The sequence below is a fragment of the Telmatherina bonti genome (genome assembly GCF_933228915.1).
Source record: "Telmatherina bonti genome assembly, chromosome: 5".
Lineage (NCBI taxonomy): Eukaryota > Metazoa > Chordata > Actinopteri > Atheriniformes > Telmatherinidae > Telmatherina > Telmatherina bonti.
Genome location: NC_136623.1, coordinates 27,306,425 through 27,378,513, shown reverse-complemented (window position 1 = coordinate 27,378,513; position 72,089 = coordinate 27,306,425). Strand labels below are relative to the sequence as shown.

Genomic DNA, 72,089 nt, shown 5'->3' with positions numbered 1-72,089 from the left:
AACTGGATTTTAACTGGACTTGTGCACCTCATATTATTGCTGACTTTACTCTTGACTTGACACTTATTGGAATAATTTGTCTTGCAATGCTCAAAAACCTAGATTTTAACCCAATTTAAATACCACTGGTTACAACTGTGTAATCCCAGTAGGTCAGCAGTTGTGCCGTTAGGAAAAGATTGCTGGTAAATGACTGTTTTTCAATGGCTTTATTTAAGCCACCTGATTAATGTTTAAATCAGCAAAGGCATACCTCTGCATTGTTGAGTTATTTATCCTATGAGGGCAGCTGGAAAATTGGTATTGATTGCTACAGAGGTCCAGTCAGCGAGCGCAGGGTCAGTTCAACTCAGTAGCTCACTCGAGAAAAGCATCAACATAAATTCATTCTGTTATATTGGAGATAAAATGAGGTGGTAAAGATGCAGTGAAGGCTTCATGTGATTGGTTCAGCAAATAAAAATACCCTCATGTGAGAAGATTTTTGTCAGTTTTGTCAGAGGTTTCACAAATCAGAACATATCGGAAATCAGACATATCAGATATCATAATGTCAGATGCCAAAGGTCAAATGAACATCAAGACAACAGATTACAATGTATTCATTTAATCAACTAATCCTATATGCAGGAAAAAAACATAAACATTTTCAGAAGAATTAAGGGGTCAGTAACAGGTGCTGCAGATCAATACACTTTTATTATTGATCATTGATCATCAGCAAGAAGGAAGTCCTCTATAAAAGCTGAACATTTTGCAGTTTTCTGGTCAAGAAGACTTGGGTGTAAGAGAACACAATATCAAAGAGGAAAAACATTAGGAGGACACCGTGGGAATGAGGGTAGATTCATGGTTATCTCTACCTTAAACTACATTCCCATATGGTTTATGATCAGATTCCAAACATTATTACTACTCTTCTTTCACAGAGTCTTCAAGCCTACGACACTCCAGAGGTGTTTGGTTTGCATCCCAACGCAGATATAACCTTTCAGAGTAAACTGGCGAAGGATGTTCTAGACACCATCCTTAGCATTCAGCCAAAAGACAGCTCTTCGGGAGGAGGGGAGACCAGAGAGGCTGCAGTATCCAGGCTAGCTGACGACATGCTGGAGAAACTGCCCCCTAACTATGTACCTTTTGAAGTAAGTGTGTGTGTGTGTGTGTGTGTGTATGTGTGGGTAAGTGTGTGCACCCTGAAGAGCTCAAGTCAGCAGATAGAGATGAAGCACTGTGCTCAGTGTTCCTCCACTCACCATGCTAGCCTTGCAGTGTGACACATTGATGAAGTGGAAAACGAAAAGACAGAGTGGAGGCTGAAAATGCAACTGGATCTTTCTAGCTTCCTCCCAGTAAAAAGAAAAAACAAAAGTAAGTTAAGCGTGTGACCTCTGAGGTAAAGTGAAAACTAATCTGACACTTGACAACACCTCCTGTGTCTGACACTTTCTCTCTGCCCGCTTGCTCGTCTACACTGCAATTTAACACTGACAAAAAGTAAGAGTTGGTTGACAAGCTTCATGAAGTGTCTTGTTTAATTGAGGGACACAAAACACAAAAGTCAGAAGTGTTAATGGAAGCATCTTTTTTTTCTGATTAGATTTTTTGAAAACCAGAAAAGCAGCTTTAATGGGTATGTTAAAAAAGGCCATAAAGGAACAATGCATTGTGTTCAGTTTGTGATTGAAGCATGTCAGCGGTTACTTTTAAGGTAGAAAAAATAGTAATCTTGATGCAGGATCAAAAGAATGGCAATTGAACCACCTACACATGACTTTATTACCTCCACCAAGGATCTAGGCATTTTTTCAGTAGTTCTTTATTATTGGAAAGTTGAGACAATGTTGCTGTTATAGTTTCTAAGTCAACAGATAATGACCACAATCACTGGCAAAAAAAAAAAAAATTATAAGTTGACATCATGGTAGATGTTGAAGACAATACCAGCTAAGCTGCCAACCCAGATTGCCACTATTAAAGAAAAATTCGTATTTCTTCAGTAAGACTGTTATAGTCATTTGCTTCATCTTAGTGTCTAAGGATATATTTCCAGGGTCAAGGATTATAAGTAAGGTGTGGCATCTATCCTGATATCTTGATAAAATAGTGACATTAGCTAGAAGTATACATAAGAAAGTTGGTATGGGACTGGTAACTGCGTGAGCTGTTGGGCCTTTTGAGGTCTTTCTCAGGTGAGTAATCCTGTTGCTTGTTGGAGGTCTGTGTCATCCGAGTACTTATGTAATTAATAAGAAAATCCAGTTACATTTACAGTAAACTTAACTGTGTGTCTGTGCATCTTCACACCACACATTAACACACACTCCTTTGTGGACTTTCTGGTTTTCTGATGTCATCTGATTTCATTAAACCAGGTGAAAGAACATCTCCAGAAGATGGGTCCTTTCCAGCCAATGAGCATCTTCCTGCGTCAGGAGATCGATCGAATGCAGCGAGTCATAGTTCTGGTTCGAAACACCTTGACGGACCTTAAGCTGGCTATTGATGGAACCATCATCATGAGTGAGAATCTGCGTGACGCCCTGGACTGCATGTACGATGCTCGCATCCCTGCACGTTGGAAGAAGGTCAGTTAACATTCATTTGGAACGAAAGCTTTAAATGCCCATCATTTCAGTAAGGAAGACTAATATACTGGGAAGTCTTGAGACATAATTTATTGTCATCAATACTATTCTAGTTAGATTAGGTATAATTTTAGTTAATTTTTTGGTCTTCTACATCTGTTTTCTTGTTTCTGAAAACATCTGGTAATTTATACTCCTATTGTCTAGACTTTATTTGCCCCATGCTGATACTTCTCTCCTTTCTATGTTGGTACTTTTAAGCATTTTCTGCAAGGCCCAAAAGACATTTAAGAGATTAATAGAAACGAGGAAAATTGCTCTAACCAACCTAACTTTTGAAGAATAGAGAGCAGGAGCTCTAAACATTAGCAGAACCTGGCATGACCTTTCCCCATGTTATATTTTTTGAATTATTCAAATGGCATTAAAGCTGCGCTTTTGCAAACATATGAGTGAATCAGACTTGAAATGCTTTTTGACTGAGATTCAGTGTTTCTACCTGATGTGGTGTCTTTTCGACTTTTTGTGTTGTTATACATCAGCTGTTCTTTTGTTTGTTTGTTTTTTCTCTGTCCTGTTGTGCCACAGACACTTCTTCTACTTTAACACATTGACTCAGTCCATCTTTTTCTCTCTTGTTTTTTCTGTCTGATCCACTTGGATCATCACAATGTTTTGATCCTGTTGTTTCTCGTCATTGTTTTTTTTTTTTTTCTCACATCCCCAGGCATCATGGGCCTCCAGTACCCTGGGGTTCTGGTTCACAGAGCTCCTTGAGCGAAACCGACAGTTCCAGGCTTGGATCTTTGAAGGGCGGCCCAACTGCTTCTGGATGACAGGCTTCTTCAACCCGCAGGGCTTCCTGACAGCCATGAGACAGGTACACACAGCATCAGGCTGCCCACTCATTTACCCACTGCTGAGGAGTAGAACAGATGGCACACAGAGGGAGAAGCAGGCACACTGCCACATTCATACACACAGACAATCATGTTTACATGTACACACGCATACACACACGCAAACACTCACATTCAGTCAAAAGCAAGTTTAAAATATTGTTTTTTGGATGCATTAATATTTACCAATGTTAATTAATGTGTTAAGTCTTGCTTAATGCTCATTTGAATTTGCAGTACAATACATGTTAAAATGATTTTTTTTTTTTTATCAGTTTTGTAGAAAAAACTGAATTGTGATTCTTTATTGAACATAATGAAGTATTGAAGTATTGTAACTGATTGTCAGTAACTGATTGTTGATCAACATGCATCCAAAGTCATACATGATTAACATCATTGTATTCTGATTTACATGATGGTTTAGCTTGGCTTATAGGGGAATACTATTTCATCTTAATTTAATTCATGTTCTGTCTTTATATTATTTTACGCTTTTTTAGCACATTATTTTATGAAGTTCTTTTAGGGTTTTTTTCTTTTATGCTGCTCTTATGAAGTTCTTAAAGGGTTTTTTCGCCTTTGTTTAAATGCTTAAACTTTTTTTTTACATTTTTGCTGAGGGGATTGCACTTGTGCTTGTAGCTGGGGGCCCCGCACTGTAGAGGACTTTGGTGAAGACTAGCTTGTCCTGATCCAGGTGGTTGTGGGAGCAGCCTATGTGCACATGGGTGGACTGGTTCCTGGTGTGATCAGACCCCCAAGACATTGTTTCCTCACAACAGCATCAAGCCAGATATTTATTATACTTTGCATTTTTATAGGAAGAGAAAGAAATTAGGACAGTTGTGCTTGTGGTTGGGGCAACTACTCTACTTGAGCATGTGGATGTCTGTGCGACTGCATCCAGGCAAGACATTAACGAGTGTGTTTTTAAATAGCTTTGTAGCTTATGTTAGTCTGTGAAGGCTGGTTTTTATTTTAACCTTTATATTATTTTAAGGGTCAATTTGACCCATTTCAGTTTTTGTGATGGACAAACTACTGGTTAACCTTCCTTTTTCTTCATGAAAATTTGTGACTTTTCCTCTTCTGGGCTCATGAACCTTTGAGTGAAATTTGGAAACTTTGATGTGTAGTCAAACATCTGTGCAATGTTTGTATACAGAGTTGATGTTGGGGGTCATTTTGACCCAGACATTTTATCGTGGGTAAGTAGCTGATACGAGTAAAAAAATGTCTCTGTAATGTACTTAATTTTGATTGCTTATTTATGTTTATAATGCTTTAGAATAGACATTCATACACAGACACTCAGGTGTGTCTTGGGGATAAACTTTCTCACCCCTGTACTGTAAGTCTGTGGAATGAAGATCTTTCCAGCAACAATGTCTTTGGAGACATTTGACAAAAAATCTCAAGTCATCTGATTTGACAACCTTGATACCAGAGTGAATTGACATGAAAGAGACAAGCTAGCTGCAATCACATGTATGGGAGAGATGAGGCGAAATTCTACCTTTGTTGCACAATCTTGGTTGGTAGATGAGCGCCTTATTTCATTCAGGTGATGCTGTCCTTTCTGACAGTACATGCCTAACAATCCTGTCAAGTATGGCTTAAAAGTATGGATAGCCTGTGACTCAAAATCTAGCTATGCATAAAATATGTAAGTGTACACAGGAAAGCCACCTGTTGGTGCATAACATCACACGTAACAACTTCTTTACACTTCTTTACTTGGAGATGAACTTCTAAAGAGAAAGCTATATGTTTGTAACAGTCAGAAAAAACAAGCCAGAACTTGCAAGAATTACATCTGCAGAAAACACACAGTTACTGTCTGTCCATCATCTGGAGGACATTGGAAATGTTCAAACTGAGAAAATCAGAGAAAATAGGGCAAGTTAAAAGTGTTTGTGAAGAGGGAAAAACACTAATAATTCTTAAATGTGGTGTAAGAGTTAAAAGATTGGATTGAATGTCTCATTTCTAAATGTTTACATAATTTGAAAAAAGTTGTTATTGGTTGAACTAGATTTTTTTTTAATGTTGTGAGTGATTTTACACAGTGTGGGTCAAAATGACCCAAAACATAATCAATGTGATTATTTTCAACATAATACAAGGGTTATTATGCATCAGTTGTTCTTCTCATGCAAAACACTTTTGTGTTGCCTTTGGCAGGAAAAACGCTTTAATAATGAAGTTTGATTTGATTTGAAATAAAGTTTGATTTGATTTAGTTTTGTGGGAGAAGGGATGCATTTAAAGGTGCAATGATAGTAGAACTCCAAGAATTGACTTGGGCACCACTGACCTACACTATGCACTCTAAACCTGAAACACTGGCATCCGCTGATATCAGTAATACATTCCAGTCTGCTGTAAATTTTCAGTTCCCAAAAAAATAAGAAAAACTTAATGATTTTTAGTTTAAATCTATTTAAGAAACATGCTGAACATGCTTAAAAAGAGCTAAAAAAGAGATTTTGAGCCTAACACTGAAAGAAAATCGGTTTGGTTTGTATGACGAGGATTGCAGTGGTAAGAGGGTGGAACCATTTGGCATTTATGTCTGCACCTGACCTCCAGTTTTTATTTATTCTGTTCTGTTGAAAAAACCCTGTTTCTCAGAGAACGAGAAAATCTTGCACAAACATATATCTGAATTTTTATTGTTTGTTTTTTCTGTAGAAGGCACTTGCTGGACTGCTGTGAGTTTCCAAAAAAAAGCCACCTTTGGGCTTGTTTACTGGCTTCTCAGGAGAAGCTGTAATCAGGCAACTGCTATCACAAAGTACCTGGGGAGTTGCTGATTCTGTGTGTAAAATGGGCTTAAAGCACCTTGCTGTTTTTGCCAAAATCTGCTGTGTATCTGCCCTTCTCTTTGCTATCAACATGCTTCTGTCAAACATAAGATTTGTCTGTTATTTTTATTATAAATTAAGTTAAAAGACTGAAAGAATTTACTTCCAATTGCTATAAAAACTCAAAAATCCACCAACATGAATGCCCTCATCTGCCCTGCCTGCTGTGTTTTATTTTATTTATATTAAGCTTTGATACGGCCCTTGAAATCAAAATAGATTTTTGGTGGGCAACCAGTCGAATAAAAACTCCATCACTTGTGTGTGCTGCAGTGTTGGAGTTGTCACATGTTTAACTGGCAGAAATGTCGCATTCATCTACAGGAGATCACTCGAGCCAACAAGGGTTGGGCCCTGGACCGTATGGTGCTGTGTAATGAGGTAACCAGGTGGATGAAGGATGACATCACCCAACCCCCCACTGAGGGAGTATATGTCTACGGCCTTTACCTGGAGGGAGCCGGCTGGGACCGTCGCAGTTGCAAACTCATTGACTCCAAACCCAAAGTCCTCTTTGAGATGATGCCCGTGATCAGGATGTACGCTGAGAATAACGGTGAGTTTTGTTTTTAAAGACCACCAGGTGGAGGGAGAATGAAGAGGAAGAGTGGAGAAGCTTTAATCCTGCTTATCTGGAGACAGTATCTTTCCTCCTTAAAGTTGCCATCCCACGCAGTCACTGGATGGATGTAACATTTAAATGTCAAGCAGACTAAATGCTGTTCATTATGTTGGGGAATAAATTTCCAGCCTTGTTTGTTATAGAAAAAGGCCAGAGCACAGTGAGCAGCTGAGCTTTTGTATTAAAACAACCAACAGGTGATCACTGAGTTACAATTGAATGTTCTGGGAGATTTTTAATCCTGTTATTCATAAAATTGGTACTATGACATGTACCAACCTCCTTATGAGTCTTCTTAGTTTGTAGGCAAAGTGAAAAAACTCTGTACAAGTGTACAGTGTGAGCCACACAAAATATCAAAAAGAGAAGCAGCTCATGAACAAATAGGTTGTATAGGGACGATGTCGCTGAAAGTTACACTGAAATCTGCCTCTTTCCAACATTGTTTTTTTTCTCCAAGGCTGTTTCCCTTTTGAATTGACTGGAGTATTTTATAGTATCTGTCACAAGACAACTGTGTCTCAGACAGTGCTGTAAAAAAATATTTGTTTGCATATAGTACGATTACAGTTTACACACGTCCACATAAAGCAACTTAAATATAGGTACTCTGCATGGCTAAATTAAATGACTGCTTGTTTAAATGGCAGTTTCTTATTCAAAGTAAAGACTGACGATATCAGAACATCATGGTGCTTATTAACATTTCCACTGATGAATAGCTCAGCACCAGAGGACAGAACTTTCTGTTCTTTCAATAATAGCAGTGAAGTAATGCAGTTTCTAAGGTCACTATAGTAACTTTAGCAGCTCAGCTCTCCTTGTTGGTTATATAAACTCTCTTTGACAGAAATGGCTCAAAAATCAGTTAAAAAAAAAAAAAAAAAAGCCTCCAATCTGTAAACTCACCCTGATTAAACGTTAGGATATTTTGGAACGAGTCGGATCCACCATCGCTCCACCCAAAGGACATGTAGGATCTGTCGCCAGGCTCGGGTGCCAGACACTGCAGGACATGGGCAGCAAAAGCAAGATCTCCACAATATCAGGGTGGTGGTGTAAACCTTTCAAACCTTGTGGTAATGAATCTTTACTGAAGCAGTCATAACACCCATCGCTATGGAAACCTGAGAGCAGCAATACATTTAGGAATGAATAAATGTCGTTAAGGTACACGAGAAATCTGCCTGCTGGGTTTGAGTGTGTCCAATAGGATGATTATGCAACATGCATGTGTGAATATAAGCATGTCTAGATGTGTTTCCATCAAAAGCAACCAGAATTGAGCAACCAGATACACCCCAGAGTTTTTTTGTTTTTTTTCTAAGAGTATTTTAGCCCTTGGTCTGCATTGAGGTCAAGGTTTTAGTTATATTGACACATAAAGGAGTGTGTCAATTCACCCCAGTAGTGCTTGCTGGAGGTTCAGCAACCCCACAGAAGTCCATCTTTTCTGTAATTATTCAGAATCCTTTTAGTTGTGCCATAAAACACAGCTGCTGTAGAAAATCAGAGCTTAATACTTTACTGCTCTAAATCAGATTATCGTGACCACAGCTGCCTCTGTTTTCTTCCATGCATGCAGCACTTTTCCCCGTGGATCAGAGTAATCAGCAAAGCAGGAAGTGCACTTGAGCTTTATTAAGTCAGAATCTGTCCATATTTGTGCCTTAGACATAAGTTCTGGATTTTAAAATCGGAGAAATTCTCTGGAAACCACCAAGAGGGTCGCAGTGGGGTGGGGTTGATTGTGGGGTGGGGTTGCTGTGTGTCTGGGGGGTGGAGGTGATATGGAAGTGATATTTATTGTTCTCAGGGGTGGGGGCTTTGTCTCCTCGTGTCGGTTTATTTTCTCCCCATATCATAATCCAGGGGGATTTACGGGAAAATCACAATGTGGGAAAGATGCCTAAAAAATGGGATACCTGACAGATATGGTCTCAGAGCCTAATCACTGAAATAAATGTTCTTTTGGCTTAGATTTGACTGTTTCCATGATTTTTGGAGTTCCCAAACGCGATAATTTCTGTGGTATAAATTTTATGTATTATTTTAGATATAAAACCTGAGATTACTACGGTGGAAATAGCTCATAAATCTGGAATACTTTACTGTAACTCTCTTATAAATAGTTTTATCATTTGTTAAAAATACTCACTACTGTGCATTTGTTTCCGGTAGTTTATTATGTTGTGACTGACTGAGCAACTAAGCATGAAGCAAACCAGCAGCTTCAAACCCAGAAACGTGTTGCAGGTGGAGTAGAGGGAAACAACCTCGTTCCTCTTATTTAAGATAATTTCCTTATATGAAAGAGATTTAACATCATGCAAATACATCTTTTGTTGAATGCAGCTGGAAATCTCAGTAGCATAAACAGTCATTTGGCAGATGCTTTTAACATAACATGGGTAGGAGGAAGCTGTAGAACCCAGAGAGAACATTCAAACTCCACACAGAAAGGCTCGAACCAGCAACCATTTTGCTGTGAGGCCACAGTGCTAACTGCTACGCCACCGTGCTGCTCTCATAGTGCTGTTGATACTTCATTGACTGAAAGAAGACCTCCAAGATATTTAATTAAGAGTTGTTGTTGTTTTTTTTCCTCCAAAGTGTTTCTGTTTTCTAACAGCTTTTTGGAAAACTGCTGTTAAATTACAGTTTATTTTTCATGCATGTTTTATGTTTAAAGAGATGTTTTTTTTTTACTTTTCCATATCTGTGTTACAGGTGTGAAGGATTACCGCCTCTATTCCTGTCCAATCTACAAGAAGCCGGTCAGGACAGATTTAAATTACATCGCAGCTGTAGACCTGAAAACATCTCTTTCTCCAGAACACTGGATCCTTCGAGGCGTGGCTCTCCTCTGTGATGTGAAATGATTCCTTCATGTTGAAAACACTGATACATCATGGCAATGCAAAATTTCCATCAGTCAACAACGCAGTCAAAACAACTTTGAACATAGTTTGTACATGCAGAGACAGAAACAGGGCTAAAAATGTTGATAAGTTTGTGTGGCAGAAGGACATGTCAGCATTTCCTGACATTTAACCTTGCTTAAATTGACTAAATGGTCCAATCCAATGCAGTAAATATCTGAATAATGGATATATTTGATACGATCTATGAAATATGTCTATTCTTTAACCCAATGTTCAGACTGGAAGTACATCCAAAAATGTGTCAGCTGTCTTTGTCTAGAGGATAAAAGAGGCAGATGAATACTGATCATAGTATATCTTAGATTTGTAAATATTTGCAGTCGATTTTATTTGATTTTTCTCTAGTCTTCATTTCGGAGCAGCTTTTTGTTTTTGTCTATTCACGTTTATAGAGTAGACTGAATAATGAACCCTATTGAATGTCCCCACTTTGGTTGTCTCTGTTCTTGAATACAATACAATATTTTCATTTCTATTAAAAAATGAAAACTACAGCTGAAACAGACACTGCACATTGTGCTGCTTCACTGCATGATGTGATTCTGACCCCGATGAGTCCAGACATATTGTATCTGTCCATCTGCTGGCCAGGGGCCCAGTCCCATGTCCAGTTTGTACCACAATTTGGAGACAAACTAGCGGGTTGATTCTTACAGGGAGATATTGATGTCCAAATAATGTGACCATCCCCCGCTTGCTGCTGGGGGTGGTTACGTCATATACAAAAATAAAAATGAATTGGACGCGTATGCGGGGACATTTAGATCATCCTTGCTATTTTGGAAGTGCACTACAATCCTGGTGTATTCATATGCAGCAAGCTTATTTTTAAATCATGATACAGACTCAGCAGAAGTGAAATACATAGAAATTTTAATTCAGTTTTTACAAAAAACAATGGCATCATTAAAACATCAAAACACTTTTTTGGTAGTATTTTCTTTTCTTACAAAACCACCATACTGTATGCAACCCCCAAACTACCCTGTACACAGACCAGACCGTCATTTCCCAACAAATAATTTTTACACTGAAATCATGTCATGTATGTTATAGCATTGCTCCAACATGGCTTTTAAATCAGGGGTCAGATGCAAAAGTGTGTCCACAACACAGAAATATTCATTTTTAATACTTGTCAGGTTCCCAGGTATTGTTACATAATCTGTTGTTTTGTTGGCTTATGAACACTAACATCTCCTTCACTGTTACAAAAAAAGAAACAAATTAAACCCTGAAACTGAACAAAGGTGTACATTTAACAGCTGATAAATAATTTTAACCATGACAATCGAGCCTTAATGCTGAAAGTTTGGACAATGGGTAGGTTTATAGGTATATAAATATGTTTATATATTTATATATATATATATAGGTATATATATATATATATATATATATAAATATATATAGGTATATATATATGTTTATAGGTAGGTTTATAAAATCACACACTCATTTTAAAAAGAAAACAGTTTTTTCCTGTAAGATAATATTTCTCAACTTAAAAATATCATTTTATATGTAGTTTTATGTTGGTCTGTGAAGTATATAGACAATTATGCACATGTGGTCTGAAAAGACTTGTCAAATTACTAGAATTTGAAAGTAAAAATTTGATATTATTTGATACTAATGAATTAAGATTGTAGTGGAAAAAATGTTTTTTGATGAATTAAGGAACACCACATAAGAAATCTTAATGCAGTACTTTTAGTTTTTTTTCCCTCACCTTCTGATAAATAAATTATTCATTAACAAGCAGCTTACAGAAATGAGCAAACTCCTGTGTGTTTTTAAATGAAAAACGTCCTTGTGGAAAGTTATAGCTCAGTTAGGGAGTAGATTATATTATTATAAATGAATGCTTAAAAACTCTTTTTAGAGGGAAAACATATTTTTCTTTATGTATTCCTGGAGAGGAAAATTTAAATGAGTATGTTAATATTGGCCCTTTTTTAAATCAAAACAGGAATTTAATATTTTTGTAGGCTAAAATTGTCAATATCAGCACTGATTTTAGAAACATACACTCACTTTTACTCTATTTTTCATACTGCTTAGTTCAGTTCCGCATCATGGGGGAAGCTGGAGCCGAGCAATTATCAGGCAAGAGGCCAGATACACCCTGGACATGTCATGAGGTCATTAAAGGGGGACAAACATTCATTTATAATTTAGAGTGATCAATAAACCTAACATGCGTTTCTTTAGTGGAATGAAACCATAGTACCCAGAGAGAACCCACACATGCACAAGGAGAACATACAAACTCCACACAGAGAGACTAACTGAGACCCAAACCTGCAACCTTCTCGTGATAAGGCACCAGTGCGATGCCACGATGCCACTGTGAAGCTTTATTTGTCAAATTCCTATTTTCTGAGGAAAGTGAGTTGATTCTTGTCTTTGTAGTGCCACAGACAGACCTGCTGCAGGTCATTTTATTTTCCTTTGTTCATGGTTCGACATGCTCATGTGTGCTGTAAACCTTTTGCCGCTGTCAACACACAGCATCCTTTTCATTACGTTACATTTACCTGATAATCTACATGGCAGGCTCATGTTGGAAAGAAGGGATCACAGTCAGTCATCTTATCCTTCAGCTGAAATGTGTGTCAGAACGGCATCAGAATGATTGTTTTAATGTTAAAATGCAACATAGTTCAGAGGGTCTAGTGAAGTAAAAGCAAAAAGCACCTTATTGGACTGAAGCTGTTTAGAAAGCCTCAAGTATATTCCAAGTCACAGCGGCGCTCCTTTAAACAATGTTAAGATTATTGCTACAACAGCAGCAACAGATTTGTGTTCATGTACTTAGTGGGCATTGAGAAAAGGTGCTGCTTGTTTTTTTTTTTTGTTTTTTTTTAACAATATTATGTCTGAAGTATACAAAATGACCACATTGTGACCAGGCTTTCGTACATTTCTATACATTCCTACAGCTGCTAATGCATCTGACCCCAGATTATCTGTTTTCAGCCGGAACTGGAAAATCTGCTGTACAACATGAACATTTTAGATAATGCCGACAATGAAAGTGCAAAGGCCACTTTGGAAAACTTGTGTGAATATCACAATATATCCACAGACAACTTTTAGAATGTGGTTTTTTTTTCTGTCATAGTTTCAGACTGCCAGTAAGATACATCCAAATCCTGGTGCTTCCAGCAAGTTTGACGGAGTTTAGGAGACATTGGAAATCATTTTGATTGCTTCTGTTTTTGAACCATTGCAACAATTTTCTTTGTTTGTTTGTCCTTTCAGACTTTTTATTTCACTCTAAAAATTTCAGGGGCAATTAACATTCTTACATTCATAAAAACATTGATGCGCTGGTATTTGGGGCACTATCATTATTTCCCATCAAACTGCTCTTTTACAATGTAATTTGAACTTGACTATCCCTCATACATTACCCTGCACCTAATCTTTACTGCCCTGTAAACTGAGGTCTGCTTTAAAGCAGCTGGCTGACAGATGGCTTTCTGTGGCACAGTGACTGCTACAAGCTTCACAAAGCTAAAGTCAGAACGATGATTTGGACTATGTGTAAGTCTCGCTTCTCACTGAGTGTGTACTGTACAACACTGTATCTGACTAACTTTTACCACTATGGATTTTCCAACTCCAACTTTTAAATTACAGCATTTTTTTAAAAAAATGTTTCCCTTCTTGCTCTCCATGCTACACTTATAATTACATAAGTGACTAAATGTATACTACAGCTCGGGCCTAGATAATGCAGTCAAATCAGATATTTCTCCTCCTTACAGTCCAAATCTTATTCCTTCATGGCCCGAACTTGTTTCTTTTACAACAGCGTTGAGAAGATCAAACCTCCTCTATCTGATTCATACCATTCTTACGCCATTACATTCCCTTGGGATAACGTGCGAGTCATCTCTGTGTGCACAAAGAAGGTTTTGAGTTCTCCTTTTCCCTTGACATTGATGATGCCTCGACAAGAGCACATGTAGCCCAGGGTCAGAAGGATGCGACTCGTCTCCTCTGTCACCTACAGGGAGAACCACAGTGATAATGTCTATTTTGCTTATCTTAAATGAATGGATGATATTTCTGTGGGCAGAAAAAAACCCCAAAACTTTCTGCTCTCCTCAATGAAAAATTTGCTGACCATTTATTTAGCAGTAATGGAGTTGTAATAAAGCCTTGTTGGAATTTACCCTGTGTCACCAAGACTCTGTCGTACTCTGCTGAGTGAAAAAAATTACTTTAACCCTGACAGGTAGTTTATTTAAGTCTGCAAAATATGTGTAGGTCAAGAATTATTCAAAGCATTATACACTTCACTAGAGTTTTTGCTATAACAGAAAGGCCACGTTAATCATCACGCATGACTGAATGTTTAAACTGAATGCTGCAGAGTAAAAAGAAAATGCAGTTTCCTAAGAGACCGTTAAGATACAGCGAAATACTGTATAAACAACAACAGAGAAAAGCCTCTGTGGATTTTAAAACTAGGAAACAGTCACATTAACTGAAGGTAGCTTGGGAAAAAAAAAAAGTATTTCTTATTTTTGTCTTCTTAATATTTGAAAACATCAACAGGCATGTGGAAATGCTTCTGAGAGCACTGCAGTTGTGCTGCGCTGCATAGCAGATGGATCTATCAAGTGTGTACAAACTGTGAAGCGTATTACAGCTCTCTGAAGACTCCATGATAGCCATGGCCACATGCCATGCAAGTGGGAAACCATTATATCTTATCAGTGCTCAGACAGGTTGCCAATATGAGATTTGCAGATGCCATAGGATATTAAGATGATGAGATGTCCTTGCTGCCACAAATGGCACATGTGGAGGGAAAAAGAGTTTTATCTGACACATGTGAACTGCCATTTAAAATGTCTACATATGAAGAGAGCGCCATCCTGGTCCCCTGAGATAAAAAGCCAGCTTTACGCATGATGTGATGTCTGAGAGGTGCAGACAATCACACAATACTGCTCTCCCCAACCCCACCCCCACCCTTCCACACACTGCACAAGCAAAACAACAGTAAAAAGGATTAAAAATAAAGGAATTATTAGAGACTAACCAAAGTAATTAAATAAACTCCAGCTGCAAAGGAGTGACTCAAACATTGATATGTGTTGATATGTGAGGATGGTCAGACACCTCACCTGTATTTTCCCAAGGACTCCAGTGCTGTCCATTCTGCTGGCTACATTCACTGTGTTCCCCCAGATGTCATACTGTGGTTTCTGAGCCCCAATAACTCCAGCTATAACTGGACCATGGTTAATACCTGACAAGGAAAACAGATACCTTGTAAACATTTTGTCTTTGACTACCATATTTGCCAATAATTACCACATTTTCATATTCACAGAATTGGTATTTTGTTATCCGACACATTTGGGTTCATTTCTATAAAAAATTTGCTGTATTGCAGATAACAGTGAATGCTTATTAGAGGCAGTTCATAATGTTTTCGTAAAAAAAAAAACCTACTGGTGTGAGAATAGACTAGACCTTTTACAAAATTTCATAACATCCACCCAGAAGTGGAGTTCTTAATCCCCAACACCATCGGCACCTTAGCTGAGATAACTCTGTCTCAGATGACAAGAAAATGCTCTCTGCACAAGTGTGAAGGCAGCAAATGCAGGAGCACAGCTATCGGTTTTTTACACTCTGAGTGCATGAGGAGCGGTATTCCTGTCTGGTGGAGCATTTTAGGCCCCATCTGGAAGCAGCAGGCATGTATAGTTCCACATGTGCACACTGTTGAGTTAATGGAGCATGCCACGCTGAGATCTGCAAAGACAGGTTCAAGGTATCGAACTTGGACTCTTGCTGACAAGGAACTCTAACCTGCCTGCCTACTTTCCTTCCTACATGATGTCTTTGTGCATGAGTGGTATTTGAGATATTTATGCATTTCTAGCTAAAGCTGGACTTATACTGGTGTGACGTCTGTGTTCAGTAGGGGCCAGCACAGCTGATGCTGGGGAAATGGGCTGTCATACTCAAGTGTAGGATCATGTTGTCATGTTGCAGTTGTTTTTTTTTTAGTATGTTTACCACACAAATTCAGCAAAAAGCTCCGGAAATCCGAAAAAACGTAATCAAAACGTAATCAAAACGTAATCAAACGTAAGAAACCGACCAATCACAACAGTACTTCAGTGTAACTGCACTGCAAGCTGGATGTGCATATCAGGTCTGGTAGAGGTATGCATCAAGCCTCCGCCGACCTATGTGGAGCATATAGTGGTGACGTTGTAACCAACCTTACGCAGATGTTGTGTGAGTATAAATCCAGAGATAATGGAATTAGGTGCATAGGACAGAAAAAGTCCAGAGGAAAGAAAAGCAACATTTCCAGAAATGGTTGCAGTTTTCTAAAATGCAAAGCAAATGATGCTCACTGACCAGACCAACCAAGCTTTTCTTTTCATTCTGTTTCATTTTTTTGTGTTGATTGAGAAATAGGGTAGATAATTGTTGGAGGTGTCAGAGGTTTCAGAGTCCATTCTTGCTAAATACAACAGTTGCTCAACAGTACAAGGTAGTTGTCTGATTCTCCTCCTACATTTTTAATACGACACAAATCTCAGCTGCAGGGAGGCGTCGGTTCATGCACTCTACATCTTCAAAGCCAGGCTCTTGTAAAGTAAGAGGTATCTGGCATTGCCTTGCTGAAATAACCACAGGCTTTCCATGAAAAGGCACTGTCTTGATGCAGTGTGTGTTTCACACCTTTCACTGACTGCAGCCTGGTTGCTTTTTATCATCTTTGGGAGGCAGAAGCTAAAAAAGGACTCAATTGACTGCAGAATACGTTCCCACTTTCTTTTTGTCCATCCAAGATTAGCTTGTTCCTGGACAACTTGGTTGCGTTTCTGCACAGTTAATGGGTCAATAGTTTCTCAGGCAGTGTGACCTTAGGGCTTGAAGACTGCATGCAGGAAACAGTGATTTCCAGCCTTGGCTGTTACATACCGAGATTTCTCCAAACTGTTTTTCTGATCTCTGCACTCCATACAGTAAAATGCAAAAGAAATCTTTTATTCTGATTTCTTTACATAAAAGTTGTTTACAACATGTCAACAAGGACTGCGACTATCATCAAACAACATGGATGCTGCTGTGTTTTTATGTCCTTTTTATATTATGTATGACGGGCCGATTGTACAGTATTGTTTAATACTTTCGTCCCTTTTTTCTATGACTACATGTATCTCATGGTAGAAAGATGATGACAATAAAGTAAAAACACTTTCATAAGAAATGAAAATAGTTTAGAAAATGCAATGCAAGATGCAAATAGCCTACAACATTTAATAGTTTATTTATAACTTGCTGCTTTTCAGTGTAACTCACCAACTCTGAGTTTGAAGTCATTGAAGGAGTGCTTGTTGATAACATCCAACTTTCCCACCAAGGCAAAAGCAAACTCTACCATAGTTCCGATGTGCATGTACTGCCTGTCATGTTCCTGCAATAGAAAAAAGATGAAGGTTTATCTCCGTTGAAATTTGCACTATTATTGACAGTCACACAAACACTGAGGATAAGTCTACCTGGGAAGTGTACTCAGGCCCAGGTGATGCATTCAGCCCAGTAGCAGCCATATAAGTGCTGCCAATAGTCTTGATCTTCTCCACTCCACTGAATTTAGGTTTGGAAAGCAGCTACACGCAAAGATAAAAAATAAATAAAATATATCCTGATGCACTCCGCAGATGTTTGCACATCTATACCAACACTTCATCATGTGACTCAGGGAGCAGCATCTGTCTCCCAGCAAAAGCTGTTTGTAATATTCTAATATTAGAAGAGCTTGAAGCCAGAATCACATGCAATATTCAGTACCAAGCTGTCAGGACAGTTGTGAAACCTACTGCAAAGGTATCGTGTAACACTGCTGCTGCAAGTGTAAGATGTTGTGGCTGATGTACAGCTGAAGATTATTCACCTCATCAAAGTCAGCAATGATTTCGTTGAGTAACCTGAGGCACTCTAATCCCTCCTTGTTTACGTCAGATTCAGTGTAGAATTCTTTAAAGTCAGGAATAGAGGCGAACATGACACACACCAGGTCATAGGACTGGTGGTACAGATCCTGCATGACAGAGAGCAGAGGAGAAAACGCAGGCGTTAGTATGGACAACTGCAAAACAGTGTTGGTAAACAGACAGTTATTAGTCTGATCCGGAGGGGTTCCCTCTGAATACAGACTTAGAAAAACAATTGAGGATGATTTTCAGGAAAAATCAGGACTATACAGGTTGATAAAACACAAGTGGTTAACTCAACAGACAAATGGAAAGCCACACCATTCCACATCCAAATAACACTCACTCTAAAATCAGTCAGATCAGTTTCAGAGATCCTGTTGAAAACCCAACACCAACGTTTGCCAACTCAATGTTTGAAGAGGTGCCCCAGTTCACACCATCATGACCTTTAGGACACATGATTTAAACCTTCTGGATCTAACATTTCTGAAAAGTACTTCCATACTATGATAGAACTGAAAGTCATTAATTACATGGAAAAGTCACAAACAAGATTTTTTTCTGACATTTTGTCTCCTATTCTCAAGTTGTCTCATTACATACAAGTAGCATTGCATTACCTTTAAGTTGCAACTTAAAGTTACAGTGTGCAACTTATTTGGCTTCTTATTTGTGAAAATCAAGCACTACTTACATAAAAAAGGATTTTACTGACGTCTAATCACAATCACATCCAAATGAAAGTGTTCTTGTCACCTAAAATCAGCTGTTTATAAGTACAAAGGTTGGGGCGCATCCAACAGAAGGCTGCCATGTTACATCGCCATTTTTGAATAAGCTAAAAGGTGACAAACATGTTAGCGCATTTTAGCTATGGATCCCTGTGTTTTGTTGGAGGAGGTGGAGAAACAAACGTGGATTGTTCAGCTTGCCATATTCCAGTGAAATGGAGGACCATCAATACTCTTCACCCCACGAGAGGAAGGAAAAAAGCCTCATTGATTGACAAGGTGAAGGCGAGGCGCCAGAAAACACGACTTGGTTATTTCCATTCTGTCAGTGCATCACTAGATGGGAGTAATTCTCACATACTGGCACTTTAAATAAATTAAAATAAAATAATGTCTACCTCATTTTTCCAGTTGCGAGCTAAGAAGTGTTCTGCAACATGAGCAGGCAGGACATTTTCCAGTAAAACCCGGTTGAGGTTCTCCATTGTTTCAATCTCCTCACACTCCCTCTTGAACTTGTTCTTCCAGAGAAAGTCCAACCTACAGTAATATTCATTCTGTTACAAGAGGACACAGAGGTGAAGAGACTGAAGGTACAGCTGTACAGCTTGCTTCCATCAAGTTACAGAGAAAAACAAAAATACGGACACAGGAAAGATGCAACACAGAAAGGAACCAGCAACAATCGCACTGAGGACACACACACACACACACACACACACACACACACTGCAAGAGTTTCTACATGCTGGCAAAGACAGATACAGTAATGATGCAGCTTTGATCACATGACACAATTACTTCCCAATATTAAAAAAACTTTCCGAATCGGTGTGTAGAATGAACTGAAGTACAACGCTTCAGGACAGAATAAGGGTGACATTTTCTGGTGGAACTGATGTGGGAACATTTGATAACATGACATTTGATTTTCCTCCACACATTAACCACTCAAGGTTCAGCTTTTCTGTGACAACAGCTCTATCTGATCCTGAGTTCAGTAGATCAATATTATGGATATAAAGGAAAAACATGTTTGTCGTATGAAAGGAAAAAAAAAAAGCAGAGTAAATGACAAGATTGAAAACCTGCAGTACAACTACATTTTATGGATGAAGGGGGAGGTTGCATATATAAACTATATGTAAGGCAATCTGTGTTGGGTTTATTTTAATTCCCCTTTAATATAATGAGTTCATATAATATCGATAAGTTTTGTGTTAAACATAACAGTATATATGACATTTCACATTGTTCTACTTGGTGAGCAAATGCACCTTCAGAATTCTTATAAATGCTGCTGTTAAAAAAACAAAAAACAAATACCATCCCTCACTGCAACATTATTCCAATGTGAAGCTAAAAATAAATGTTTCATTTAAGTGTAAATGCATTTACAGTTTCTAAACACCGGTTTGGAGAGTTATGGTTGGCTGGTAAAAAAAAAAAAAAATGTTTTGTTTCCACCCTGAAAAACTGCAGCATCTATTCTGCTGCAGGGCTCAGGGGAACAGCTACATCCCTTTTGTGAAGTTCTCATATCAAACAGCAACATTATTCTGCTCACGTCTTCCTCATCGACAGACTGCTGTGACTACATCCTAAATTTCAATATAAAATATGCAAATGACATAAAGGAACTCACAGTAATTATAATGTGCATGTAATGAATTATCTACAATATGTAATCCTCAGTTTAAGATTGAACCTAAAAAGATGTAAGCAAAGTTCTAACCTGAAACTGTTCTGTAGTGAAGAGGCATTACTGTAGTATAAACTCCTAGAATGACCTGTCTTTGTCATGGTTGGTGAATCTCAGAGGTTAGTCAGATTATCTGTATTTTCATGTGTCCTGTGTGAAACATGTGAGTTCACACTTGGCATTAATAAGCATCCTAACCAGAGTCTTTAAGAGACTTTCAACTGGATTTCAGTTTCCTGCTCTGTGTGCAAATGAGCACGCAGCTGAAATAACAATCAGGTGGAAGACGAGCAACAAAAAGATGTACAGCTTTTAAATCACAAACGCAAAACTCCACTCAGCAATATTGATTCTGATCTTTCCATGCGTGCTGCTCACATCAAAAGGAGTTTTATATCTGACAGTAGTACCATCCAACATACACCAATTGTCAAACATCTGATCCTTTGAGCAGGCTGTTTAAATCACGTAAAAGACTAGAAACACAATTATGTACAAATGCAACGATATAGCTGCAGTTAAACAAAAGAGGAATGCTGTGTGCATGTACATTGGTTTGTTTCTGTTTTCTTTATGTTGTGACACCTGCCCAGACTCTTTTCACGGGATGCTAAATAACTTAATGTAGTTTGGATCTCATAAAGTTAAATCAACCAAGTGAAATGAATTACCAAAATTGTTTTCAATTTAGATGAAATGCCAGCCATCGGTAGAGATTTAGCGTCTGCCTTTAAATGATCTAAATTAGATGTCTTGGTCATCATCGGAAAGAGGAATCAGTGAAATGAGGCGCTTTTCACACACAATTTAATCTGAAACTCAGAATGTAAATTGTTCCCCCAGCAGGTTGTGTGCTCAGCGTTTTACCATGGTGATGGCCAGGTTAAAGAGAGCTAAAAAGCGTTCAGTTGTGAATAACAAAAATATGCTCAGCTTGGCTTTATACATTGATGGTGGGGCTTGTTAGGGACCATTCCCAGTACATGCAGACTGGAATTTGGGCATTACTATTACAGCTGCTCTGAGGAAATATATATAAACCACAAGCAGGTTTCTTTATGAACCACAGATGCTGAATTTAGATGCTGCTTGGATTTTTTTTTTCTGTAAACCAGAAGAGGAACAAAAGAGTTGCGTCAAAATTATTCTAGACCACCTTTGAATGAATGAAACCTGAGCACAACTGGCATGTGTCCTCAGTGAACATGCATTTTAGAAGGTCTTAAGAGCCTCTCAAAGAACACCTTAGTGACTGCAGACTGTTTCTGATTAGCTAAAATGAGTCTACTCTTACATTAAGGAATGGTTGGCAAAAAGCATAATCCTGTATACCGAGTGCAGTAATTTATTTTCAGTAAGTAGATTTAATCAGAATACTTAATTAGATACACTCAAATATTATTTGGCTCAGCCTGAGTGATGCTCGGGAACAACCTGAGCAAGCACGGCACAAAATATTCCAGTACGCCTGCAACTTTTCTGTCTTAACTTTTAATTAAACTCAAAAAAGAGTCAGAGTCAGATGCATGGGAAATGTACTGTTTTTGAGTAAATACAATTTGACCAAAGACAAGAGATTGTTTGTGGTAATCTGGGGCAAAGCAGGGGATTTAAATTTCTGAAATGAAATTGTCAGATGAAGGATGACAGAACAGACTGGTCCCATCTACCATGAAGTAAACTGCTGTTTACTTTTGTTTTGTTTTTCAGATATTTCTGAGAAAATAAAAGGAGACATAAACCTGCAGAATCAAAAGTGCAGCTTCGTCTGCATTCACATCAAATATTTAAAGCTCTCAAGGCACACATAAAAGTCCAGGACCCAACTGGCACATGTGAAATGCTTGTGGAGCTGTTTCTGCCACAGCCAGGAGCTACGTCATATAATTCAGAGCTGTCTTCATGCATGGAAGAGCATTTTGGGTTAAAGAGACAAGAGGATTGAAGTAAAATGTATTTTTAAAAAAATGAAGCTCAGCTTCACACAATATTGTCATCACTGTCCACAGTCCAAAGCATGATAGAAGCTGTTATCACATGGGAAAATTGCCTCTACAAAAATGGGTGAAAACTTTTAATTGGATAGATTAAAAAAAAAGTGCTACAAAAGAAAATTGTAATATAAATTTTATTGTTTGGTAAAAAACGTGCAGAGATGATGGTGATGATGTAATGATGACACAAAGCTGGAAACTACTCTTATTTTTAGGAGCAGTGTTAGTGAAATGTGGGGAAGAATACAGCAGAAATCATTCAAGCTTTTAAAGTGGCAACTTACCTGTCTGGCGAGCACAAGCAGGGTGACGAAAAAGATAAAGAGCGAGATAGAGCCCATAGTCTTGAGGTCTTTTAGAACTCCTGGTCTTGAGGGCAAAAAGGAAAAGAAAACGAATTTGTAAGATAAAAGCAGAAACGGCAGACAAAGAGTGGCAAAACAGATAGGATGACAAAAGAAAAGGCTGGAGAATTAAAAGAGAAAGGTGTGATAAAGAAGATTAATTAAACATTCAGATCACAATCAGCGCTGACACATGTTACACGAATGGTTAGCAGACCATTTTATTGCAAGCTGCCACTCAGTGCAGACTGTCACTTTCACTTTGCTGTGACAAGAACTTGTTTACTATTTGCATTCCAGTGGTCGATCTTTCCTGTCACGGTGCATTCATTACAAACATTTCTCAAGAATAAAAAAAAAAGAAAAAAAAAAAAAGAGGTATTTTCATCCACAGGGATTCAGCATTGAAACAGAGTTAAAGCTCCACGTCTCCTGCCATCTTAACCTTTAAGTAGACCTGCTGTGCAGGGAACTATTGAATAACTAACCATCTTTGCTGCTCTTTAAAGAGTGTGTATTGTACTTTACAGTTAGAGCAAATACTCCACAGCTTTAAAAGTACAGAGCACTTTATGAGAGCTGACATCAAGAAAAACATTATAAAATGCACCAATTATGAACATTTGTTTCCTTACAGCCAAGAAACAACCCTCCCTTATGAAGGTCTATGCATGTGATAAACACATACAGGACCATCGTATCCTAATTTAAACAAGCACATTTTGCATATTAATGGACTCTTCGTCTTATCTAGGGCAGAGCTCAGCAGAAGACCACAAAAAAAAACCAAAAACCTGCTACTTCAACACTTGCCTGACTCGTCTAATCAATTCTCTAAGCAGCACAAATGGTGAATGCTGAACTGACTGGACTTGAAGATAAATTGCACGTGGACGACACATAAACATGTAGCATATGTTTTTTTTTTTGTTTCTTTCTTTTTTTGTTTTCTTCCCTGCCCGGCTGAAGAAGGAGAAAGTTATTGAAGGTTTATTCAATGAAAGGAGCAGCTTTTGATTTATCAGCCTTACACATAACCCATTTTACAGAGCAAGTGTTTAAAGTAGCATGACATTCAGTTTGAAAGCCTTTGCTATGCATGTTGGACATCCAGCTACAAATTAGGGAATCGTGACATCCTCCAGTACAACCACAATAGAAGTTGTCATCATTTAAAAAAACTTCTTCCATTACTTTTATATTAGGGAAAGCTTGATTTGCACATGTATATTAAAACAGCTCAAGTTCACATATAACTATGCAGTATTAGGTTCCAGTAACAGCATGCAGCATCTCATTAGATGCCACACTGACATTACAGACCCCAGGTTTTGCACACTAATGTTGATGCTGAGGATGCGACCAATTACATCATTACATACGAGGATTCGAACTACATTTAATAGGAGGAAAGAAAATATATTAATAATTTTTAGTTGGCTCAGGATAAAAGTTCACTTGTTAGTCACTGAGCTGAATTTAATTTGCTTCTGGCATCCTGTACATTAAGAAGAAGAAAAAAAAGGAGTGAGGCCATTATCCAAATTGACTGTGAGTGAGTATCTAAGCAGAGGTGTCCAGCTCCGGTCCTCGAGGGCCAGAATCCTGCAGGTTTTCTATGTATCCCTGCTCAGACACACCTGATTCAAATTAATTAGTAGTAGAGCTTAATCAGTTGTGCACGTCATTGGCTGTTTGATCCATTTAGTGGAAGCTAGATGTGTTGGAACAGGAATACATGGGAAACCTGCAGGACAGCGGCCCTCGAGGACCGACTTTGGACACCCCTGAAACGTCATACGTCAACCTTACATCAACAAACTCTCATCAAGCATATGCCACTTCTTGGCTTCACATGTCTTTATATGGCCTGCATGTGCAACACATCCATGTGCTAGACTTCTCACACACATTCTCAAAATAACTTGTTTCTTTCTTAATTAGTGCTGGATGCTGTTGATCCTCATTAGGCAGCCAGTTTCTTGTGAGAGTGTGAAATATTTGGAGCAAACTGAGTAACTGGAGGACACATTGGATGTGGAGGAATGACTGTAGGTCATGAGGATCATATTCCTTGGAATGAATTCTTTGGACAGACTCAACCTTGTCAACTACCAGCTGCTGTATTTAAGTATAATTTGCCACCAAGACTGAAGGGGCCTCCTACTACCTATTCAAGATTTACTGTTCTTTACCAGTGCTCGATCAATACTAATCTATCCTGTCCTCTCTAAATGAACACTATGAAGTAGAATATGCTTTAACTGTGAACAGTGAGGCTTGTGTCACAAAACAAGAATTACTTATAACCCTTCAAGCTCGAGGTTCCTTTCACTTACCTATCCAGGCTCTCAGTCCTGTAAAGAAATCTGCTATATTCATCCAGCAAAGGGGCATGTGTTTGCAGAATAATGACATTGTAGACCACGACTGCCGTCAGCATAATGATCATCTTCAGCTCGTAGTTTATCCGAAGGAACACTGAGCAAGAGATCAGCCCCAGGACGCAACTGTAAATTAAATACTGGGAAGAAAAAGGGATAAAAGGCATCATCAGCTTAATTCTGATGTAATAAATAAATATAATAAATATAATTCTGCAATAATCCTGAGATTGATGGTGATAGTCCATACTTACAGGAAGATAGAAATTGTTTTTGCCAGTGAAGCTGATATGTTGCCCGTTTGGGTAATGCAGAGTTTCATTTGATGAGTTGTAAACAGGAACTAGAGGTACTTCATTGTCTTCCAGAAAGAACTGAAAAAAAAAAAAAAAAAAATCTGGGTTTGCCTAATTTTTTTCAGGGTGCAAGAAATTCACCACATTTTATTTCAGTGGAGAAAAACGGATCAGCCACAAATAAAAACCAACAGATTTTCTCATCAGTTTGCTCATCAGTATGTGAAAAGATGAACCAGTCTGCATTACACTTGTAGGGGAAAAGGAAATCTTGTTGGATCAGAGGGCAACAGTGAAAACCATTCAATAAGGTCCATTAACGTGAACCTGCTGGATAGGATGAGGATTGGCTGCCCCACTGAGCAAAGCCAAGTTAATATGGTCCGTCTGCCCAGAGCAACTGACACGTCAGACTCAAAACACGATTATAATCTCTGGAATCGATTTGTGTGAAGGTCTAAACCAGGGTCCTGACACCATGCTTTATCACACAGCCTCCTTTCAAGCCTCAGGCTACTGTTCCACCTTTATCTGAGCCTCTACAGAAATAAACCTCAGTCAGATAAATCTGAAAAATAATGGGGACGAGCCAAATAATAATAGTAAAGGTGTTATATGTGGTGTTTTCCTATCAGTACAAGCAAATGATGCTGGCAGCACTGGACAATTCAGGGAGAGCACAAGATTCATGACTGAGGAAGTCAATGAAAACAATACAATGATGGTTATTTTCTGGAGCTGATTATTTTGTGAAAACCCAATATGCTCAAGGCTTGATATACAAAAGACATTCAATCAAACTAATCCATGCCTCAAACCATAATGATTGAGGCATATCTAGTACAGCAGTATTGCTTTTTTTTTAATGGGAAAATAAATAACTCTAGGACTTGTAGCCATTTATCTGATTATTATGAATTTCAAAAAATCATCATCACCAAGAGTTCCTATTGATTTACATGTGATGACATGCAGCATTCCTATTACAATTCAGCCGCAGTCACAAGTAAGAAAAACATTTGAGGAAATTTGACACTTTATTTCCAAAGAAGTCTTCTCCGACCCTTCCCTCAGTGTGATACCTGAACATAAAAGCTTACCATGTTGAAGACTGCCATGATGAGTATTAGAGCCGTGGTTGTCATGGTGAGAGTGATGCGGGGCCATGGCTTGTTGGCTATAATAACTGATGACCTCAGCAGCCACATCCAAGAAGTAGATGCACTTTTACTGCAGTGCTGCAGAAACACAAATACAACAATACATGAATCTCATTACAGAATAGGATTTGGGATCTGAGAGAGAATAGGTCTTGGAGTCCTCACACACACTGGCGGCAGAGAGAAACAGCATACGTCAGCTCATAAAGACCTGACTTCTCATGTTCAAACACTCATGCACTTTATCTATCTATCTATCTATCTGTCTATCTATCTATCTATACACACACACACACACACACACACACACACACATATATATATATATATATATATATATATATATGTATATACATAAAGCACTCGGAGAGCGCAAACCTCCGTCAAGGGTCACTGTTCTCCCCATATTGTTCAAACGATGATTTGGATCACCACAAAAATTAAATCAGTTTTCCTCTTCACATTTTCAACAACTCCTGAAAATTTCATGAAAATCTGTCCACAACATTTTGAGTTATCTTGAACACAAACAAGCAGACAAACAAACAAACAGCCGGTGAAAACATAACCTCCTTGGCGGAGGTAATAAAGTCCACCTGTCTGCAGAACAAGTGTCACATGAGCTCAGTACACCAGTTCTTAAAGGCACTGCTACAAGCTAATCATGAGGCATCACCAAGGAAGTGATTTGGGTTTAACATAAAATTTTAATCAATAAAAAGAACAATCCGAAAACTTGAAGCAGTCCATCGAGTATTATTAAATCCATCATTACAACATAGACAGATTATGACAGCACAGCAAACCTGCTTTAAGACAACTGTATACCACCAAAATGGATAAAGGTTCTAATAAACAGACAGGAAAAAAAGACACTAAAGGATTCAGTGGAATTCTTAAGTATAACCTGTTCCTGTCCTCCTGAGATTTGACATCGGGTTAGAGTGTTTCATGGGGAAATGGTGAATTGTGTTAAATGAAAGGCTTTAGTCAAAGCCAAGACCTCAGTCCAACTGAGAATCTGTGGCATGAATTAAAGATAGCAATACACCAGCAGAATTCATCCAACTTAAAAGAGCTGGAGCAATTTAGCTTTGAAGAAATGGCAAAAATCCAAGTGACTAGATGCGCCAAACTGAGAGGCATATTAATAAATTTGCATTTTTAATGGCTGCAAGAGGTGGCTCTGCAAAGTACTGACTTTAGGCAATGAAAATACACTCCCAAGTTTTTAAGGTTGTGGCAAGTTGTGCAATTAAATAAAGATGACCCTAATGCTGATTATAATTTGAAGTTTTAAGGCTACAACTACTGCAAGCCGCTACATGTGGTATTTTAAAGGTAATAAGCATGTCTCACAGAGGTAAACTGACAGAATCCCTCTGTATCTGCATCTGATTTCATGTTCAAATTACAATAAATGACATCAAATTAAATTAAGTTCAGATGTTTATCTAAATACATGTGGTCATCTGTGGCAACTTACATCTTGATAATGTTTATGATTAAACTACAATATTATTGTCTTTGTATTATAAGTCTCATAAAATAGATGACAGAACTGAAATAGTCTTTTTAAGAGGCAGCTGGTGCTGATGGAAAACTTTATTTTACTGAGCAAAAATCATCCTTTAGCTTGTTTATGTTGTTAGTAGTTAATACAGTTAATTGGTGTGCTGTCCAGGCTGTATCCTGTCTCTGCACCTGCTAATTGCTGGGATAGGAAGCAGCTTCCTTCTGAAACTGAATTGGAGGATTAAAAAAATGAATGGATGAAGATTAAAAAAAAAAAAAAAAAAAAAAAAAAATTAAAGTTCTGGACAGCCTGTCGGACCTGTCAGGCCAAAAACCTGCCATTCTCTTTTCATGCCAAGCCATCAGTACAACTCTAACTCTAACTTGTCAGTTCAATTTGATAAATCAAAAAGGTTCAAAACATAATCATAATGCATGGAGGAACCCTGTCTAGAGCTGTTTTTCTTAACTCTACAGGAGCACTTACAATGATTCATGTGGCGGTGCAGCTTCAGGCAACAATGATAATGATCCGAGTTTTTGCACAAGTGAATTGAGAATTTTTCTCGTGCAATTATTCCATCGCAAACACAACACTGACTGTTCAGCATGTTTACGCATGTACAAAAGCAACATTTTGAACTGTTTCCATTCACTATTGCTGCATTTTAAGCAACCACTGAATGTCGAGTCTTGACTCGAGTGACACTTTAGCTACTCATTTTGTAAAGAAATGGCAAAAATCTCTTTCATATGGAGATCTCAATGAAACCCAAGAAATATTTACATAGAAATGATATCTAAAGAGTGTGATCGCTTCACCTGACTGATGAAGCCATTTACACAACACATTTTGTGTGTAAAAGGAACTTTATACACACTCTTGTAAACCCGTTATGTGTAAAAGACATGACACTGAATTCCAGATGGTAATATGAAATAGTAACTCCTGGCCTCTTCTGTGTTATTACAGTTACTCAAATAGGCTTTTATGAGGATTTCACAAAAAAAAAAACATGAATATAAAAGCAATAGGACTGAGGTCCTGCCCCAAGTGGAGGAGTACAAATATCTCAGGGTCTTGTTCATGAGAGAGGGAAGGATGGAGTGTGAGATCAACAGGCGGATCGATGCGGCGTCTGCAGTAATGCAAACTTTGAGCCGGTCTGTCTTGAAGGAGCTGACCCAGAACATAAAGTTGTCAATTTTCTGGTCAATCTATAAAAAATTGGTTTGTATGTTCTTTCCCCCACCTATGGTCATAAACTGTGGGTTGTGACCGAAGGAACGAGATCGCTTGTACAAGACAAGAAGGGTGAGAAGTTTGGTCAACCGGGAGGGCCTCGGAATAGAGGAGCTGCTCTTCCACATCGAGAGGAGCCAGCTGAGAGGGCTCGGGCATCTGGTTCAGATGATTCCTGGATGCCTCCCTGGTGAGGTGCTCAAGACATGTCCCTCTGGGAGGAGAGCCTGGGGAAGACCCAGGACACGCTGGAGGGATTATATCCCTCGGCTGGCCTGGGAACGCCTTGGAATCCTCCCCGAAGAGCTGGCAAATAAAGCCGGGGAGAGGGAAGTTTGGGTTTCCCTGCTGAGGCTGCTGCACATGCAACCTGACCCCGGATAAGCAGCATGAAATAATGGGATGAATGGATAAAAAAAAACAATAATAAACCTCAATGTGAACTCCACTAAAGACCTTACTATGCCTAAAAAATCTTGACAAAGGGCAGCTGAGATATAACAAGGCTAATCAAACCATGAATGCTGTATCATGTTTTAGTTTTAGGCAACATCTGCAGGGAGAAAAATTCAGTTTCGGAGCTTTCAATTTTTTTAACATGTCTCCTCACTGTGTCTTCCACTTGAACGACAGCTTCTCCCAGTGAGGACGTCCACGAGAAATACAAGATATGAGGACAGAAGTCTTGCATCTGTCAAATGAGAAATGCTTTATCCTAAGTGGCAGATGAGGAGATGAGGCACTGACCACAGAGTTGATAACAGATTTCTACACTGTACACACCTGTGTTTCCTTGTTCAAAATCTCTGCCAGAAGCATAATCTATCTTCACTGCCTGGAGGAGGAGTGAGGATAGATAGAGAGAATTTCTGGGAGAATGAAAGAAAAAACACAAGTCTGTGTCCCTAATGAAAAGAACCCCTGCAGTCATCCAATCCAGTTCCAATCCAGTTTATTTATAAAGCACCGTTAAAAACAACAAAGTTGACCAAAGTGCTGTACAGAGGAAACAATAAAACATACATATTTACATCATAATGGGGCATCAGCACATTGTTAATAGTAAAACAACCCTTTAAATTAGTCAAACGCCAAAGAGAAAAAAATGAGTCTTCAGACAAGACTTAAAAACAAGAAGCGATTCAGCCTGTCTAATGTACAGGGGCAGCTTATTCCACAACTTGGGACCAATAACAGAAAAAGCTCGGTCACCTCTCAGTTTACGCTTTGTCTTAGGAACCACAAGCAGAAGTTGATCTGTGGACCTCAGAGAGCGTGTAGGGGAATACCTCACCAGCAGGTCTGACAGGTAGCTAGCGAGGGGCCAGACCGTTCAGGCATTTAAAAACAAATAAAAGAATCTTCAAATCAATTCTGTAACGGACAGGGAGCCAGTGAAGGGAAGACAAAATTGGTAAAACATGGTCAGACTTTCGAGATCCAGTTAAAAGACGCGCTGCAGCGTTCTGCACCAGCTGCAGCCGTGCGAGAGAGGACTGTCTGATCCCACAGTACAGGGCGTTACAATAGTCAAGCCGTGTAGTTACAAAAGCATGGATCAAAATTTCAAAATCATGTCTTGAGAGTGAGGACCTTATTTTTGCAAGCTGTCTCAGGTGGAAATGTTTTTAATACTGAGATCTCTTCAGAATTAGGTATGACTGCAGTGGAAATATTCACAGAAATAAATGGCCACACAGGAACAGCGCTATACCTGACCAAAACCAAGCTGTTACAAACATGGAAATATGTGGCTCAGTTTAGCTCACACACAGGAAATAAAGACATAATCTCCTCTGCTAAGAAAAGCCCATGATATCGGTACATACCTACATTTATGTTGCCACGTTATATGTAGAGGCATCAATATACAATGTGCATGTTTATGTTACCTGGAAATCATTAAAGAATAATTGTGTTGTGAAACATGTACTGAAGTGCTGATGTAAGCAGGACCTCTGACCTTCTCAATGGACCCATTTCTATCTCAAGGCCACACATAAGTGCATCTTCTATTAACCTGAGAGTCACTTTATGGGCAGTTAATTGACCAAATAGACACCTGAATAATTTATAAGTCTTTCATATAACATCAGCAGAAACAGTGCAGACTGAAGACCTTGAACATATCTGGATCAAAAGTAAAAGAACCAAGCAGACAAAAAGCACATCTGCTTGCACTGTATTATTAAACACAAAGGCTTCACTCACCAGGATGTGTCCAACAAAACATATGAAGAGGATCAAGGACAGCATTAGAAAGGCCATGCCAAAGGATATTCCTAAAACAGCTGTCCTACAAAAAAACAAACAAAAACCAATATAAATATGATTTAATGCTTTGACTTTAAGCCATTTGTATTAGCAAACAAATCATTACTGCAGTAAAAAAGAAAAAAAAAGTCATTTCATATACATATGCATGTGTAAGTACAATATAGATTAACAGAAGGTCACTTACTTTGGCAGGACCAGAATCTGCACAATAAAAATGCAGAAGAAGATCAAACAGGCGCACATGACATAGTATTTAAAGGCGGGCAAGGTTGTTGCTCGGTACTAAATAAAAGACACACAAAAAAATAAGGCTTTAGCAAAACCAGACACTGAGGCCATGTGAGAAGCTGAATGATGGCACACCCAGACATCACACACCTCCCTGTTAATCATCTCACTAGGACAGGCAAAGTGTTGGCAAAACAACAAAAAAGGCCAGTATATCCAATGACAGTATATTTAGTAATTCTCTTCAGTTCACCAAATGAGTCTGAAAAGCTTCTTACCTCTTTTTCTAGTGACCTGTTGTGAAAAAACAACGATATTCTCTGAATGTCTTCAGATTTGAGCCACTGCCTGGAAGCAAAAACACACCGTTTTAGAAGATATAAATTAGTAACATGTATAGTATGTGTTTGCAAAGTGAAGTTTACTTTTGTGACGTTATCCCATCAAATGTTCTGATCATCCTCTCGTTGAATTCCTCTTCAAACCGTTTCTTCTGAGACTTTGTCCTTTAACCGGTTACAAAAAGTAGCAGAGATAAAAATATCTTTAAAGTTGATACAGTATTAGTCACAGAAATTAAAGCCTTTTGGAAAACTCCAGTCTAGTCTTACTGAGAATTTTAATGCATGTCTCTGTAATGCTTAAAAAAAAAAAAACGAGGATAATCCTGTTAAAGAACATTTTGCTGAAGCGACAAAATGGGCAGCTTGCCTTTCTGATCTTCTCTGGAAGTGATATTGCCCCATCGGCACATCCTTAAAACAGAGCAAGATGAGGGAGATGGATTAGTAGCTCCAAATAGGTCTCCTATCACATAAATGATATCATGCTTATAAAAAAAATGAATACACACGGCAGTGCTGATCTTCCCATTGTCATTAGTCATGCTGTCTCTGTGGTGCAGGTTGGCAAAGGGCTTGGCTGCACCCCATGACTCCAGGTAGCGGGTCATCCTGACTGAAGCTCTCATCTTTGCACCGTCAAGAGTGTGTCTGGGTCTGTAATGATGCTGTGGGCTTCGACGCTCTATCTGAACAAATTATGGAAATAAATGTTGCCTTTGGTTGTAGCATTTTCTCCACCATCTAGTATTCTTTTCATACAATGTCACATCTGTACAATACCTTTGGGTTGATAACCAGATAAGTAATGACACCATGTTCCTTCAAGTAAGGATCCCTCTCTTGTCCGTCTCCATCCTCCACTTTATAGGCGCCATTAAGGTGTTCCAGTGTCACTGAGGTGATATGGACTCTCCTGGCAATGAACATGAACACAATGAACACATGAAGTACCTCTATGAATATCATAAAATCTGGATATTCTTTTATGTGATTCTATTTCACTCACCCCGGTACACCTCCTGCCTCCATATGATTGGCCAGTGTAACATCATGTGACCAGACATCATACTGCCACTTCTGAAGTCCAATAACACCACACAGGACATTTCCAGAATGCACCCCAACACGCATGTTAATGTCAACCCCAGTGGCATCTCGCACTTTCCTGTCATGCATCAACAGAGGTAGTTGTTAAAGGAAATAACATGATGTATTGTCTGACAACAAAAGGTAACTTTCTATGTGTATTATGTGTGCAACGAATTTCATGCATAGTGGCCATATAGTGGACACCTATTGACAAGCTTTTTTCTTGCATTTTTATGAATGATGATGGTTTTTTGTAAATAAGCTACTTCAGTGGATGTTAGTGAGTCATCCAATATGTTTCTACTCACTGGAGAACAAATGAATATGTGATATAATGGAACATAATGTAATTACGCAAGTTTGCCTTTGCGATGAATAGGGGGAAAAAAGGATAAAGCATCATTTTATAGAAGATTTACAAAATATCCTATATATCCTATGTATATAAAATATTTCATAGAATAAATGAAAATAAATAAGAAATCATGATAAATTCTAAATATCACTAATAAACATATAAAAAATATCATTGCATATGCCTGTAGAGGTAAAACAGTGTATTTAAAAAGAAATGTTGCTTTGTTTTTTAATAATTTGTGCATGAAAGGGTTAAACCACTAACCATTTTGGATTCTTCTTCTTTTAAATTTCCAGTTACAACCTTACTGTACTCATCAGATCATGGCTATGATCAAAGTGTGGGATTGCTTGTGTTTTCAATAAGCAAATATAGTTTTTATTATGTGAAGCAGTTTCTGCTGCTCTTTCGAATGAAAAGTGCAAATAAATTTTAATTTGATTGTTAAATGACAAAAGTTATTATCCTGCATCAGCAATAGTGAAAATCGACTCAATATTTCCATCACAGAGTTTGAATCACTATAATAAGAGAGACAAGAACTGCAAAGGTAATTTCATTGTTTGTCATCATTGCTGTTTGACTGCAACTTACTTGATAGCCTCACACATGTCCAGACCCATTTTCACACAGTTTTTGGCGTGGTTTGGCAATGACTCCGGCAGGCCAGAAACACAATAGTAACAGTCGCCAAGGATTTTGATCCGCATACATTCATTCTCCTGCATGTAAAAAGGTATGACATACTGAAGACAAAATGTAACTGAGAAACAAGCCTGACTACAAGCTAGGATACATATCCTTTATAATGTTATGTTACTGTCAGTTGGAGATTTAATAAATTAGTCTTAACTACTTTTTAATAAATGAATAAATAAATAAATAACTTCCTGCTCTTTTAGAAGTTGAAATCTAATTTACAGCAGACATTGTGGGTTTTTTAAAAATCATTCTAAGACTAATTTTAGACCAATATGGACAAATGTATCAGTGATTAACACACAGTGTAGTTTAAAGTTTGGATAATTATAAGCCATGGCCTTTAGTATTTAACTCCCATAAAAAGATACAAAGTCTGCAGTAATTAAATTAAATACAAAATCATATACTGACATTTTTTACCTTAGCAATTTGATCAAATTTTCCAAACAACTCATTCAGCATGTGCACCAGCTCTCCGGGTGAGCAGTCACTGGCCAGCCGAGTGAATCCAACTATATCAGCATAGAGTATACTAAAGATGAAGAAAGAAAAATTATACAACATTACTAAAGTCTTCTAAATGCTCCATTCAGAAACTCTGTAGTTTAAAAGCACAAGTGTAAATATTACATGCCTGACGTTAGTGTGTCGCTGAACATAAAGGTTGTGAAAATTGTTTGTGTTCTCAATCTGGCCAAAGTTTGGTCCTTTCAGTCTCTGGATTATCTCAGCTTTCATCACACGGGCGATGTGCGCTGGCAGCAGAGACAAGAGCAAACGCTCCTGAATTCACACAGAAAAGAAGCTTTAGTCGGCAAAGATGATCACAAGAACAAAACATAAGGTGATTATTGCACTGCTGAAAGAAGTCACCTCCTGTAATCAGCTGGTTTAATCATGCACATTACACATACAGCATATGTAAGTCTTTTCTTTTAGCTTTTATTCTTACGCTCACTGCATAGACACACTGGCACACAGCTTTTAATATGAAGCTTTTTAAAACACCAGTCTCTTTAATAATACTGGCATTTCTCAGATGGTTCTACCTCAACAAGATATCAGTAGTCGCTGCTGGACAAACACTGCCAAAGAGTTGCGTTTATGATGGTTTCACATAGTCTCCCTAGGAATACTTACACCAAAATAGTATGCTCTTACTGCACCACAGTGCACTTTGGTTAAAAGCATGGAGCAAACAGCATATATTATGAGCATTCTGCCTGAAAGAAATTTGTCTCTGCACAGTTACAATCATCTGTCACAAACCACAGCCAGCACTCCGGGGCTTCTGTGAAATGCTTCACCCAAAGGCATTTTAAACTTCACTCATGGCAGATTAAAAAACACAAGCTCAATTCACCATAGGGAAAACCAGCCCCACCCCAAGCTTGGGGTGGGGCTGGTTGCACAACAACAGCTGGAGTCACCCAAACATAACTAAACAACTCTACAAAAGCTACCATTTCAGTAGCTGTAGGGGAAAGCCAGCTTAATTACACACTCAACATGTCAAAGCATTTATAAATATGTTGCAAGTACTTCAAAGAACGCTGTACTGCTTAAGCAGTGGCTGAATTTGTAATGACCTGCCTCGATTGCATCTGTTCCATCTTTCTACCAAGCAGGGAGGGAAAACTCAAAAGCACGGACAAGCTTTGAACATGGCATCATTGGTCTAAAAACTTATTGTTCTATGTAATTTCTAAAAGTGATGACAAAACACAATCAATATCATTAAAAATACTGGGCAAAGCAATCCCATGTTAAAACTAACAGATAGTGTAAGCAGTCACAATTTTATCTTTGGTATGTAGAATTTAGTAAATGACGAACAGCTTTAGCTGAGGTTTTCAAACAATTTGAAAACTCAACATGAATCCTCAAGTGAATCCTGTGGATTTGTAATGTTCAGAGCAGAATGGTTTCAGTAACTCGAGTTTAAAGCTAAGGAGCATAAACACAAGCCTATAAATAAGGAATGTTTGCACAGGGAAAAACCTGCTCAGAGCTGTGTGAGATTCTGGAAGCAAATGTAGTTTCACCTTGAAGCAAGAGTGGCAGGTTGAGCAAAAAATTCAAACAGAAACAGGATTGTGCTTCAAAAATAACTTGAGCTCGAATACAGCGCGTATGTTTTCCAATTCACTGAACAGCCTATTAATAAATTTAGTAAAAAAAAATCATGTCTAGTTTGTATCAGGTTCATGTTTGAAATTCTAATCCTGTTACTGAAACCGACCCTACTAACATTCTCGGCACAACTTTAAGCTATTCTTGCTCGCTGACAAAAAGGGACTATTGATCACTTTACCTGCTGTCTCTTCTCAAACTCCAGTTTAATGGGGGACTTGATGCAGTTGCAGGTATCTTGGTAGGTCTGTTTCAGTGCCAACTCCATCAGATGCTTGTGGTATGCCCCAGCCAGGTTGCCACACATGTAAATAATGATATTAGCCAAGATCTGTGGGAGTAGAGAGTACAAGTGATGTTAAAGTTAAATGGTTACCTGGCAAAAATATTTTGCAAATCTCAGATACAGACAGCTCCTGTTTTGATGGATTAGAAATGGAAACAGCTTTCATTCAGAAACTGCTTTATGACAAGCTATCAGGACATCTAAAACTATGTCAAATCTGTACAGTCAACACCCTCAGTCATGCTTCGAGCACACACAGTCTGTTTCTTCTTCATCTGTCTGGAATTAGTGTTGACAGGAAAAGCACAGTACTCCTCCAGGAAGAGACAAACAACTCAATGTGCGTCAATCAACATCGAACAGTGACGATCTAAGGGCAAACACACTGCAAAAGGGATTTTAAGCAATTAAAAAAATAGTTTTGTTCAAAATATCTCTTACTTTTAATCAAGGAAAAAAGATGTCTATAATATATAAGACCCTGTGGTCAAGATTTTTTAACCTTATTTTAAGAAAATAAAATCCCTCTTACAGCCTCCCAGTTCAAACGACATGTATTAACTATGTATGACTAGGTGTGACTGAAAACCATTTTTTCATGTCATGCAAAAACCATCTTCAGCCATGCTGTCAGGTACTGTTACTACAATGCCTGACATTCATATTTTTTATCATCAGTGTTTTGGTGTGTGGTTTCTGCTAAGTTCTGGTGGAAGGAGGGAGTGAAGCTGTGGTTCAGGGAGCTTCAGTAGCTGAGAGATCGATATGGCTGCTGCTTGTTGCTAATATCCCTGCTTTTATCTGCAACATGCTGAGCTTCCAGAAGAAGGGACGCAACCTGAAGCTGGCACTCCAGCCAACCAATCACTGTATGACGGTATAAATGTCTGCTTGAATGAAGTCTGCTCATCCCAGACAAGTCTGTGTTAGTCTGCTGCTGTTATTGAGGTGTCCCATTCTGGGGAAGCTGAGTTGCAAATGTTTTACAGGTGTTGATTTTGTTGGGTTTTGGAAAAGAGGGAGTGATTTCTGTTAACTCTTCATTTAACAAAGTTGGTTAATATAGTAAATCTGCAATATGTCGGTTTTCATTGTGTATTCTGTTTAGTTCTCAGACTTTCTGTTTAGATTTAGTCTTTCATGGCTTAGAACATTAATGTTTAACATTTCTTACCAAGAAAGGTTTCCCTGTTCTAGTGGCAAAATGTTCTGCTTGTTAAAACGTTTATTTTATTTAAAGAACTTTAGCTTCTTTCTAGTAGGGGTGTTATTTGTTTTTGTTTTGTTTTGAGGTTTTCTTGCAGTAGGTATAACAGTTAAAGAAATCAGTTGTACATTTAGTACTGCTGTTTTAGAGTTCAACAAAATCAAAATTTTGTGAGGTTTTTTTTTTTTTTTTTTGTCTCTTAACCAAACCACTGGTTAACCTTTTACACGGCACTCAATGAAACACCTTGAAATGAGACATTTTAAACTAAAATTTTCCTCCTGGTATGTACCAAGACCTCCATTCTGTTGTTACATTAACAAAAACAAAAGTTTAATGCTGAATACGAAAGAAAATAAAGTGATCAAAAATAATCACTTACCCCATAAAGGGAAAATATTAAATGAAATAAAAAAAGAAAGGTAAATTACCCATCTTTAATCAGATATGAGGCCAGCTACCTTTTTAAAAAATATTCAACATAAAAAACCAATCTTGTTTAACCAATGTCTGTCAATGCAGTTTTTGGTGACGACTCGGGTTAAAAAAAAAAAGCCTTAAAAAATATAATAAAACAAGGGTGTCAGTTCTGACAACAGGGATACAGGGGCACGTGAAGACAAGAAAATATGCTGTGAGGGACTGCTGCACTGCCCCTGCACTGTATTTCCTAAAAGTAGCACAATCCTGCATTTCTCACAGCACTTTACAGTCGCTGTAACATATGGACTAACATGTGAAACATTTTCACTACCAACCAACATAAGAACACGTGTGTGAATATCTTAGAAAAACGTGTCCTAAATGAGTTCCTGGGACAGATATGAACTGTTCTGGTGGTATGTCACCCCCTCCCCTCCTCCAAGCTGCTTAATGTGTCACTCATCTTCAGTCATGCAAGACTCCTTTTCTTTTCTTCTTTAATCTGCTGCAGGAATATAAAGACTGCAGACTATGGCAGCTCTTACAGTCTGTGATTTGAAATGATGTGCCAACAAAAGCTAAGACAGGTGTAAGTTTAACAACTCAGCTGCATCACGGTACTGTTAACAAGTACAAGAGGAAACAAATTACTGTAGTTTATCAAGTAAGATATAATATATAATTCTGCAGTGATGTAATATCATGTACCTGTTTTTTTATGGATGAAAGATCTGGAGTTTAACCACATCTAATCGCAGATCTATGCTGTTATAATACATGCAGAACATTGCAAAATTTGACACTTTCTTGAAGAAACAAGCCAAACACTGCCAAGCCCACCATGACAGTAAAGGTTCTACATTCAACATGCTATTTTTGCAAATACTGAGGTAAAATTTAAACTACATCATTAAATATGAACAAGACTTCAAATAATTATGCTGATGGTACCATGTCTATTACACCAAACAGATTATGTATCGGGAGGATTCACCATCTATATACTGGAATCCTGAAACAAGAGCAGCCTGAGTATTCGGACCTGGCTGGAAGAGATGTAGCTGTGAGTCATCTGTCGCGCCTTGCTGCCACGTTCTTCCCTGTGGTTTAAGAGGTAACACACTCTGACTGTTGTACTGAAAATGACACAGCTTGCTTTGTTATGTCGTTCACGTGCATTGCTACCTGCTTCATGTAATGGCAGGACACTCACAGGAATAATGGCACGTTGTGCTTGATCAGCTGTATTCCTGTCCGAGCAAGCTTTCTGTAACTGCTCACTGCTGCAGTGCAGGATGAACTGTCAATAGGGTTTATCAACTATAACCAAGATACCCAGCTACAATTTACACAACTCTTGATTGCGTTGAAAGCAAACCATTACTAAAATAAGGAACAGTTCTTCACATTTGTTTGGACAACATCATCTTAAGACAGGTCACAGTTAAAGTACATGAAGGACAGCATAAACCTTCTCCTGTGGCATTTTTTTTTCTGAATCCTAACTAAAATTGGGAGCTGAGTGTCTGCTCCATACAAGTTTTATTTGTTTTGTTTTTTTAAGTAACTTGCATGTACACAAGCAAATTAGGGATTAATGATTTTTATATTTTATATGCTTAAGTGCCAGAGATTTTAACAGAAACATTTGTCCTCTAGATGTGAAAATAAAACGTTACAGACAACAGAAAAAAGCATCAGAACATGTGCCACTGGTTGTCACATCACAAAAAAGTAGCCTGCAGCCAATTCAAGCTTAAAGTACCCAAAGCCAAACACCGACGTGTCCAGAGAAGTAATCTAGAGAAGATTCCACTACTGTGAAATCAATTTTAAATGCGGAGACAGCTATTAATACAACTGACATGAATGGCAGCAGCTTTTTCCCAAGTTAGTGAATCAAGGTAACATTGATGGCGGCCATATTTTCTGCAATCAAAGCACTTACTCTTGCATAGGACATGCAATTACTGAGAATGCCATGTTTTGCCTAAAAAAGCAAACAGAATTTTTGCAGAAGTCTGACGACAGCCAGTAAAAATGTTGGTGTTGTTAATTTGCTGCATCTTGGACATTATGATGAGTGCACATACAGCCACACAAAGCAGTGAACAGCATTATACAGGTAACACACTTCCAATTCATTTTCGATACACAGAATTTAATGGACAGCAAAATGCTATTGTTTTTTTGTTTTTGTTTTTTTTACAATAATTTGTTTATTCAATGTATTATTCACTGTATGTTATAAGTGTGAACTGTTTTGTCGTATTTGAGTTGATTCAACTGTTTTTGTTTGTGTAAGTTGCTTTACTTGCAGTTGCATACATAGCTTGTGTTCATATTGGTTTTTGTGTGTCTCACCCCTTTTGTGTTTTTCTGTGGGCTGATCAGTCACTGTTCAACTTCCCTTTTGTTTTTTTTTTGTTTTTTATTTTTTTAATTTAGTCTTGTTTAACAGTTATTTGAGTATAGTTTAGTTACTTTGACCTCTTTTACAAGCCCATTTTCCAGACATAAACTGAAAATAGAGTGTTTTTGTTGAGCTCCACTCGCCTTTCATGTTCTCGTCCCCTCTCACCTTTTTTTTATTTCTACCTGGTTTAATGTTTTTTTGTTTTTTTGTTTTTTTCATAAATCTGGTTGTGATCAAACTAAAAAATCTATCAGTGGCACAGAATATATTCTAGCTAAACTTTAGACTCTCACTGTCCAGAGTAACAATATTTGTGCTTCTCATTAAGTTGAAAATTTCTATGTCACCATTAAAACAATATCCACTGTTGTCTTCACCTAAAAGAACCGTCAATCCCATCAACGTCTTGGTTAACTCTGTTCTACAGAATGTAGCTTTCTTCCTGTCAAATACTGATTGATTTCGTTGCCCATCTTAGAACCTTTAAGCCCCTTTGGAACAAGTTCATTAACAGCTTTCTGGATTTCTGTGTTCACACATCCACCTGTTTCCTCTGATCATCATCCTGCCCACAGCCACAGACCACTTGTCTCCCACATGGAGGGATTTAAGTTCCTATTATCTGGATCTCTGTTCCACAAGAATTATTTCAAGGCTCTCATACAGCAAACCAAAATCAAGAACTGCTGGTGATAAAAGGCCCCCCTGCTCATCATGTTGCAGAAAACAAACAAGAACAAGAAAAAAGAACATCTGAACACACAACCAAACCACATTGTCAACCTCCCAGCTGAAATGTGAAATCCATGACGTACAGCAAGGGTTAAAACTTCAGAAAAGCACAATTTCAGTGTAAACTAGCAAACTGTACAGATGTTTTGCCACATAATTTGAAAATGCAGTTTAGCTTCTTTTATCCCAAAAGGTAGCAGGTCAACATCACTTTAACATACATAATACTTAATAGCCAATCAAAGTGACTTTGCTCACTGATAAGTCTTGATAAGGTTAGCCTATTGATAACTCGTAACCCTACCTTATCATTGTCATTTCCCTTTGGGGAATAATAAATCATATTTTTCATTGTCATTTCATTACAGACCCAACCCTAATTCCAAAAGGAATAACACTTGATGTGCACTGTCAGATTTGTAGTAAATAAATGAGGCTGTACACTGGGATCACAAGCCAGACAGGAAGGCTGCATAGCTGTAACAAACAGCAGAGACAAGCAAAGCCATTTATTTTTGCTATTTCCAACATAAAAAGATGGGGGTTTTTTTGTTGTTGTTTTTTGTTTGTTTATTATAAATCTGTAATTTACATTTTAATGTCCACAAGGTCGTTCTCGGACCGGTTTATCCCATCATAGTATTGACTCACTCCAGACAGCAGAGTAATAAAGATTAGTACTACAGAAAAGCACCAGTCTTCTTTTGGATCATGATGTGGTTCTGATGTTAAATTTGATCACAAAAATCTATACATAGAGGTTTGCAACCAGTATCGTTGATTCTCTTGAGGCAAGAAACACATGCTTTATGCAACAGATGTGGCATCAGAAATGATCATTTTGCTTTGAACTACAGCTTTCTCTATCAGGTAGCAGGACCTACAACCCTGCACCTTCCCTGGTTCTGCTTTATATGGCATTATATCTGCAGAACTACAATAAGAAATTCAAACACTGTTACAAAATTCCTTTTATAATACAGAATATAAATCACCACTCTCAAAATAATGGCTCGGTCAATTTTTCAATTTTTGTTTGTCTAAAGACACAGAGAACAAAACCAACTATCTAAAAATCAGTGTTTTGTGTTTTCAGAGAAACTTGAACAATTACATAAGCCATTCTAAAAGGGTGACAAAATGTAAACTATTAAGGTTTTGTATAACATCTCAAAGCCAGTCAATGAAAACTGAAATAAAAAATAAATTAAATCACCCACCCAATGTAAACCACCCACACATGACATTCCCTGCTGTTCTTTCTCTGTAATGATATGTAATACTCATAAATGCATTCCCAACTAGTATATAGCCCCTAATAGTCCCTAATAATGAAGCTCTTCTGCATTAAATTTAAACATATTAAACAGTGAATATGTACCTATCTTACCTTTATTTCTGACAAAAGCAAACACTGGGCCAGAGGCCAAGTACTTGAGTGTGGTCTGTTGGCTGCGGCTTCTGTTCATGTCTATTCACTGTATCTGGGACAGATGTCCTCTATTTCAGTCCACTGAATTTATTATGACTGCTCTGCACATTTCAAAACATTACAAAAAAAAAGATTTGCGAAAACCAGAGTTACTTCTTCCAAACTGAAAAGCATAACACTCAAAAGAGCGGCTTTGTTCTTAATCATCTATTTTCAATTGGACGGCTGATAAAGCATGTTGTTCTGCAGAATAGTGTTCAGATGGCAGAGTTCACTAAAGTGCTCTGAATAACTGAAAAGCGAACAAACAAAACATGGACTGGAGCCTTTGTATGGTGTTTTCTAAAAAGGTTTTCACCAACACATAGTCATAAAACTGCAGATTTTTCTCCATAAATTACACCATAATCATATTTAATTTATGATGTATTCATATGTCTATTTATTCTATCATTTATGAAGCTGTAAAAAAAATTGTTCAGAAGCAAGTAAAGCAAAAACTGTTGTGTACAATTTAACAAACTGATAAATGTATTTGTTATATTGACAATTTTATCCAGTGTTTTAGTGGACCCTCAATATGTGGGTATAATTTAAATTTTTTGCCTTTTTTTTTTTTAAAATGAAAAAAAAAAGAATAAAACAAGGCAAGAAAAGAAAAAACAGAAAAAGTAGCCCAGAAAAACACTATTTCAAAAAAGGTGACATGCAAGACTCCTCTGTTTAGTTTACCCCAGAAATGCGTCAGTATATATCTTCATTGTCACATAACTTGTGTTCTTTGGTTTCAGGGAGGAAGAGTTGTGAAACGACTAATAAGGTACTGGTACACAGACTAGTGAGTGACAAGCTCATAGACAGATATAGGCTACTTATAGCCTTAAGTTAACGCAGCTGATAACTAACTGCACCAGTGTAGCATAGGTAACCCTAGCTGAGCAGCTGGGCGAGGTAGCTACATGCGTAGGGACGTTTGTAATTGTAAAAGCAGCATCACAGCGGGTTTAGAAATGGGTATACTCAATGCTGACTGAAAAAGTGTATAAAAAGTGTGTGTATACTCCATATACCCACATATACCCTTGACCACTGCTTTTATCCCTAAAGAAGGGAGGTCACGTTTAAAAAGTTGCCTTTTTCCCAACTGCCAAGCAGATTATGTCAAGTTAAACATATTTTGCTTTATTAGCTGGCATCTGCTAGACAAGGTGCTGACAGTCTTCAGACCATCTTAAAGGTCACCTGAGTGAACAGACTGGCGGCATGAATTATCTACACCTCACTGGTATCCAATTACAGATAACAGAGCTCTCAAGGTTTTCTGGGAATACCAAAATCAGGCAACAATAAAGGCCGCTCCTGCTGTCATTTTATTACTAAAAATACTTGAAGAGAAATTAAGAGAAAACTATATGACATGAAAGTTTAAGTTTTGTTGACTTGTGTGAAGGTGTCTGGAGGAGATGATTTCATCATCCCCACAAAAAGCAGACAGCAAAGACAAATAAGCAGCTGGGACTTAAGTTTGCACACATATATTCCTTTATCTGAAGAAAGACTATCGATACAAAACCAACATGAAGACATGAATGATTGACTTCAGCACTCAGCAGGTATTACCACGGTATGCAAATAAAGGTGTTCTCAGGAGTGGAAGCTTTTACAGAAAGCATTACTTTCACATGAATGCGTATATTTAATCATATTATATAAATACATTTTAAATCCATTTGGATAAATTTATAAGATTTTAAAGTTAAACATATGTTAATTTTACTGGTTCTGACTGGAAAAAAATACACTTTTTTTTTTACTTGCCAGCATTGAGAGGCTTTTATTCCCTTTTTAACTGTCAGAACAGTATGTTGAAAATGTTTTTCTGTGACTTGAGTGAAAGACATGATGGACTACAAGTTGGTCCCCAGCCAACCAGAAGATGCCTCTTTCACAGCCTTTGTGATGTTGAAAAGAGGACGAGGTCCTGATAAGCATTTAAACTAAGAACTACCTTTAGTAGATGATGGTGCTGTCATGCTTCACCGGGATGAGATTGGCTCAACAAATCCTAAACTTCAGTTAGAATAAGATAAAACTACATCAGTGGCCCAGAACTTTCTTAAGTCTACTACATCCTCCATGAGAAGAAAGAACTTTTTCTTGTTCTTTTTTCTTTTTGTTCTCGCAGATGTGACTGAACACAGTTCTCGACACATCAGACTTGCAGAACTTTTGTTTTGTAGGGCATCGTGAAGAATCGTGTGATTGGTTGGACATTTAAGGTGGGCGTGGTTCACACGGGAAAGCATTAAGCAGTTGCAGCTTTTGTGTTTTTGCGGATGCAGACAGAACAAATTGTTTTGATAAAACAACTGATCAAAGTGGTGAGACAGTATATTTTTACAACACATGGCATTAAAACACACAGACGCAGGCTCTTAAATAGGAAATAACGGAGTTTGTTGCACATCTGTGTCGCAATAGCGATGGCAACTTTGGTTATTTTCAGACAGTTATTTTCATTTGAACTGCAATTTGAGTTTCTGTATGAACTCCAATATGCCTGCAAAGGTTGTCTGTAGACCCTGCAACCTTAATCTTACAAATTCTACATTCTGCCTTTGTGTTATCTGTGTCATTAAGAAGTGTTCTGATGCTGCTGTATTTTCCATTCTCGCATTTTTATCTCTGCTGTCTGCATACTTATTCTCTATGCTCTCCTCCACCTGCAGACTGAACTGCTCTGTCGCCACTGCTTTTCAGCTTGATGGTATAATCCTGGTCTGTTATCACACCCGATTGCTTGCATGATATCACAACAGTCAGTAAGAGTTTCTCCATTGCCAACCAGAGCAGCTCTTATTTTGTCCCACATACAAGAAACACTCGTACGCATAGAAAGTCACCAATGAAATCTACAAACTTGAGCTTGGAATTCTGAACACACTGACATAAGAAAACAAGTAATTACATCAAAAGGTAAATGTTGTTATTGCAAAACTAATCTTCGTTTTCTCTAAAAACTTATCTTGTGAAGAAACCCAAAACACAACCAGAAGCCTCAAGTGATGAACTGATGAAAATTCAGCAATAATGTAAACAAATTAAAGAAAGGAGGAATTATCAATACCAACAGGACATCCAACAATGCAGACAAGTTTCACCCATGGGAAACAAGCAATATGGCTGATTATTTATTTAATTAGAGCAGGATCCATCACAGATCTATGAATAAGAAATGTGTATGTGGACCCCTGGGATTACAAACAGTTCATCTGAATGCAAATTAAACTAATGTGACTGGGTAAGTTTTTTTCTGTCCTCCTTCTTCTTTGTTTTGGAAATCCTATCTTTACAGAACATAATCGTGGCTGTCATGACAAAAACGCAAGAGAATATTTGGAACCTTAAAAAAACTTCTTGATGCTCATCAGACTTGTAAAACAGTCGGACTGTTCAAATCTCAATTTTGAAACTTTTATTACAAATGGCAGGAATTCAGGAAAAAAACCAGTTCACCAGCAAAGATCAATCCAGCAGCAAAGTGTGACGATAATAATACAACCATTGGTAATTCCTAAACAATTCAAGGCGTTTCTTGTATTTAACAAAGTCACTGTTTATGTGTCCAGGAAAACAATGAGCAACCACAATGTAGAGCGGCTGTACGTTGTGCTTCTATCACACTAATAAGAAGACATGAGACAGCATAACACAAAACACAACTTTTGGGTTTAGATTTAATCTCTTTGTCTGCAGAATACATCACAATATATTACATTCCAGTTTAATAACATCACCCCATCTACTAAATGTGGTGCTGATAAAAATATAGTATTGGCCTGTTTTGCTATATGAGGATTAAAATAGTTGTTTTTGGTGGAATAATCATTTCGATAATTTTACCAGCAAATTCTAAAAAAGAAAATATACATGTATATGGGGTACAATGTCCGAGCTTGCATGAAATTGTGCCTACTTTAGGCCAGGTGTCACCTTGCTCTTCTACCTGAAAAAAGTTGATTGTAGTATCTCTTGTCATTTAAATGCAAGATACAAGCAGATCAAGTGTTCTGACTTAACTCATGTCATCATAGAATGAGCCTTTTAGGCATTTCTTAAAAAGTGATTCATCACGTGAGAATTTTTCCTCATGTTTCAGGGTTATGATTGTTGAACAAATATGCCCCCATAAGCAACAATGATGCGCTAATCTTTCTTCCACGTTTGCACATGAATAAGCTTTCATTTTAAGGATGAAGAATATACAATGTAAAGGAGCAAGCCTGACATAACGAGCAATACCATTTCACAGACTAAGCATGCAAGGTTTGATTTGTAGAGACAACACTGCTTAGAGTGCAGAGTAAGCCTTGCAGATAACAATTAAACCCTTGACAGAAGAGTACACTGTGCTGTGTATGTAATTTAGTGACGACCGACTCAAGCACCAAGGTGCTTCTTCCAATGAGAACTGCAAACATGTTACAACACTAAAAAAAACAAAAAAAAAACATTTATGTTGTTTAACTTATTCTTTCTATTTGCAACAGTAAACATAGAGATCAAAACTTTGAAAGGATCAAGCATATACTTCCATACTACCTATTTTGGTTTAAAATATGATTAAATCCCAACTGTCATGAGTGGGTTTACTAGTTTGTACAGCACAATTGTAAAGAAGAGAAAACATATTTAACTTTTGTAATGTCCTCCCAACAGTCTGTGGTTCTGGGGTCAAAATATGACCCCCATCTTGTTTGTCTGTTATTTTAAGAATACAAATTCAATGAATTATTCAGACAAATCTTTGTGACACCATCCATAATAATAGCATTTAGAATACATTCATTCATTCATTTTCCAAACCGCTTATTCCAATTCAGGGTCACGGGGAAGCTGGAGCCTATCCCAGCTGGCTTTGGGCGACAGGCAGGGTACACCCTGGACAGCTCGCCAGTCCATCGCAGGGCCACACACAGAGAGACAAACAACCACTCACGCTCACACTCACACTCACTCCTAGGGGCAATTTAGAGTGACCAATTAACCTATCATGCATGTGTTTGGATGGTGGGAGGAAGCTGGAGTACCCGGAGAGAACCCACGCATACACGGGGAGAACATGCAAACTCCACACAGAAAGGCCACCGACCAAACCAGCCAAGGATTGAACCAGCGACCTTCTTGCTGTGAGGCCACAGTGCTAACCACTGCGCCACCGTGCAGCCTGCATTTAGAATACGATTTATTTATATTTTTAATTTTGAATATATGACCCATAAGATTATATTTATGAGATGTTTTCCCCCATTTGGAGTAAAAATGAATTATTCTGACTGGAATGAACCGTCAGAGCCCTGAATACTGATGTGTCTTTAAAGACTAATATATGCCAAAGTTGAGTTAAGGCGCTGTTTTAAAAACAACTAAACAACTCTGGTTTCACTTTTTATCAGACATAAAGTATAAATTACTTTCTGCCATCAGATTAAAAAATTAGCTAATATTTTCCATTAACAGTAAAATGCTTCAGTTTCAACATCTGATATATTGTTTATTTTCTAGTATAAATTAGTTGTTTAGGAAATTTGCAAACTAATGAATTCTGGTTTTATTTACAGTTTTCTCATTTAAATTGTTATTATTTATTACCCTTTTGGATCTATTGTTTGTTGAATCTATCACCTCATAATTAGCTCTTTATGGTCTGATCTGGAATCCTCATCAGTCGATGCTTTTTCCTCATTGTGATCAATATTTCCTGACTTTTCCACAACATGGTTAAACATGAGCTCATAAGCAGCAATCTGCTGCTTGTCTCCCAGCATGTCAAAAATCCGTGATCAAAGATGTTTTGGATGTTTTGGATGTCTTGGCGTCACAAATTTGACAAAATTCCCCACTTTGTGCTGATGGGTTATTTTTGACCATCGGTGTTATTATACTCAATAAAACACACATGATTCAATCAAATGACTTCAAACTGATTGTCATTGCATAGTGCAAAATATTAAACAAGCCTGGGTATTTTCAGACCATTTATTGGTTCACAACATATGCTTTTATCCATAAACCCCCTTGTCACTGCACAGTCAGAGGCCAAAACAACCAAATAGCATCTAGAGCACAGTAAAACATACATTACAAGCAGGAGACGATGTTACTATAGTAAAATACATCATCATATACTTCATGAAGCATAAATGAGAAGGATTTTTTTTTGTGAATCAATCAAGGTTTCTATGTGATATTGACAGTTTTCTTCATTGTATTTTCTGGTGTTTAAGTTAAATCATACAATGTAACTCTTAAAGCTACATGACTTTTATTTGTTCTTATTTCTCTATTTCTGATTTTTTTTTAAATTTTTTAAATCCCAGTAACCTCCAGTGCCATTAATTATTGGGGAGTTTCAATCTTAAAAAATAGACAAAAGCAATAAAGTGTCTTCATCTTCATTAAAACATGTGTATCCTGATAAACGTTTAGCAAAAAAAAAAAAAAAAAACTGCTGGAAAGACTGAATTAATTATTAAGTCAGTTTGGATGAGCATAAATATTCATAGGCACACGTTTTCTTTTCAACCATTTTACAAGAAATCTTCTTAAAAGAACACCCCTTCCTGCCAATGGCGTTGTCCTGACAGGCAAACATAGCAGAGGTGACAGACAGTGACCAGTGAGCATAGAGCCCCAGGCTGCCCAGATGCCACTATTCACATGCCACACTTTTACATGAACAAAAGTAGACCGAAACCAAAAACCAGGTCATTACAACAGAGCTCTCTGAAGCAACTGCAAATGTTTGTGGAATCTTAAGTGGAGGGGACAAATAATCAAATTATATTAAGTTTATTTACCCTGACAGTTAGTTCCTGAATATTGTTATGTCTTTGTATTTATCAGCATATGCCAGATGCCTGAATGGTTTGCACACACATAACAATGCTGCTGGAAAGAAAGTGACCTTTTAATAAAGTATAAAAGCACACACACATTAGAATTTCTATCCTTCACCTGCTATGCTAAATTAGTTTTAGTCTAAAGGTCACATTTGTTTGCTAAAAATACAGACTGTGTAGTTGAGATAAATAGAAATGCTCATTTTGGTAGTTAGAGACAACTTAACTGTCTAAGAGGAAAGAAATCCTTTGGGGTTTTATCATTTTCATAATGATAAGTAACATGAACAGTGTGTGCTGGGACTAATGGAAACTGGAGATAAATATTAGCTACATACCGATTATTGAAACAAAAAATAACAATGGATAAAATAAGTTAAATATAATCAAGATGGAAGCAATTATTCTTTATTCATTTCTGGTATCTTAAAGGAAATTATCTTCTGCATTGGATGCATTATATAAACAAAACAAATAACAGAAACCAAATAAAGTTTCTGTCATGATCAGCTAATAATTCCCAATCCATCTTACAAATTCAGAGGCTCAGTTTGTTCATTTGAGGCATCCAGATTAGTTTCCACTTTCAGGTGACTATGTTCATTTTCATGTTGTCTTTTTACAAAATCTTCCCACCGAATTAGACCCGTCAGAAACATTTATCCACATCTATAATTTCATCTATTCCAGTTGTGTCTAAATGCTCCTACAATGTGGATTTAGCATTTGTTCTTTCAAGCCTTAATGTGCTTGATACCGTTTACCCATACTTCAATGTGATCACCTTACCTGCCACACTATCGGCTCCATGTGATCAGCTGTGGCGGACAGGCAGATACTCAGCACGATGGTGTGAGAGGTGGAGGTCAGAACACTGGCAATAATGGCTTCCCGCATGGAGAATGGCAGCATGGTGTAAACCACGAACACAATGAACAGGAAGAAAGACACCTGTGGAGAAGGAAACACCGTTAATACACCTGCAGAGGCAAGTAGCAAGGAGAGATAAGAGTATGAAAAACATATGCGTGTAGAGGAAAATGCTATTTAAAATAAAAAAAATCCGCATTGACTAGCCTAGTTTACAAACACTATTCACCAAGAGAAAAGCCTGATATAAAAAAGACTCAGTGAAAGGAAAGAGAGAGACACATTTTTGTCGAAGGGAGTGTGTTTCAGCGTTGAGCACTAAGTGATCAACCAAGCGCTGTTAGCATCTTGCCAAAAATCCCTTGATTGCAGGAAGCAGGAAAGGGACAGTCAGCTCTTACATATCAAATCTAACACCTCTAATGTAGCACTGGGATTGCTTCCACACACATGCTTCTTCAATACACCTTCTGCTGCAGGGTTAAAGTAGTTCATCTGCAGCCATGCATGGACAGAAAGAGGTCAGTGTTCTCATAGGCTACAGCCAGGTGCCAGTTAACCTTTCATGGTTTATTTATTGGCCCACAGCATGAGGGGCAGTGAGATCGAGAGACACGAGGAACGGAAGCAAGACAGAGAGAAAAACGGACTGAAACAGGAGCTCTTCTGTTTAGGCTCGGATGACAACACACAGCCTCTCTGTAGCAGTGTGTTGGTTATGAATGTAAAAGAGAAAAAAATATTAGGGATGATGTTTCCCCCCTTCATAAAACAATGCAAATATAAAAACACATCTATATCAAAAGTTAAATTGCATTAGTTTGGGAAACAGTTGTTTAACAAACTATCATAAATAATAAATATATAGATCAGCAGTGACTATCTGACTAGCAAAGGAAAAACAACACTACAGCCTCCTGATCCAGGTCACAAGTTTACTTTTCATGTGACGAGACAACAAATTAGTCCCACACTAATGATGTAATACAGAAAGGTTAGATTAATTGGTAGCTATTGTTTTGACTGTAAAGCAAAAAGAAAATGTATGTTTATTGTTTGCATCTTTTTCATTTGACTGTAAGGCATTTGAACCTATTAAAATCTTAGTCAATGAAAATGTTCTGAAAGAAAAGTTTTGTCTCTTTGTATGCATTTCTAAAAAATCTAAGTAATGGTGTTATTCTTTATGATTACAGTTTTCTTATGGTCTGCGAATAAGAAAGCATGTGAAATCCAAGATGACAGCTGTCAAAAAAACCTTTATGACATGCTTTTAAAGATTTCTACAAAAATGAGATCCAGACCAGACTCTGCCAAGTAAAGCGAGCAAATTATAATCCTGCTAACACTTTGAACTGTCATGTGCAAAATGCAGATTATGCATGGATGTATGAAACAGTGTAACATTGTAGTTACATATTTTACACTTAATTAGTTACAGTCTTGCATCTAAATAAACATGCATTGTGAAAAATGGCTGTCAGTGAGTATGTATAAAAATAATTCTACAATTATTCCCAGTTTTTCACATTATTTGCATGAATTCCTCATTTCCCAAGCAGCACTTTACTTTCTTACCTAAAAGAAAAACTATGAATGATTAGAAATCTTTTTGCTTAGTAGCAAGCAATGGTATCATGTCATGTCTGCTGTCTTATGATTAGAAGGTCCAACTGTGGTAATGTAATGAGGTTTATTGTAAAAGCGTGAAACTCATCACATTGTAACATTATACATTTTGTGGTGAACACGTTGAATATAAACTATTTCCATCTTTGAATGAGGAAACTGTGGATCCAGAGGGTCAGAGATATGTCCAATTAACTAAATGGGATGAATTTGTACCTCATAGTCGGCTGAGAAATGGGGAGATTGGACAATGGTGAAGCTTGGAGGACACCGTGATAATATAGATGTTGCACCATTAAACCAGACTGGAATACATCTTAATTCTCCCAGTGGTGCATATAACCTAGAGAAGATATTTTTAATTGTAGTTTTCAGAAACAGCTAGGCTATAAGTACTACCACTGGTACATGTTAACCAAAAGTAATGCACACACTCAGACACATGTACACATCTTGTCAATGTGCGCCGGCTGGTGATGTACCAGGTTGCTCGTAACTTTTCCATATTCTCGAGTAAATCAGAGAAGAACAACTAAATCTTGATAGAAGTTTCTCCTTGATGACAATATTCTTCTTGAAATGTATTTTGCTATGATATGCTATGATAGTTTGCTATGATTGTATTTCTATGTCGCAACAACATCTACATACAGAACTTTGTGTTTCATATTTTTACAATAAAGCCTATCAAATTATAATGTGATAAGGTCCATTTATTTTCATTTGGGTGACAGCTGTATGCTTAGTACTCAGTCATATCAGATCAAACTTGACATTTTTATTTACCACTGAATTCTCCCCAAACATATCTTTTTGGAAAAGAGAAAATACAAAATCAAGATTTATAATCCCGAATAACCGCCATATTTTTCTACCCTTTGACACCTGAAATCTCTGGTAGAATTTAACATGATTTAAATGCACTGCTGATTAGCAGCAATACGGAAGTGCATCACCAATGCAATTTCTCATCTGTTGTAGTTATATTTGTATCTCACTGATAATAAAGAAACAGCATAGGTTTCCTCACATGAATGAAAGAATTATGAATTAATCATATCACTGAGTTAGTGGAAGTTGGTCAGATCTAAGCAGAATGGGAGATTGCAGCACACTACCATGGCTCAGTGAAGCAGGTGACAGGGTATTGCAAGCTTATTTCAGAGTTGCTGGGTTTATTTTTGCAGGGTCCCCATTGGGCCAAGACCTCAACTTTATAGAACTGATGGGCCTGGTTTACAAGCAGTTAAATGACCCCTAGTCTTAAAAAACATGTGAAGTAACACAGCCTCTTAAAAAAAAAAAAGATTAAAAAAAATATGTCAAAGGGGAATATGTTGAAATAGTGTTGTAACACAAGAAAGAGAATGGCAATGAAAAAAAAAACTGTGTAATGTTGGTTTTCTTTTCATGTAGCTCTTGTAGATAATTCAAAATGTTCCTTGATGACTAAATGACTAAAAACTTCTGGGGGAAAGCAAAGCAGAACAAATACAAAACTTTAAAGCTTCAGTCATTTAGTTTCTGAGTGTTTGATGTCACTTTCTTTTAGTCTTGAGTAAAAATTAGGTCAACAAACTGTGTTCCTTCCTTACATTCATGGAAGCATCATAAATATTTCACTGTCAGCGTTATTATCATGATGATGTCATGTTTGGTACATGCGGTGCCTGTGACTTCAGGATTCCACTTGCAAGCACCATTCAGCTGAGACCGGGTGCCCAGGTTCAGTCTTCAAGGTTTACCATCATGCAACTTTTAAATACGTCCATTCTCCGACACACCAGAATCAAAGGAACGACTTCTTACCAGGGGACTGCAGAGCTGAATGACATGCCAAAGAGGAAATTCAGCTATTTGATTCTTGTGTGTTGGAGTGGGATGCCTCTCAAACATTGGTGCCCAGCTCCAGTCCTCCAGCAGCCACAGTCCTGCAGTTTTTTCCATGTATCCCGATAACACCTGACTCTAATCACTCATTGTGCAGAAGTTCATCGACTGTTGGAACCATTTAATGGGAGCCAGTTGTGTTGGATGAGGGATGCAGCGGCCCTCGAGGACTGCTCTAAAAGTTACAGGATAGTAGACCTACATCTCGAGGACTGGATTTCAGCACCCCTGACCTAAGACCCCACAGAACTTCCAGACAAACGGGATGCAACCATGATCATGAAGATAATGAAAGAGGGAAGTATTTGGTGCTTTGTCACCCCCTACAATTATGGGATGGAATGCCACCGTTATATAGTGAAGAGGCTCATATAAACACAGAATGCAATCAGCAAACATGAAATGCTATGTCTTCAGGAATGCAATTAGAAATGGTTTTTTTTTGACCAATAAAAGAGCTATTTGGACCAAGCAGAGTGCCCTACACTGCCACAAGTCATTCATGACGGCTGAATGTCTAACAAACCTGCTTGAGTAGACACTTCTGAAGAAGAAAAATAACACAAAAGCATTAACATTTTTATTTGATAAAACAATGTTGGGAAAGAAATAACTATAGAACTTTATATTTATATATTTTTTTAAAAATCCTTTCTCTACATTATTGTATATTTTTTTGTACACTGACCTTAAGTGTCCTAAAAGGGAAATATAAATAAAATGTCTCATCATCATCCTTAATTATCATTATTATTATCATTATTCTTATTATTCTTATTATTATTATTATTATTATTATTATTATTATTGATGATATTATTATTATTATTATTATTATTATTATAATAAAGCAAAGTTGAAAATTCGAATTCTCTATTATTATTATTATTATTATTAATAATAATAATAATAATAATAATAATAATAATAATAATAATAATAATAACAAAGCAAAACAATTATTTATCATGGGCAAATCTTCTAACCTCCTGGATGCTGCCAGTATTAATATTACTAAAAAGGGGGGCAAAAATTTATTTATTCATAATGTGGAGCAAGTGACAAAACTGAGAACAGCTGTAGAAAGGTATGCCAGGTGACAAGCACAGGTGTGAAAACTAAACCGAAATAAACAGGTGGGTGAGGAAAAACAAGTCCTAAGGGTGCTTCGAAAGAGTGCTGACACGATGTGACCTAGAGTATCCCTGACAAGTGTGGCTGTGGTTCACTGAACAGTAACTGTAGTAAAGTGAGTTTTCTATTTAAATATATCCTTGTTTACGCCTTTTTAATACCACGCTGAGTCAAGACTGTTAAAAGAATAATCAGAATTACAGTCAATAATACATAAATGAGCAACTTCAAAAGATAGAAAGAAGAAAGAAGAAGGTACTTTTATCAGTTTATGGGACTCAGACTTACTAAATCTAAAAACTTTAGTAATTCAGATGTTTTGGCCATTAGATGCAGTTTTAATGGACAACACAAGGAAATAACATGGATAAACTTTGTTCCAAATACAGAAGAGGGCTGCTAATTGCTGCCAGCTATCGTTTAGCTCAGTGACTTAGAACCCAAAAAGCCTTCTCCAAAATTAATGCTCTGAAATCCAATGCTGCTAACTCAATCATGAAACTGTACCAGGAATGATGGAGCGGCTGCAGGGGATAAGACCCTGGCTGAGTTGAACATGTCTAATACGTTAAGTAGTAATAACACAGTGAAGAGCTTTATTTAGGTTGTTTAAGGTACCCAGAACACATAAGGACCCTCTTCTCTTACAATTTAGGTCTAAAGGCTTTTTTGTAGTCCTCTGCAACAGAGTCAACTTTGCTTCAGCCTCATGAATCATCTCCTTGGTAATGACACTGAGCAGGGTTCATAAAAGGAATTATGGAGACAGAGTGTCACATTACATCAGGCTTTTAGTCTACAGTCTGTGCCCAAGATTAGTTTATAAGTTGGATTTGTAACATGGAGTGTGTATGTGTGTGTGATTGTGAGATCATGTGCTGCATGATCCCACCTGTTTTTTGATGCCGAAAACAGATGCTCATTTCATTTCCAGTTAGTTTAACTCAGTCGGAGGGAAAAGACAGATCTGTTGATTTATACTGAAGATGTGAAATTAAATGAAGTGGATCCGGAACTATATAAGTGCTTAGTGTGTCATTTCACTCTGCAGTCTGAGCATGTTGACCTTAATCACTTAAATAAATTAAGCACAGAAACATATTATTCGTTCTCTTTATATCATATCAAATATTCACCTCTCTGTCTTCTTCTATTCCATCACCCATTTTTCCCCTCACTGCTTCCTGTACTTTTGCCATCTAGCAAGTTTTTTACCTTTTCAGTTTTTTATTCAACTTTTTTCAAGATTTTTCACTCCAAAACTCCCTTTTTTCCCTCTCTTTTGCTTTAAACCCAAATGAGATTGGCTGCATACCAATGTGTGTGTGTGTGTATCTGCCATGTGTGTCTAAGAGCCTGAGCGAGGAAAAGGAAGAGATGAGGCTCAGTCCAGACATCTCACAGGGAGGGGTAGAGGCTGCGCCACATAGATAAACCCCTTTTCCCCCACATTAGCAAATAGAGAGGGCTTTGTAGGGCGAGGAGAAGCATCCAATTGATTTCAGGTTTGAAAATGGAAAAGAGACTCTATTTGAATTATCTTAAGGAGAAAAGGCATGGTGAGCAGAACACCACTGAGAGAATATTTGGTGAATTCAGTTTCTCAGTGACTCTTTTACTTGACAGTGCACTTTACCATTACTGCAGGCTGTTGAAGTTTACTTATTCATAATGACACATTAATGTAGTCTTGCTTGAAAGCCATAAGAAAGGTTAATATTCTACAACTGTCATAAGGTAGGAGGCTGAATGGATCGATCGGATCATCAGTTCATCACAGTGTTAACACAGAGACAAATAGCCAAGCACACCAAAAGCCTACAGTCTGTCTATTCATTCCTTCATTTTCCTCAGTTACACTCAGGTAAAAAGTCTGCTAGTGAATGAGAGGTGAGCTTCAAACTGGATCAGCCAATCACAGAAACACAAACAAGCCCATCAGCCCTGAACACTCAAAATCACTACTAAAGGTCAATAAGGAATCACCAGTTAACACAATGTGTATATATTACAGGAAAACCTTGACAACATGGGAACTCCACAAATAAAAGCCTCAGTTGAAATTTCTGTTAGAGAGGTAACAGCATGTGTCACAACACCGCTTTGCCATGCAACTAACACACCTACAAAATAAGTGACACAAGTTTAACAATCAAATCAGGTATCGAAATATGACTCAACAAATAATAAATCATGACTACAACTGAGTGGTTTAATCTACACAAGATTTAATGAGCTTACAACTGACAGCAAATGAGTTGTTAACATTATCATGCACCACTGTAAGTAAATGGCAAGCAAGCTTCTATTCTCAGTATTCCAGTTTAGCTAAATACTAATTCCTAAACAGTTTCTGGAAGGAAGAATATCTATTGTTCAGCCATCGAAAGCAAGAAGGAGGGGCACACTGGACAGTTTGACATTTGTCTTCATAAAAGCCAAATACTATCTGTCTCTCTTTTCACACCTCGTTCAGAGTATCAATAGTTTTCAAGCAAATGCGTAATAAAGCGGAATAGCTGGAATGCCAACAAACAAGATGAAAGATGGTAATGATAAAAAAAAAAGGAAAACTCAATTAAATGATAACAGAAAACAAATAATTACCCATTATTAACCATTTTTTCCATTTAGTCCTCCGACTCAGCTATGTTCTGTCACTACATCAATGAGGAGCTGTCTGCACTGTGCTGCAGTGCATCTATCTATCATTTCCTTTACAGCTCTAGTAATGAATGCGCATAAGCACAGTGAAGGTGGTTGATTTCATTTGAAGCTGTAAGAAAACTTTATACAGCAGGGACAGCACATTGCCTCCACATCACACTGACCTTTTTTAAACCAAAGAAGTCTTATACTAGGACAGGCACGGTCTATTACACTTGTCAGCAGATCTTTTGTGAGGATAAAAAGTTTTTTTGGTATCAATACGAGTCTCTTAGTGACTAATTATGGTGAGCTGTTCATGTGATATTATCCACAGACAAATACACTTTGATCTTTTAGATTCTTTATTATATAAGCTCCTTCTTTGCTGTACCAACTATAAGGGCCCGTGGGACCGCAACTGCCTGCCAAGATTATGCCCTGTATAACTATTTGAAAACAGTGATGTAGTCCTTGAGCAACATTCAATGGGTTCTTTTGCTCATTTTTCACTAATCAACTAGTTTTATGAAACTGGAAGCTATAATCTTTGCATAATCCTCCTCACAGACAGTATTCATGGTTTTCACTTTAGCATGACAATTGCAGCATTACCTCAGTAAAGACTGCCCTAAATCCCAGTCACAGCTTTGTCTCTTGTTATAATGCAGCAATCCTCATGCAATCTTTAAATAACATGATTTTATTTCCCACAGCTTCTAATTTTTTTTTTTTTTTTTAAAGCTGCAAGGATTCTAAACAGATTGTAAACATTTGCTCGTCATGGTTTAGTTGACCTCATCAAGCACTTGAGGCCAACAACATGCATAAATTGCTGCCTTGAAGGCCACTGTGGAAAATTTTGCAGCATGGACTTCTGTAAAATTTCTTTCTGATGTCAGCTTAAATATTGACCAAAGGCATTTCTGAACAATATGAAAAGCAGGATATGTAATATCCAAAAGACATATGCAGATGAACAGTAAGATGTTAACTAATGAAACTTGAAAAATACAGAATGTCAGACTTCTTACTTCACATTTGGCTGCAGTAATTAGCTGCAGTGTTTACCAGTCAACAGTCATCTTTTTCTTCTATTTGTCTGTTTCTAGCCTCAGCCATTTCCAAAAGAATTGGGAAAATGTGAGACTGATTATCACAACAGCACCTTTGCATACAGTAGTAGTGGGGAGAACAGAGATTGTTTCATAAAGCGTAAGTCTTTCACAAAGCTGTTTTTGCTGCCCAAATGCTTTTTTAGGGATAACAGAGTCATCACAGCTCCCTATTCAGTGCACATGAAAAGCATTTAACACTATTCCGAAACTAAAGATAATCTTATGGAAGCAGCATCTGTAAAGTTGCTCTGCTGTGTTCAATTAAAAATGTATACATTATGAAGTCAGCAGGTGCAGAAATTATCAATAAATATTTTATATAATCGGTTCTTGCAGCTTAGAGATTTTATAATCATTGTGAGAATAGAGCTCATTTTGCCATCACAGATCAGCTGTAAACACAGCATTATGCTAACTTCCAAAGAAAAAAAAAACAAAACACAATGACAATAATAATGTAAATAGTTTAATCAGAATTGAACAATCTCAGCACTATTAGTTTTCTATTTCTACTTCTAACAGGTATCCTTTTTTAGATCCATAATTTATACACTTGGACAATGACCAATCTTACATTGCCAGTTTCACAAAGACAGCTCATAGTTAAATAAGGGTTTCCTGAGAATTGACCCTTTTCCATTTTATATTTGGCAAATAACATAGGAAGAATTATTTCGGTAGCTTGATGTTTCACCTGTAAAACAAAGCCGGTGGTTGTTTTACCAGTATGTTTAAGGACTGAACTGAAAAATATGCACTGAGAACTCTCATCATGCTGAGAATCTGTTACATAAGTTTATAACACACTGCTCAACTTTCTGCCATTACACTTGTCTTCGGTCACCTATGGGTACTTAGCAGCAGGTCTTTTAGCTCAACTTGGTTGTGTTAAAACAGTTAATCTGAATGACAGATTTATGAAAAGCTCCTCAAACATGACATTTAAAGTTGCATCCAATGTGAAATTCAAAATTGAATGTCAAAACATAAAGATTGTAGCAACAATTTTTAAATGTCAATGTTAAAAATCTTTCAAATTCCATCATTTAAAGCGACCGTGAATTGGACTGAGCACTACAGAAAATCAATTAATAAAATTGATAATTGTGTATTGTGTTATCCTAGAGAAATATCCACAAATGGCAATACTTCATGTTATTTCATGTTATTTCAAGACTTTTAACATTTCATAATGACAATTCATCCACTCGTCACTAGTAAAAGCAATGCCATATGAAAAATTTTATGAGGTTAGAAATGGATAGCATACGAGGCGGAGAGACCATTAAGTTCTCACTTTTGTCACTGCTCTCCTATTTCTGACGTTGCTACAGTGCAGGAAGCATTAAATCAAGTCTAACTTTGACTCTGAATCGCTAAATGATTTCTTTTTTTCTGCAGCTTGCTTTTCACCCTGCAACTGCACAGTAACGCCAGGGTGACTACACATTTAAAGACTGGTTATTAATATAATTGGCTCAGGAGAAACAGCACAGCACCCTCCAAATCTGATGCTATGAGTGGAATAAGTAGCAGTAATGAGGGGAAAGTGAAACATGCAGAATTAAACCCCCTCAAGGTATGCTTGGAGATACATTCATTGAACACTTTATCAGAAACGCATGTAACACCTTATTAATGTAATCATAGGAGCAAATAAAACTGTCTTCCAAAATGATGATTAAAAAAAAGAGAATGGCTTCTATGACAGATTAATAATCTTCAACCAGTGTATGTCCATGATATACACAGTCATTTTGAATCCATCCACTTTCTTTTTTGCATAATTATTTTGAATTCTTCACTGTATAAATGAAAGTTACCAGAATTTAAAATTTCAACTCAAAGAAACTGGGCTCTAACTGGCCCGACTAATTGTTTTCTTGTTGTGATAATTCATTATTTACAAAAATGAAAACTTGAAATTTTGAGAAAAAAGAAAAACAAAACCCTTCCCACCCAGCGATCTCCTTGCTGTGGCCTCACAGTAAAGGTGTGGTAGTTACTACCGCACCGCTGTACTAGTGGTGTTATCCCTTTAAATGTGAATAGTTTCATTGTTTCTTTTTTTGTGAACTGTTAAGTTGGGTTTTAAAATATTAATGTATATGGGATAATCCTTCTTAGTCCTACCTCTGTGTTTTATAGGTTTGTGGAAATCAGGCTGAAAGAGATTGGCACTGTTTTGCATGCAAAAGCAGGCATGAACTCAGAATAAGCCTGGATTTCCTGACAGAGTCTGTAACACTGGATGTTGTAATGGTAGTACAGTGCATAGCTAATAGAATTTCCTAAATTAAAAAGATGACCAAATACCAAACAGAAAGCCAGAAAAGGGGCTCCACAGGCTCTCTCTCTGTGACGTAAAATAATCAAATAAAATTTTTTAGAGCATTTAAAAAAAACACATGAATTTACTATAAAGAAACCAGCTCCATTTTATGACCTTTAGATCATATTTTAATCACAGAGGCCAAAAGAAGAGATAAAGGAGGAAAGGTTGTGTAAGAATGAACACCCATTCATTTTCATTTTTAAGAAAAAGAAAAGCTATGAAGAAAGTGGAACACATAAGTAAAAGATAAAGTAAAGAGAAAGCACAAGTTTTTCCTTCTTTCTATGTTTTTATCTTCACCTTTAAAAACACTGAAATGCATGTTTGTAGGCAGTAATATTACACAATTGTTTTCACAACAATTACCAAAAAGGCGAACACCCCCGACCAGTTTTTTTCTTTTTTTATTTCTTTTTTTTTATTTTCATTTGGTTCTTGTTTTTTTTTTTTTTTTAAATTTAGAAAAAAAAAAACCAAATGTATTTTTCATTTATTTCTTGCTCCATTTAAACCATTGTTTGTTAGGACTTTTTTCTGCTTCTGTGTTTTGTAATTGATTACATCCCTTATCTGAATGTTTATTTGTGTGGTTTTTTTTTAACTCGTATTGTTAGTATTTACAATTCAAAAGGTGCTGATGAGTTAGCACCACTGTGCATGGCCCTGATTCTGACATATATAAGGGAGTTTCAATAGGAGTTAAATGAGCAAGAAGTGATTAACTAAGTATCATGCTTGCACCTCATTGCTAATTCCACCATTATTTACTGATGACAGGTACACTCAGACGTGGCTGCAGAGGGGTTGCAGGGCACCACCAGGAGGATTAAGTGTGTGAAGAAACAGACTCTCCATTAATGTAAATTTCATTGGAAAAGCAGATGAAATCTGTATCAGAACAACTGCAAAACCGTATTTTTCTAAATTTTTAGGTTGGCATGCCGTGGATCTGGAGGTTAAGTGTGTTTGTCTGTTTGTTTTGTTTCTGTTGTCACTATGTCTGTAGCTGGGATGAGAGTCCAACAGAGAACAGAACATTTCCAAAGAGTGAGGACCTTGTAAAGCCCTCTATGTTGAGATATATGAATTAGTAGCTTTTTGTAAAAGTCCGTGAATGGACAAAAGGCTGCTATGAAAGCTATCAGTTGGGCAAATCAAAAATTCTTTTATATATGTGTTTTTCTTTGTTTTTTTTAACCTGTTCTCACTTATTTATCATGTATTTAAAAATGAATAAAAAGAATAGTTTTTCTGTTCTGTAATCTGACATCCTGTGATGGACTGGGTGTAACCTGCCCCTCGCCCGGTGATTGCTGGGATAGTCTCCAGCTTCTCCTGCAACTAAGCATTAAAAATGGATGGATGGATGGATGGATGGATGGATGGATGGAGGAAATCTGACATTTTTGGTCTAAGCCAGGATGGACTATTCTGGTCCTCAGGGGCGGTGGTCCTGCAAGTGTTGGAAGTTTCCATTGTGGCCACACACCTGACACACATCCAATTTAATTAGCAGATTACATAATTACCCATTGATCTGAGTCAGGTGTGTTGCATCAGGGAAACTCCAGGACTGCAGCCCTGAAGGACCAGAATTAACTGCCCCGGGTCCATGCAAAAGGGCACATCTTTGATATTTTAACTCAACAGTCAGTCACAATTATGTCTTTTGTTTTAGTAAGGACTGATCGGCTTTGTGACAACCAACAGATCAGATCTGCAAATCAATGCTGATTTTGTGTCAGGTTTGGCAGACTGCTTTACTCATTACTGAAATAAGTTTCCACATTAACACTGATTTAGGGTGTCACTACCAAAACTGGACTTTCCTATTTGTGCGGTTCATAATTTGCAACTAAATATGATGAAATGATGCAATATGACAAAAAATTACTTCTGAAATTTAGTCTGGAATTAAATTATACCCTCTTTGTGTTTAGCCTTTTTATACAGCTCCTGAAATTCAGCTGAAATTCAGTGTTACTCACTGACTGGGAATCAAACAATTCAGTTCAAAGTCGCTTCTAAGGATTACTGATGTTATCCAACATGTAGCGCTAACTTACAGTTTGTAATTTGTCAATAATTCAAAAACAAAACATTTAAGATCTAAGTTATATTTCCTATGAAAGTACATCAAAGTCCTGGACTTAATGAACAATGAAAAACTGAGGATCTCGTAGTTCAGGAATCCTTTTTTAACTATGAATATTCCTTGAGATTATTTGTAGTTAACCAAGTGAGTAGGGGCACTGTAACAACGTGTGAACTATGTTGATAACTGATCAACATCATTACTTGTAAACCTAAACTAATAGATTAGGAACAATGGTTGTTTATAATAATATTCTTTATCCATGTGCCTACATGATATCATGTGTGAGGTAATAGTGGACAGAAATGAACTGAAATTGCTGCTCCTCAGAAGAAATTTACCTGAAGAGCCTAATTAAATTAAACCCAGCTGTGCGATCAACAGCGCGCAAATATTGCTGGCATTGGTGTTAAAATCATTACCAGTCTGCCTACACAGCTTTTAGAAACTTCATAGTAGTAGAATTCAGAATTCTACTACTGTTTCTGATTTTACAGAAACTGGAATTACATTCCTGCTAATCTCTGCATGCAGTCATGAAAAACCGGAGTAATTTAGGAATTATTGCTGACCCTGTACATGTATTTGTTATGACTATAATTTAGACTACAAATCTACCTGCTGCATGATATTTGCAATTGGGTCTGTTTAATTTAACCTTATCTATATTTATAAGGGAAATAATTATTTAGAATGTCTTTTCCAAGTGTGTCCTGGCCAAAATAGGCAACACTTCAGGCCAGCAGTAACAAACTACTTATACCAGACACAGCATATTAAATAAACAATTTCAGTGTATTGCAATATAGAATTTAAGTGTGAATAACTTGCAAATATTTAGCCTGGTGTTTAACAAAGCCTATGAAGCTAAAGAACAAATTCATTTTTGTAAAGAAAATATGATGCTTGGCTGGAATTTATGTACAGAAGATATAAAAATCTATTTATTGTATTATTCTTTGTCTCAGAGGGAATCCAAAAAAATTGCTCGGGTTATTGGCAAAAGGTGCAAATGTTTTATTCAAAGCTCTCTCAGTACTGACCGTAGGAGGAAATGTGACTCACATTCAATTCACTGATACATGAAATAAGTCTTCTGTCTTCACTTGTGGAGAATGACAATGCTCCGCGCTGTGCACCAAAAGGATCGATGTAAGAATGCTAATGAATCTTTTCTTTTAACCTACATGATGGCAGCAAGTCAGCAACTCTCTTAAGAATGACTATAGACTGTGAAGCCTGTAAACAATTATGTCTCTTACAAAAGCATTAATTATCATAGTTAATTTCCAGAAAGAGGATAGTGATGGCACAATGGTCTAACATTTGCAATGAGCATGAGAAAAGAAAAGAATGGAGTGGTGTGATTTGTTGCACTTTTAGCTAGGTCTTTGTGATCAATGAGGCAACACTAGACACACCATATGTCTGTAAAAACCAGGTACTGCTGAATGAGGGAAACTTATGGAAGCCTAATTTACTGTGGTATTTTCAACAAGCACTGATACAGGATGTATATGTTAATGGCAGTGAAGCAACCACTAGTCATTCATTTTACCCCAATAAACTGCAGAGCTAATTGTCGTATAAACACATCACTTGGTATGTTGCACAGTTTAGGAAAACAGCCATTTCTCATGGGCAATAAAACACAGCATTGCAAACCAGCAAGAAAATATCATCTCAAATGGTGTAGAATAGGGAAAGATGAAGTATGATTTAAGGTAATTTTTGCTGCCTCTGTGTCTGAAAGGTCTGACACAACTGAAGCTGACTGTCTATCAGCTGAAACCAGATGGAAATGAAAAATGAAGGACACCAATTTAAAAAAATGGAAACTTTTTTTTACTTTTTAGATCAAAATATCTTAAGCCCATTTATGCTCCCTTGTGTAAGTCATGTTTGACGTCTATTTTAAAAGTTGGCATAAGTTGCTGTCCTTTTTTATACTCTTTTACATGGTTTTTCAGTTCATCCACCAAAGGACATTTCTGAGTTCACCTTTACGTTTTGACACCAGTTGGATGCTGTCGTTGCAGAAACACTAACACAGCCTTTCATAAATGCTGCCGCCATGTCTACAGTGGTTGATAAAACATTTAACTCCTCACCTCCATCTTATGCAGCTTCTTTTTCTTTGGGTGATTTAAATTTTTAGTTGTTTTCTTTCCAGTTCTTCTCTTGTTGGTTCCTTTTACTGGTTGTGTGTTGTGTGTATAACTCAACTTTACAGTGGTATTGCTCTGTTTTTATGCATCAAGTGAGGGATGAGCCCCTTGAAAACTGACAAAAAGTGCAATCATAACAGACACTGCAGATGAAAGTCTGTCCATCTGTGGATCTGTCTTCTTTGTTGAGCATAAATTAGCCTAAAGTCAAGGCAGCTCAGAAAAAAAAGATTGTTTTGACAATTCCTCCTACATGTCAAGATGATCTGATCTTTGGTTAATTCTCACCGATAAAATGCATTTCAGAAGAGCAATAGATTATTTTTGTTTGCAAGCTTTAGATTTTTAGATGGATGGGTTCAGCAAAGACCAAAACTAATATCACTAACTATGTCTTACTAGCTTAAATAAGCTATATTCATCTATACTTGTGACTTAAATAACTTTCTATTAGCCAGTAATTCTTTAATCAACAGCCATGATGGTGAAAATAATAAAAATCAAATGTATTAGAAGTTCACCAATAAATGAATGAAAGTCTTACCTGATCCCATGGACAGACGATTCCCCCAGAAAACATAAAAAGGTAACCCATGACAACCAGACAAGCCCAGATGATCAAGGAGAATACTTGTAAAAGCCTCTTGAAGATGGACTCAATGCAGACAAGTACAAACACTGCCAGGAATATAGCCAGTGCTGTGGGCACAGTGATTACAAAGGCCACATGGTCTGCAATGTTCTGTGAAGGACAGAAAATGAAAACATTTCAAATCTCAAGAGAAATAGACAGTCCTTTAAGGGGAACAAAGTACGTTATTTATTATTTAAAAGAACAATATTTGGTGGAAAGTATTGCATGTCAAGTTTACATGAAGAAATAAGTTAATTTAGTTGATGGACCTCTTAAATTATTCCAAAACAATTTGGTGAAAAACAGTCATCTGCCTGGCTTTTTCCTTTCACTGTTCTGAATCTAAACATGAACACTGAAGATGAGCAGGAATATTTGCAAATACAGATTGAACTATATCAGTATAAAAGCTTTCAGGCATCTGTAAACCAGCATTTCCTTGCAAATTCAAGCCACAAATAATGCAACTTTATACTGATTTCACTGCTGTTTAAATCTTAAAATGTTAATCTTTCCTATATTGCATTTAAAATTTGTAAATCACACATTCCAAGCATGAAGTTATTTAAATAACATATGTTCTCTGTAGTCTGTCTCATGAGGCTGCTCTGAAGACCCACTGGAGCCGGTGGAGAATCTTACTTACACAATATACTTTTATAATCTCACTTATATATATATATATATATATATATATATATATATATATATATATATATATATATATATATATATATATATATATATATATATATTTGCATTAGGATTTGAGAAGAAACAAAGATGGCAAGTAAGCATCCTGTGGTGAGGAAAAAAAAGACAAGAGATGACCTGTAGCAAGATGAAGCATCATCAATATTACATTTGCTGCTGCCTTTTCAAACACACTTAGATATGGAAGTTTAGATAAAAATTTCAGGAGTTTCATCAAGGTAGACAGAGCAGAATTGCAGTGGGGTGAGATGTTTGAGCTTCTTGCTTTCACAAGGTTTCACTTCATCAATGTTCTTCCATAATGGATAACAGAAAAAAGTCAACAAAGGGTCAGGAAGACTGACGTCTCACATCTTTGCTGTTACATTTGGCTTTTTGTAAGGCAAGAAATCTAGGAAAACACTGACTTCCAGTCAAACTTGTTTAAAAATAACTTAGTTATTAGATTCTTTCAAATTCTAAATGTTTATTTATTTCAAGATCAGATTTAGTCATTTGTTTACTTTTGCTCATTCAGCTTTAAACCTTTGTCACATTGAAATTTCAGCCCAGTTGATCATTTGGTAATTTCATTGTATTTAAAAATCCATATCTTCTAAGTACAACTGAGCACACCAAGTTTATGTAATACTTTGGTTCTTTTTTTAAGCTATTTAGTGAAAATAGAAAGCTTTTCAGGTTGTCATATTTAAAGACATTGTGTTGTTTTATTCATGACAGTTATAAAATAATGTCCTTATTGTATGATTTTCCAAAGGGATCTGTCTAACTGTTCATCCAGCAGCCAAACAGCCTCTCTTCCTCTGTCCATCGCTCTTTTTCTGTAACCGTCACCCCACCTATCCTCAGGCTTTTCTACATGCACAGTCAATGCGCTGGGACAAGAGAAGCCACATAGAGCCACACGGAGTTTGTCTTGCCCAGAGCAGAGCTTCAAAAATAAAAAAAAAAATACAGGATTTAGGTCAGCCAGCTACTGGCATTAAGGGGAAACAAATGAAAGCCACAGAAAGAAATGAGGAAGCAAGGAAGGATATGACAGTGGGGAAAAATTTGAAGACAATGATAAATATTTTGATGAAGAAAATAACAAGCAGAGTCAATGGGAAAATTGTAGCTTTGCCTCAATCTAAATGTCAGGAAATGATCTGCTCCTTTCAAGTATTTCTGCTAGAGTCTGTGGCGTTCATGGTTGTAACTACCGTTGCTTCTTGACTTGATTTTGACCAAGGCGTCTGACACAAATGCGGGTGTTTACATCACAGCTGAATACAAAATTAATAATGCATTTAAGTCATGTCTAAGGTCAAAAGAATGATAAACAATTAACAATGATGAACCACTTTACTCTACAAACATTTGCATTAAATTACTTTAATGACAGGGGTGTTGCGGGGATCTAACACTTGAACTTTGATTATCAGCAGCACATCATTTCAGAACTAATTAGTGATTCCTCCTAATTTTATAAAAGCAAAGATGAAAACTATTTAGGTTTTTTTAGTTGTATTTAGCGAGGGCCATTATTTCTAATAAATGGTGGCGTTTTGGAGTTATTACGGAAGACAGTGATTTTCTATGTAATTGTCCATTTTATGTCCACAGCAGTGGAAAACCTTTATGCCAAAAATTTCAATTTGCCATTGTTGTCCAATGTGCTGAAAGCTTACTTGTGTTGTGCTGTAATTAAATTAATAACAAGGTTGGTTTCTTTTTGTTCTTCTTTCTCTCTACCAGAGATGGTTCAACTTTTGTAAAGTGCCACAGTGTTTGCTTGACAGTCCTCCTCGGTTGCTTGGGCTGGAGCTTTTTTTTAAAAGAGATCTTCACAGGATACTTCACCCTATTCCCACTGAGCATAAGTATTTACATCTGAAATACCCCCCCCCCCCCCCCTCCCCCCCCCCCCCCCCCCCCCCCCCATCCCTCCCACTGGAGCCCATCAAAGATCAAATACTCATTAGTTCTAGTATATGAACACTGCAATGGTGCCTCATTGTGGAGAGCTGAGAAAAAACAAACACCAAAACAAAACCCTATTTAGTCATTTTTATGAACCCCTCTAACTAAACAGTTATTAAACAACTGTAATGTATAAGATGTTAATAAACCCCAATCCACAGAGAAAGAAATTGTGGGATTGAATAACAGATCAAACATTTGTTATCTCCAATCTTCTTAACTCCTCATTTGTTGACTAATGATGCATGAATGATTCGGTTTTGTGGCTTTCACTGTTTCAAAGGACAACCAAAGTTCATTGCAATCTGATTATGTTTGCATAGCTACTAGACATAAGCTCTAGTTCAATCGTGTTTTGGCAGAGTCATGTACATCATCAGTGCTCTCTGTCTCACTTTGTGTCTGACATTGTGTTTTGGACTGATCCCTTCTTATTAGCAGGCTGAGATGATGAGACAGGAGTAAGAGTGGAGCTCTCTTCATTATATAATGTGAACTACCATAAAGTTCTAGAAAATGCTCCAGAAATGAATCTATAAAATGTGATAACATATCACATCCTGACTGTTCGTCTATATACAATCATGCCAGTCATTTGTGAGCAAAAGCAAACCAAGGTGCAGTGAAAAAATAGTTTGCTCATTTCAGTTCAGCTTCTTTGTCGTCACTGCTTGGCTGTTTTAAGAGGTTTAAAGCAAAGATAATCCTGTCAAAATAGTGACAGAGCAAACCAGATCTCTGCTCTGTAGTTCAGTCAACCATCGACTCAGACAATAACTAAGCCCTCATCCTCCCCCTTCACTTTTTATCTCACCCTTCACTTCACATTAGTGCTGCAATGAGGACTACATGCTGTGAGAGTCTACATGTGGGTGCATACATATTGCACAAGCATGCCTGTGCTCGTGTGTGCACGTGCAAGTTTACGAACAGATGCCAAGACACTTTGTGTTGCATTATTTCTTGCTTAGATTGTACAGTAGGTGCATGCGCCGAAGACTGACCTGTCCAAACACCTGATCTTTTTATATTGTTTGACATCTGTTACTTATGTCCAGTAATGCTCATATACATCCTTGCATGGTCTCAGATTTATGCTAAATTTATAACAATTTTAATGGCATGATGCCAAGTGTTTCTCCATAATGTGAAAGAAAAACTTACCAGCCCTGAAGCAAAGAACACAGCCAGCAGAGCCAGGCAGGCTCCCATCACTATGAGGAGCAAAAACACAATGAGAGGATGCTGCTGGCTCATACAATAGTAGGATTCATATAGCCAGTCCGGGGACCTGTTTCTCCTCTGTTCACCACCTCCTCCTTTATCCACTTCACCAGACCCCCCTGTCCGGTCAAGAAGATAGCGCTTCCTTCTTATTGCCTCTTGCCACATGGATCTTGGAGCTGAGCGGGAGGAGAAGGAGGGAGGGAAAACAGAGGAGGAGGAGGAGGTGGTGGTCACAGCTGAGGTATTAGTAGTTTCCATCACATCAGAGGAGCAATTGCTGTTCTCTTCTGTTCTCCTGCTGCTTTTCCTATTGGGATCCTTGGAGTGAAAGCTCCTGTGCTCCAGATTCTTCTTCGGCTGCTCTTTCACCTCCTCTCTTAAGTCCTTTAGGCGATGACAACTGAAAGCAGAGTCTGAGTCAGAGGTGGCGTGCGCTGGCCGGAGAGGTGGCAAGAACGCACCAAGGGTAGAGCGCAGCATCTTCTTCTTTCTCCCTCTGCCAACATGTTGGGGTGGAAAATGAAGAGAAGTGCAGACACTGAGTGCTCTTTAGAATGAGAGAGAAAAGTGGGAGGGAAGTGAAGGGAAAGGGGAGGGAGAGAGGGCTAAGGGGGAGGGGAGGAAGAAAAAGAAGGTGCAGCAGCAGGGAGAAGTCTGCCAGGGAAAGGGAGTGGAAAAAAAACAAGAAAAACAGTACAGAATTTCCTACATTAACATTTAGCAGGGATGTGCAGTTTAGCATTAATGTGAAATAACCTCTAAATTCCCCACATCGGATTTTTAGAACAAAGATAAGCAGCATTACATCTTTTGTTGTTCAGTAATGTCTTTCCTAATGCGCAGACACAAATGCCAGATTTGTCAAAAACAACTCAGGGCTACTTAAATGTGATCTATCTCCAACCCGAAATTATTCAAGTTTTAGATGTGTTTGTAAAATTAAAAAAGTCGGCAAGAAATACAAGTAAAAAAGCCCAGAGTGAGAAAAATACAGTGTGAAATAAACATTCACACATGGCAGTTGCTCAAATTCTGGGACAACCAAAACATGAAACGTTGAAATCCAAATCTGTGATTCTAAAATGATAAAAAAAAAAAAAAAAGACAATGATAAATTTGCTTTTTAAGAAAAAAAGGAAAGAAAGACAGAAAAATAGAAAAGCTACCTCTGACTAACAACATGCCTGAATGAAAACTACTCGTAATTTGAAATGTTTGCAAAATCTGAGGTTGTATATATTTTTATATATACATAAATAAATGTATGTATGCCTTATGTATATATATATGTATATGTGTATATATATATATATATATATATATATATATATATATATATATATATATATATATATATATATATATATATATATATATATATATATATATATATATATATATATATACATACATATATATATATATACATATATATATATATATATATATATATATATATATATATATATATATATATATATATATATATATATATATATATATTTTTTTTTTTTTTTTTTTTTTTTTTTTTTTGTATCACTTAACTAATGTTTTATTTGTTTTATCAACCTGCGTTCGGTTAAAAAGATTTTATCTTGTAAAGCACTTTGTGTTGCCCGTGGCATGAAAAGTGCTCAAGAAATAAAATTTGATTTGATTTGATTTGATAAAACTATAGATAATCTTACAAAATAGGTAAGCAAATGTATAATTGGTCAATTGTTTCTCTCCTCTAATAATAATTGTTGTTGCCTCATCCGTCTCCGGACAGCCTTTACAACAAAATACAGCTCGTCAAGATTGTGTTTGTGTGTAACGACATATACAGTTAAGCTTGTGGGTAGTGCTTCACAA

At 37.3% G+C, this 72,089-nt stretch overlaps 2 protein-coding genes across 4 annotated transcripts in view; one reads left to right on the top strand and one right to left on the bottom strand.

Moving 5' to 3' along the window:
- dnah5 (dynein, axonemal, heavy chain 5) overlaps positions 1-9,861 on the top strand; it is a gene marked incomplete at both ends in the record, with an annotated part of 97,426 nt that extends 87,565 nt beyond the window's left edge. For both annotated transcript variants that reach the window (XM_079241402.1, XM_079241401.1), the window contains 5 exons: positions 930-1,145; positions 2,376-2,588; positions 3,316-3,468; positions 6,682-6,913; positions 9,710-9,861. In XM_079241402.1, coding sequence (XP_079097528.1) covers positions 930-1,145; positions 2,376-2,588; positions 3,316-3,468; positions 6,682-6,913; positions 9,710-9,861 — 966 coding nt within the window. The remainder of the gene's footprint in view (positions 1-929; positions 1,146-2,375; positions 2,589-3,315; positions 3,469-6,681; positions 6,914-9,709) is intronic.
- A 3,928-nt stretch (positions 9,862-13,789) lies between these two features.
- Positions 13,790-70,730, bottom strand: adcy2a (adenylate cyclase 2a; the record flags this gene model as incomplete). Of its 2 annotated transcripts, none has more annotated exons than XM_079240474.1 (25): positions 13,790-13,942; positions 15,072-15,196; positions 17,278-17,392; positions 17,478-17,588; positions 17,873-18,019; positions 19,045-19,203; positions 22,627-22,711; positions 25,026-25,210; positions 25,325-25,444; positions 26,467-26,604; positions 31,496-31,580; positions 31,746-31,843; positions 32,068-32,137; positions 32,215-32,295; positions 32,501-32,544; positions 32,643-32,819; positions 32,914-33,046; positions 33,140-33,298; positions 34,175-34,302; positions 34,703-34,814; positions 34,917-35,065; positions 36,597-36,746; positions 50,603-50,764; positions 66,243-66,440; positions 70,173-70,730. In XM_079240474.1, 25 exons carry the CDS (start codon positions 70,713-70,715, stop codon positions 13,790-13,792), a joined length of 3,627 nt encoding a protein of 1,208 aa, XP_079096600.1. The 2 variants fall into 2 exon arrangements, with proteins under 2 accessions (XP_079096600.1, XP_079096599.1); XM_079240473.1 differs by having other exon boundaries at positions 26,455-26,604; positions 70,173-70,715.
- Positions 70,731-72,089: the final 1,359 nt, after the last annotated feature.